Genomic DNA, 71,467 nt, shown 5'->3' with positions numbered 1-71,467 from the left:
TCTCCCACCCTCAGCTGGGCACAGCCCCTCTCAGGGCACAGGCATGGCCTTCTCCGCTGGCAGGTTCAGGGGTCAGTGTGGAGAAAGCTGGCAAAGTTTTCATGCTTTTCCCAAGCCATCTGGCCTGGAGCGCTAATGCCCCAGGCTCCCGCGACGTTCCCAGGACATCCCATCTCCAAGGGCTCATCAGCTGCCATGGCTAGCTCGGAGATGCAGAGCTATAAACGGGGTGGGGAGGAAGAGACGTGCCAACCCTCTCCATTAACGAACCCTCCCCGAATATGGCTGGGTTCAAACTTTGGGCTGGTTCTTGACTGAATCCAAAGCAGCTCAGCTCACGCCGCTGGCAGCTCCGGAGGTGCAGCTGTGGCCCAGGGCACATTCTGCTCCGCAGAGCTATGCGGGGCTGGCAAGGAGCTGTGTAAACGAAGAAGATTAACACTGGGATTGAAGTGGGCGTGAAAAATGACTCCCGTTTTGAAGGGATAAAGCTGCTTTTCTCTGCCGTGCTCTGGGACCATGGAAGTGGCTTCAAACTTTAATCCCTTCCGCCTGATCCTTCGCGTTAGACATAATGTAATTAACGGGACGGAGAGGAGCTGCAAAGCTGTTTGTGCTCCAGGGTCACATAGAAGAACAACAGGGCACCAACTGACGCTAAGGCAGGCCAGCCCGCAAAGGAATTTAGGGGGGATTTTACACACAGAGGAGTCCCTACATGCACAGGGAATGCACCACTGAGGGCAGCAGCAGCTAGTGCCAGGAGCTAAACAGGTAGCGGACGCTGGTGTAATTCAGAAGGATGTGTGTGGCCAAGCCAAGCCGGGCTTCCCAGCATTTAGTGCAAGGAAAAGCAGTGAAGAAATGACTGAAGGGACTCATCAATTGCTCCTTAGGCTGCTGGGCAGATCCCAGGGCACGTGGAGAACTCCAGGGCATCCCCTGCATGGTCAAGTGGTGCCCTCCCAGTAGGGTGACCAGATGTCCTGATTTTATAGGGACAGTCCCAATTTTTGGGTCTTTTTCTTATATAGGCTCCTATTACCTCCCACCCCCGTACCGATTTTTCACACTTGCTGTCTGGTCACCCTACCTCCCAGCTCCCAGCATGTGCTTAGGAGTGGGGTATGTGTCCGAGGCTGAATGTTGTTACAGTAGAGCACAGGCAGCCAGACTCTGATCTCTGCTACCCCAGGTGTAAATCCAGAATAATGCCACCAACATCCCCTTTACACCAGGTGTGACTGCGTGCAGAATTGTTTCCCTCAGCCCCTAGCCTGTGAGAGGTTAGTAAGGGCTGGAGTGGTGGCTGCTCCCAGAACACCTGCTAAGTCAACACCAGACTTAATGGAGTGGAGTGTACAGCTTTATGGCTCAGAATGATGCCCTGATGCACTATTGTGCTTCAAACAATCAACTCAAATGGCTTTTACTTGAAGACAGAAGGCTGCATCATCGGTATCAATTTGTATATAAATGTGCTGCTGGACACAGGCCAAGCTATTTGGTCCTCACTTGATGTATTTATAGTTAAAGAGCCAAGGAGCCCTGCAGTCCTTCCTGTCCTGAAGGAAATCTCTTTTGCCTTCCTTCCTTGCCCTATCGTTGGGGAATAGTTGGGCCTTTTGATACACAGCAGGCACCTAATATTGGCTGTGCAAACAATGGCTGCGTCAGCTGCACAAGGTGTCCCCTGGCACTGCCAGGATGGAAGTTGGGCTGTGAGCATGTGAGAGCTTGTGTGTGCATATGGCTCTCCTGAAAACACCTTCGGACTAAATCCACTGGAGGTGGGAGAATATGGCTCAGAGATAATCACTCAGCAAACTACAGATTTGCAAAGTCTGTGTGAGGAGAAGGAGGAAAAACCACTCAGTGAAGCAGTGATTCTGTGGAGCAGGCAGGGGAAAAGCCTTGAGTTCACATTAGGGCTCTTTGCCCTAACACAGTGACTCTCAACCTTTCCAGCCTACTGTGCCCCTTTCAGGAGTCTGCTTTGTCTTGCGTACCCCCAGTTACACCTCACTTAACAACTCCTTGCTTACAAAATCGGACATAAAACTACAAAGGCATCCCAGCCACACTATTACTGACAAATTGCTTTCACTCTCATGTTTACCTAGTAATTATAAAATAAATCAATTGGAATATAAATACTGTACTTACATTTCAGTGTATAGTATATAGAGCAGTATAAATCAGTCATTGTCTGTGTGGAATTTTAGTTTGTACTGACTTTGCTAGTGCTTTCTATGTCTCCTGTTGTAAAACTAGGCAAACATCTAGCTGAGTTGATGTACCCCCTGGAAGAGCTCTGTATACCCCCAGGGGTACACGTACCCCTGGGTGAGACCCACTGACCTAACAGACATCACCCTTGCAAGCTGGGTGTAAACCTGGTCACGGAGGGTTCTTCTGACAATGTAAAGCCAGGTGCTGTCGCTCGCCCTGCTGCAGACTGGGAAGGTGGGAACTGAGGGCGGCCTCTCGAGCTGGGGCTTTTCAGGTGATTGCAAATGGCAGTGAAAGTCCTCCACATCCCCGGGGAGTAGGGGGAGCGTGTTCCCCCCATTGCACAGAGAGGGAAACAGAGGTGCAGAGAGAGAACGTGATGCACCCAAGCTCACAAAGTGACTCTGTGAATAGAACTGAATCCTGATCTCCCCCCCCCCAGCCACCTGTGCCACCCCCTAGGCTGCTCTTCCCCCACTGCACACTGACCCCCCCCCCCCATCACCCATTCAATCTTTAGTCCCATTTGAACAAAAGGGCCCATTTATTTAAAGCTTGCTAAATAAGTCTGAGTGGCCCCAGGGGCCTCACTACAGACACCCATGGCTTCCCTGCCAATGCTTCCAACCCGCAGGCCGCGACAGCCGCCCTAGGGGGGCCTTAGATCTTTATGGCCAGTAAAGGGGTCCGTGGCTAATTTATGCCCGCCTATAATTTACAGCCTCTTTACAGCTGTTGTAAAATCCCCCATAAATCATGGGCAACATCACAGACTCGGGACAAAGCCTCTGCGTCGTCACCCGTAACCAGTGCCTGAGGGCCCTCCACAGTCAGGGGGCTGGGCCGGAGCCAGAGCCGGACGAGCCATCCAGGGGCTGTCGTGCCATGAGCCCTGAATCCCCCTGGAGAGCTGAGAGATACTGCCCCCATCACGCCCTGCCATGCGGGCTGATCCTGTCCTACGGACTGATTAAAGCCTCTCCATAGCCAGCCCCTGTCCTGTCTGCTGCCTCCACTCCCCATAGGGAATCCGTGCAGTGTACAGGGGAATTGGTGTCTCAGGTAACACGCTGGGAGCCAGATTCTCCTCTCACTCCAAATTTAAAGGTGGTGGTTACTGCTGATTTACACCAGGGCAAGTGAAAGGAGAGGCAGGTGCACGGTGTCTGCTGGTTCTGCCATGGGGAGGACCTCTTCTAGCTCCCAGGGCTACAGCCCTCACCAAGGTGCAGTTTCCCGTGTGGGAGGGGGTTACAGCAAGCCCAGCCAGCAGGCGGGAGCCGGTGCTCTGGTGTCTCACGCTGGCAGAATGAGCCTGGGGGGGCTGTTTGCTGGGGAGAGGTGAGCTCAGAGTATGGCGGGAAGAAATGCCAGGGAGCTCCCTGTCCAGGCTGACCAAGGGCCCAGAGGAAAGTGCGGTGGGAGAAGGGATGCTGCTGGGCTGCAGGCCGTCTGGGGCAGCAGGAAAACATGCAAAGGCAGGAGGAAAGAGGCGAGCCTCTTCACCTGTGTGCCAGGGACCTGGCATTGTCTCCCTCTGTTGGGCACCCCACCCTGCCGGCCAGGGGTTAGCACTGACAGCAGAAAGCAAAAGTCTTCTGACCCTGGACTGTCTGAGAACCTACCGCTGCTGGCTGAGGGTCTGGATCCAGGCTCAGCTGCTTGTTGTTACTGCTCCTAATTTGGCCAGTTGTTTTGCTGGCCGGATCCCGCAGCTCTGTGCTTAACGCTGCCTCTGCTATTAGAGAGGAGACAAGCACTGGCTAGTCTGCTGCCCCCACATCAGCACTGCGAGCGGGGTCCTGGACCATCACACGAAATGACTTCTGTGAGCAGGCAGCATGGGCTGCCTCCGAGCCAGGGGCCACCTGCCCAGACGGTGCCCCCCTGCTGCCACAAACCTCTCTGCACCTCCTGCTAGCATCACAGCTGGTGCTCAGCACAGCCCAGGGAGGGGGCAGGGCTGTAAATCCACTCACAGGAGGGCTTTGGGGAAGGCAGGATGGGGTTGTGCTGATGACATGGGACTGGAAGTCAGGAGACCTGCATTCTAGCCTTGCCTCTGCCCCAGGCTTCCTATGTGCCCCTGGGGAAGTCTCAGTTCCCTCAGCGGTGGGATGATGGTACTGACCCAGATCAGAGGCCAGTCTCTCCTCCACTGGTGATGCTAAAGCCTCTGGGAGCTGCCTGCCTGTCTATTACACTGCTAGGCATTTAGAGGGGCAAAGGCAACTTCACTTAGGCTCTGCAATTTTTGAAGCTGCCTGTCTGGCTCCTGAATAGGGAGAGCCCAGCCATGCACAGAGCATTTCAGTACAGATCTCCACCATCCATGAGTGTGAACAGCCATTTCTGATTGGAAATAATCAGTGAGGCCCTGAGCATGTAACCTGTAACCTGGGGCCCTGAGCATGATCCACATGGTGCTAGATGGCACCTCTGAGACAGACAGGCTTTTCTCTTCACTCCCCTGTGTGGATGCAAAACCTAATCTAAGCCCCTGCACTCTCAAGAGCACAGGGTCAGCTCCCAGCTGGTGCTGCTGGGACCGCAGGCACCCTAGAGGGGGTGACGAGGGGCGGGAGGAGATGGGGTCACCACACTGCCTCCTAGACAGTGGTACAGTGGGTGCGCCCCTGCTGCATGCTGCAGCTGGGAACTGCAGCGTGGTTTAGACACTGCTCTCCTGAAGCCAGGACAATGGCTGAGGCACACAGATACACCAACTCCTCCAGAGGCAGCAGGTCTCAGCTGAATGGGGTTCTGCCGTTCAGCCAGTGCCAAGACTAATGCGAATCCCTTGGGGTCACTGAAGTCCTTGCCGGGATTTGTGAGAGGAAAAGGGGGAGAAGCCGGGATTTCGTGCTGTGGGACTCACAGAGACTTCACTTTTGTGCTGTCAGAAAGGGCTGACTCAGAAGATTTGAGAGAGGAGGCAAAAACCATCAAAGCCGCTGCAACTGAGCTGGCGGAAGGTGGTTTGGGTCCGGGCCTGCATGGCTTCTCTTAATTTCAGTGTTCTGGGTCCTACTCTAGAGGAATGCAGCAGTCTCTACTGGCCTTGCTGTTCTCCGATGGGACGGGGCTCATCAAAACCTTTCCATTCCAGGTAAGGGTGTTCCTGCCTATGCATGGCTCAGCGGGGCGTCTGCAGCTGCTGCTCCTGCATGGTTAACAGTAACATGCTCCTGGGTTCCTCTGATTAGTACAGGGCTGGTGCAGCTTTCTTAAATTACACAGCATGCAGCTTTGTGTTGGCGCGTGTGAGATTGCAACCTGAGAGCCCGTGAACCTGAAATTCCCCTATGGGGAATCCTGTAGAATTTAATCGAGGAGATTGGGGCAGGAGAAACTTGTACTGCTGCAAGCCAGGCTGCAGGGAGAGCTTGTGGGGAATGGTAATTTCCCCAAGAATAGGATCCAGGTAATATTGACCTCTCTGCTCTTCTGGTCCATCCCACTGGCAGTAGTAGCAGAGGAGACTCTGACATGGCTGCTCCAGCCCAGCTGAACACTGGTAAAATAATTCCACTGTGGAATCCTATTAGCCACGTGCTTGTCACTATGATGGGAAACTGCTGACCGAGCCTCAAGCCACTGTGTGGAGAAGGTGGAGCCCCATGGCTGTCTATGCCTAGCAAACGTCTCTGGGAGCTAACTGCAATTGGCGTACTATTGCCAGGGATTGCCGCTGGTCAGGAAATCCCCACCCCATGTACAGAACAGACACCTGGCCACCAGGTCTGGCATCAGTCGTTCTGTGCCCAGAAAGTCGACTCCAAGGGGACAAATCTTAGAGGACCCACAGCCTTCCTGCAGCCTCAAACTCCTGCCTGCCCATGCATGTTGGATGGAGAAAGTAAAGCAAAGCAAAGCAAAGCAAAGCAGAAACTGCTGCCAGATCCACTTTGCTTCCATTTTGTGTGAGTTTGGGCTTCATCCAAAGCCCATTGGAGTCCATGGAAACACTCCCTCCCCCTTCAGTGGGCTTTGGATCAGGCCTTGGTGCTCATGGAGGAGGCAGATTGGACATGCTGGCTAGAGGCAGCTAACACTCAGGCTGGGGATCTGCCACTCTCCTGCGCTTTACAGGCCCCTTGCTTTCATGGTGGCTCTTGCCGGACACGGGACAGCCGCGTTGGCTGGGGAGAGGCCCTCATTCCTCAGCTGCATACTGGCACCTGGGTGGTGCTTAGCTGACCAGGCTGCTGTGCGCTGCACCACCTCCGAGGTTTATTTAAACTTCCTCCAGCCCCTATTTATGGTCCTATTTTTACCAGCCCTGTGACCCTCCAGCCCAGACACAGGGATGTACCCTTGGGTTGCACCTTTCCATGCACTGTACTTTTTGCTAAAGACCAAGCCCAGTGCCCCCAGTTGCGTGGGGTTTATATAGCTGTGCTCAGCTGCCCTAAATACACGCACCTCAATTACAAACCACATCAGCACACAGGAAAACACAGGGAGTATTTTTAGGTGACTAAAGAGACCAAAGGGGAATAATAGGCCAAATGTATGCCTGGTGTAACGACACTGATGTCAGCTGGCAAGCTGGCATTATGCCTTCGGTCCAGTATATTTATAAGGCTGTAGGGGAGTGCAGTCGGTAGTTCTCAGCACTACAAACACTTAGTGCCTCCTAAGTCAAAGGGAGCTGTGGGTTGTTACTATCTGTGTTACAGTAGCACCTAGAGAAGAACTCAGCACATTGGGTACACGCTGGTTGCTGAGCTCTGTTGAAAATCTGGCCCTCAGTGACGCCATGAGAGCTGCTGGGCGCTGGCACTTCTGGAAAATCCAACCCTGGTGATTCCCAGCTTGTCAGTGCCCTAAGAAATGGGTTAAGCCCCAGGGAAGGCAGCTCTGAGAGTATGTTAAATGTGCTGGGTGAGAAGGACTCCCCCTCTTTCACACAATACATCTACAGAAAGCAGCAAGCGAAGCAGAGATCTCAGCCTAATTACACTGTGCGAGTTAAAGGAACTGCAATTTTCCGGCTGGCAGCTCCTGCCGTAGCAGGTCCCCGGGTTCATTCTGGTGGGTCAGTTCAGCAGGGCATGGTCTCTGGCTGGAGCTATTGGCTTTTGCATAAAGAAACAAACCACACACACACAAAAATGCCATCTCATCTCCCGGAGATTTATCAAGCATCCTGCCGGGCTTTAATGTGATTACAAATGACATTCACAGGGAGCAAAGCTATTACCCGGCTCTCGCTCCCATGGTTTGCTGACTTTGGGAACTGGCAATTAGACCGAGAATAGCACATTGTGTGGGGTCTGCTCCGGGAGCCCAGAGCACTCTTGGATGGCCAGAGGGGGCATGGAGTGGCCATGCCAGTATGACCCACACACCTTCTGGGTGTGGTGTTCTGTCCCCTCTAGTGGCACCGAGACCTTAGAGACAGAGAGCTTAACGAGTCTGCGCTACAGCCTTAACTAAAAGCCATGTGGCTTTTAGCTAATGCGGCAGAGGCTCATGCCAGGGCCGCCCGGGGGGGGCAAGTGGGGCAATTTGCCCCAGGCCCTGGGCCCCGCAGGGGCCCCCATGAGTATGTTGTAGGCTCCCCCCGCCTCCGTCTTCCCCCATCCCCCGGCGTCTCAGCTGGTAAGGGGGCGGGGCTGCGAGCTGCGGCTGAGCGGCGGGAGCTCAGGCCCCGCTGGAAACACCACGCCACTGCAGCGCTGGACACGGCGCACTGAGGCTCCGGGAGAGGGGCTAAGCGGCATGGTAAGGGGCCGGGGCCGGGCACCCCCCGACCCCATCCCCCACAGCCCTGACCCCAGCTCTGAGCCGGGCACCCCCCGACCCGATCCCCCCCCCCAGCCCTGACCCCCAGCTCCGAGCCCCAGCCCCTCTGAGCCAGGCACCCCCCAATCCTATCCCCCGACAGCCCAGACCCCCAGCTCCGAGCCCAGCCCCTCTGAGCCGGGCACCCCCCGAGCCCATCCCCCCCCAGCCCTGACCCCCAGCTCTGAGCCCCAGCTGCTTTGAGCTGGGCACCCCCCTCCCCCCACTGCCACAGCCCTGACCCCCAGCTCCAAGCCCAGACCCTCTGAGCTGGGCACCCCCCCGACCCCATTCCCCCACAGCCCAGCCGCCCAGCTCCGAGCCCAGCCCCTCTGAGCCAGGCACCCCCCAAGCCCAGCCCCCCAGCTCCGAGCCCAGCCACTCTGAGCCAGACACGCCCCTGACCCCATCTCCCCACAACCCTGAATCCAACCCTGTGAGTCGGGCACCCCACAACCCAGAGCCCAGCTCCCCATCCAGCCTTGGGCAACAGCAGCACCACCCCCAGGCAGCGACAGTCCATTGGCACCAACCATCACCATCACCCAGCAAGAGCCCATTATGTAACTGCAAATGTATACATACCATTAAAGCATTTAATGTTTTTAAATAATGTATTTAGTGTATTTTCAAATTATTACAAATTAATTTTTGAATGTATTTCACTAGTTATTTTTTACATTTCCAAATACATGTTACTATAGTATTGAAACTTTTTTTTATGGAAGGGGCCCCCAAAATTGCTTTGCCCCAGGCCCCCTGAATCCTTTGGGTGGCCCTGGCTCATGCACTAAGCTCCGGAGGCCCCAGGTTCAATCCGCCCGCAGATGACCGGGGTCTGTTGGTGTTACAGCTCGTCCGGGATTTCAGCTGGGAAGTCTCTGAAACTTGGGATGCGCTTCCTGAGCTAGGGGAAGTATGTAACCCACACACCTCCTGGGTGTGGTGTTCTGTCCCCTCTAGTGGCACCGAGACCACTTAGAGACAGAGAGCTTAAGGAGTCTGTGCTACAGCCTTAACTAACAGCCATGTGGCTTTTAGCTCATGCAGCAGAGGCTCATGCATTAAGCTTCAGAGATCCCCAGTTTGATCCCGCTTGCTGACAACCAGGGTCTGTCCATATTACACATGCACCATAAAACAATACTTCTTTGCACCCAGTCACAGGGTACACGGTCCCTTCAGGAGTGGAGCAGGACCAGACCCAAAGGCTGGTGAGTGGCTCCTCAGGGCAGCCAGCTTATCCTGAGAGGGGGTGCACCTGTGGCTAATTGATGAGTTGTCACTCTCAGCTGGGGCGGATGCGGAGCGGGTTATATAAAACAAGCAGGGCTGCCAGGGAGGGGAAGCTCCGTGAGTTCTCCTTGGAAGTAGGGAGCTGGAAGTGCTTGGAGTAAGGGACTCAGGTTGGCTTTAGGCGTTAAGCCTCAGCTGGCAAGGACTGTTTAATGATGTAATTAGCTAAGCAGACACCAGGGAGTGAAGGACCTGGGGGTTTCCCTCTCCTCAGGGTCAGACGAGCACAAGTCTGTGGCAAGACCGGGACAAACCAGGGTGGAAAAGACTCAGGTGAGGCTGTTTCATGTTATTCCTTTTGGGCTGTCAGTTTAACTCAGGGGGCTGAGGCGAGAACCCTGTGAGCCGGTAAAGGAGCCCTGGGTGGGGAGGTATTTGAGCTGAAAGAACAGGGGATGAGGTGACTGGTGGGACCTGTGGGGTGCACTAGAGGATATGCCGATAGAGCTAGATGGTCACACAGCCCATTCATCCAGGGATACCAAAGGGCTTGACAAGCATGAATTAATTGTGCCTCCTAATGCTCTCCTGAGGTGGGAAACTAATACCAGGTCCACAGAGATCACTTTCTCTACCACTGTGTGTGCACGTGACATACACCACACACACGGCCCCCGGGCTGGAATGCCCATCCATACTGCACACAGCAATTCAGGCAGGGAGCGAAGGTGCATGTGGAACCCAATTGGAAGCATGGATACAATTACCCATGTGGAGAAGCAGGGGTTGCAGGGTACAATTACCTGACCGGGGAGTTGGCTGGGACACTGGGCTAATGTCTATACAACATGTAAATCCAGCCTACGGCCTGGTCTACACTACACACTTATGTCAGTATAACTCTGTCGCTCAGGGGTGTAAATCCACACCCCATGAGTGATGCAGTTATACCGACCTAGCCCCTGGTGTAGACAGAGCTCTGTCAACAGGAGGGCATCTCAGGGAGGTGGAGTCCTTACATCCATAGAAGAAGCTCTTCCATCGGTTTAGGTGGTGTCTTCACTAGGTGGAGGTAAGCCCTGAGTTGTCTATGCAGCCAACAATGCCTTCAACATCTGTCTGGGGCAGAGAAGGGTGGGTAGGTGTGGTTCTGAGAAAGAGACGCAGCCCCGGAGTACTGAATGAGGGAGCTGCTTGCCTGGAACCTAGAACCATACTAGGTTTTGTTTAACTATTTATTTATTTGTGGGGAAAATGGCGTTTTGTTAAGACTTTTTTTTTTTGCAAAAAGTGTTTTTGGTTTTCCTGAACATTTGGGATTTTCGTGAAAAAATTCTTTCGGGTCATTGTGGGGAAAAAAATCATTTTGGCGTCTTCAGTAAAAACCCAACATGGGTTTCTTGGAAACTTCTTGAGGAAATTTTTTTTTTATTTTCATCAAAATTTTCCATAGTAAAAAAACAAAAAAACAAACAAAAAAACCCTTTTCTGAGCTGCTCTGGATGTTGGATGTTCACAGCCCAATAAAACCTGGCAGATTAGTCTGTGCTCGACCCCCGTGGGAGTGGACAAAACCTGGAGAGTCCGCCAGGCCATGGGCAGAGGGAAGGGAAGCAGGGCCGGCTCTAGGCACCAGCTTACCAAGCAGGTGCTTGGGGCGGCCACTCCAGAGAGGGGCGGCATGTCCAGCCATTCGACGGTCCCTTACTCCGACTCGGAGCGAAGGACCTCCCGCCGAATTGCCGCCACAGATCGCGATCGCGGCTTTTTTTTTTTTTTTTTTGGCTGCTTGGGGCGGCCAAAACCCTGGAGCCTGTCCTGAAGGGAAGGGTCTCGCTTGCTTTGTTGGAGCCCTTGTGGCTTGTTCCCTCTGCACGCAGATGGCGCTGGCTAAATCTCTTCGCCTGGGCTGTTATTCCCTTGGCACAGCAAACAATTATCTTTTGGTTACTGTGGCTTTGAACAAACAGTTGCACTGAAAGGAATAATGACTCTGAAGTGGCCACAGGCAGCTATGCTGGCTAAAATAACCCCCCAGGCCAGCCCATTGAGTCTGGGGAGACTGCATCAGGCTCTCAGAAGTGAAGTGGGTCTGTGATTCATGGAGGGGCCAACTGGCAACTTTCCACTGCATCTGGAGTTTCAAAGAAAGGAGCCCTGTGTGCAGAGTGCAATTCGGGAACAATGGCGGCTCTTTGCTGCTCGTGAGTGGAGCTGCTGAGGGCCAGAGCCCAGCTCTGTTTGTTTTCTGGAGGGCAGAGGGCTTGTTTCTCCTATCCCGTCAGAGTGGCTATGGTGTGACATCGGGGCTCCCCCCTGCACAAAGAGACGTGGCAGCTCCCCGTCACTAGCGGGGCCCTCGCCTGGGCTTGATCCATGGAGAGGAGATGGATCTTCCCCTGGCCATGAACCTGCCCCTCTCTTCCCACAGAGATGAGCCTGATTTATAGTCCCAGCCAAGCTGAAACTCCTTCCCCCGCTGACGCTAACCTGCCTGGGCCCCCTGCCATGCTAGCACAGGATCTCCCCTCAGTAAAGAGGGCAGAGCTTGGGTAAGCCCCTGCCCATCTCATCCTGGGTGCCATCACCCCACAGCTGCAGGGGCAGTGCACAGTGTATAATCTAATCTCTCTCTGAGACCCCGTCACATGAACACCCAGCTCCATCTTCTCCATCAGTCCCCGTTTCCTTGCTCGCCGTAGCAGTGACCAGCCTGCTCTGCCTTCTCTGGTCGCCTGTAATCCTGTTAATGCTCACTATTGCATGGTGCTCAGAGGGACCTGAGCTGCTGTCGGGGATCCATCTGCCACTTGTGGACACAAGCACGTCAACATCCAGGGACGTCCTTTTCCCCACAGGAAGGGCAAGAAAAATGAGAGCAGCTGTAAGACCAAAGCGACAGCTCTCAGGGATTTGGTCCCACTGCCAAATCCCAAGACAAGAACCTAACAAGCGGGGTCCCTGAAGCCTGACTGCTGGGCATGAGCCCTTCCATGAGGGGCATGCCCATGGTGCACTCACTCCATCCCCACTCATGATGGTGGTGTCTATCTCCGTGCCCTTCCATGAGCAGCGGCTGAAAGCAGGCCGCGAGGATACTTGCTTCTCTTTCTGGAGCTCTGCTCTTCTGAGCTCGAGGCTGCTGATTTCACTTTCCCAGATGGGGCTAACCTGCTGCCCTGTAGTGTTGCCCCTCTTGGCTAGGGTTTGGGTGTACAAGGCCCAGCCCGCTCCCTTAAAGAGCCAGTTGTTGACATGTGTGTGCTTTGCCTTGGCACTCAAGCAGCAGAAAGGTGTGAGTTGGCATGCACCTCTCCAAAGCAAGCCCCAAGCTCTACATGGAGTCCCTAGTGCTGCAGATGCTGTCGTTGCCCTTGGGCACCTGGGAAGCTACCACCTGGCTTTAGACCTTCACGGTTACAGGAGGGGAAACAAAGGGCCAACTCCATGCCTGGTGTGACTGCAAAGTGTTCAGCCATTGCCAAGCTAATCTCCGCAGCGCACAGAGAGGGACAGAAACAACCTGTGAGGCGCTGGATTTGCCTAGAGCCCCACTGAGCTGTGAAGGACGGGCGAGGGTATCTAGGGTGCAGTAGTGTGGCATGAATGAAGGAATTACCTGCTGTGAATGCTCTTCACAGCAATGAATAAATATACCTGTCCTGAGCTGAACAAGCGGGCTTCCCAGCATGGCCAAACCAGCTGTGCTGACCCAAGCCCCCCACGCCAGGGAGTCTGGCAGGTATCCCAAACCGGTCCCAGGACAGGTACACTCCCTGCAGGGGAGGAGTTTCCATTCAGGTTTGGCAAATGCTGTGATCAGAAGCCAAATTTGGGTTTCTCCAAACCAGCTAACGAAAGCAGCAGGAAACTCGACTCATGCAAGAACAGCATGAGGTAGCTGGACATCCGGTGCAATCCTGCCCAGATGGGACTCTCCATCCACCCAGAGGGGCGCTGCGCATGACCTCACCAGGCTGAGCTAGAGAAGCGAGCATCAGTGGGATACAAAGGAAACGCTTTTGGTTGCAACAGGGTTTACAAAGAGTTTGAAATCTTTTAGCAGCGTGTGGGGAGGAGAGCGCCGGGTGGCTTGGGGGGGTTGTATCTCAGATGCCAGTTCAAACTCACCCTGATCAGGACTGACCAGGAGCTAATCAGTGATTAAGGTGGAATAACTGAGTGTGATGATCCCGGCTTCCAGCAGGGAGGTGTCCGTATCCAGAAGAAGTGGCTGTCTCAGCAGGGGCCCCAGGACTGCACAGCCTGGGGACAGAACTCCTCTCTCGCCCCCTGCAGAACAAGGGTTGGCACACTGGCCGAGCAGCATGTGTGCAGGAAGCTGGCATTGCCCAGTCTGCTCCTGATATGTGGATAAACAAAGGGGATTCAGTGTCTAGCACTGCCAATCCGGCACCTCCCTCTACTGCTAAATCCGTTACAGATTGAAATCTGCAACCCAGAGCGTGCTATTCTACAGGCCGGCCAAGCCCAGAGCCACCCGTGGACTCATCACCGCCCCAAAGCAGCGGTTCTCCCTCTCTTCCAATAAGGGAAGCTGGCGATAAAGCTGCTGAGCTCACTAGTTCCCATGGCTTCTGTGAGAGAGACCCCCCCACCTCCTGTGGTGTGTTCACAGCCACTTCGGGATGACGGAACCATCCAGACTGGGCCAAAACTCCTTCCTGCTCCCGTCTCCCTTTGAAGTGGAGCAGCAGATCCACAGAGGTATCGGCTGGCACTTGCTTTGATTGTCTGATTCACTCCTGCCAGCCCTTCGCTGCAGTACTGTCATAGTTTCAGTAGTACATGGTAAATGCAAGACAGAATCCCTGCTTATGCTGGGAGAGCAGAGAGATGCTGCAGATTAGTTGGCTATATTAACAGAGGCAATAAACCTTTTACTGCTATATTATTTTGGTCTGAGATCTAGTCAGAGCTGATGAGTAAGACTGGCCCTGGTGAGTAGTAACCTAAGCTCAAACTGGGTCAGGTCAGCAACCTGGGACGTGTGTGTGTGTGTGTGTGTTGAATCTCTGCTTTCACTTTAAAAAAGACTAGGTCTCAAGCCCTTTTGGTTACAGAAAACACTTTAAAAACATGCATAACCAATGCAGCAATGGCTGCCTGAGTGTGCAGAAAGCCTGAAACGGTAGCTCTGAGAGGTGTAAACTGCCCTGTTCATGTCAATGCCTGGTGATGGGCAACTCGGATATCCAATGATGATGTCAACATTGTTAACTATTTCACTGCTATCAGAGCGCAGGAGAGAGGGTCTCGCATCTGCACAATCTAGTGTGGGTATTGTTTTATTGTGGTGCTGTGAGTGGATGGTGTTTGGGAGGGAACAGTTGCTTCCATCCACTCCCAAATCCATCCCAAGGAGCTGAAAGGCCAAAAGAGGGGAGCAGAGCCCCACAACCAGGGAGTTCCCCTCCCCCCTCCCCCGCCCACATGCTCATACCAGAGCAATTGGGGCAAAGAAGCTTCCTCCCAGCTCCAGTGGCTGCTGCTCCTCAAATGCTGTCTGCAGACTCAGGCAGACATCAATGAGGCTCAGTTCACGTTTTCAAGATTTCCGTCACACCCAGGAGGGCTAGAAACCTATTTTGTTTAAAGTGAAAGCTGAGATTCTCATGTCCTCATAAGAGCCTGGGATCCAGGGCACCTAGCCACATTATTAGATGTGTTCCTATGCCTTAATCCTAGCTTCCCCCTGGTGAATCTGAACCGCAGGGTGTGGGGAGGGAGCCAGTCCAGAGGATGATGTCAGTGGCCTCTCAAATGGGTAGGGCTCGGCTTGTGGGGGAAGACCAGGAGAGCACCATCACTTCCCACCCCTCAGTCCGAGCCCTGCTTAGAAGGCAGACCCATGGAGATGTTCCAGCTATTCACTGCTTCCAGCTGGGTCAGAATTCCCCCCGGAACTGCCTCTCTCCTGATAGTCCCGTCCTTCTGCTTCCAAACCAAACCAGGAAGTGTGCTGGTACAACGCAGCTGCGAATTCACAAAACAATCGTGACAGAGACTTTCGGATCAGAATCTGCCCTGGGTGAAGGGATGGGTTGCTCTGAGCTCAGAACCTAGCTCTGCTACCTTGCTTTGTTTTGCTGCTCTGCTTCATAGCCACCTACCCACCAGCAAAAGAACCCTGCCATTCCCTGGAGCTTTCCCTTGGAGGGCTGGCTGTGGTTTATCGCAGGTAGACGCCTGTGCTCTCAGCCCTGTCTCGGAATTGTTTTCCCTGTGCTAACGTTCCGGAGGAGATTAATAAAAGAGCAGGACAGGGAGGACTGCACTAGTGCCTGGCACAGCCAAATGCAATCCCAAAAAGGGAGGGGGCTGAAGCCGGCAAAGGGCACTTTACTTGCCCCACTGAGTGAGCAGGAGGGAGGGAGCCGCCCCCACTTTGCTACAAAATGCATTTGGAAATGAAGCTTTCTGTTCCAGTTAGCATCCAGCTCTTGCGGGGGGAGGGAGGGTTAGTGATGGGAGCAGATAGCCGCTCTGTCACTGCTTCACTGCGGGATCCTGTGCGAGTTGTGGCTTTGGTGATATTTTCTCAGGTATCCCTACGTCAGTATTTCTCAGGGGCTGGGATGGTAGTGTGAGTGGTGCCTAGGTTGTGTGATGGCTTCTGCACAGGAGGATCACACCACTGCTCAACAAGTGCTAGCAGGGACACCTGGGGCTGTGTGTGCTACCACTTCCATGATGTCATTGAGGCCGGGAACTTAGCAAGCCTCAAAGAGGGGTTGGGCATTGCCTCTGGATAACAGGAATACCAAGAGTTATGATGGTTAATGCCCATAGACACTTTGGAAGAAGTATTAAACCTCATGCTTCAGACTTTTAGCCACTCGGACGACAAGGGATTAGGAGGAAACTTAACGTGCAGGGCTGGTTGTCCCACTTCTGCCTAATGGGAGGGTTCTTGCACCTTCCTCTGAAACAGCTGCTGCTGGCCACCCTTGGAGAGAGAACCCCGCGCTAGATCGGCTACAGCTCTGTTCCAGGCTTGCTGTTGCTATGCTTCTACAGTGCTAAAATGCTCCTAAATCAGCTTTCTGCCCTCATTGACACTGGTGGGGGCGTTTTGCATCCACCCTGCGCGGGTGAAAGCTAAGACACAAGGCGCAGGGCAACATCCTTGGAGCATTGGTGATGCAGATGCTGCAGTCCTACACTCTTCCGCTAAGCTATTGCATTCATCTTCAGCCTCCTCCAGCTCAGGTCTCTGCTATCTGCAGATGCACTAGGGCTTATGATAACTCCTCCGAGTGGTTTCCTGGGTAGGGCAGCTAGGGGGAGGACACACACAGCTTGATTTATTCCAAAGAGAAAAGTGTATGCCTTTTTTTTTTTTTTTTTTTTTTTGAGGATATGCTTTCAGAACGAGGCACCTAATTATATGGACTATTCTGCACTATAATTTAAGATGAACTCACCAGACACATTTAATTTGTGGTCTAAGACCGATTTAACCTGACGTGAGAGCATCAGGAACCTGCTAGCCAAGTCCCTTGTGTCATGACCAGAGTCAAGTTCATCTGGGTACAGAGATGAGTCGCTTGCAGAATTATATAGGCTGGCCTATGCAGACGGTGGGAGAGGGAGCTATATAAACCAACAGCCATTAATGGTGACAGTGTGACAGAGAATGCACAGGCAGCCCAGTGTGCAGACAGCCCAACAGGCTGGTACTGAAAACTGGCATCAGATGTGGATTGGCAGAGCTAACTTCCAAGCCTGGGATGGCTGAGATTCTAACGGCAAAGACTAGAATCAGATATCTAACTGAACCTGTTGTAGTGGGCACAGAGCAATAACTATCAGCTGCTCACTTCTGCATTTTTCCTAGCTCTGAACAAATTGACTGTAAGCAAACACTCCAGAGATAACAGCCTGTTAGTCACCCCATGTGTTATGAAAAAACCCCAGCCTGTGTTGCCTGGTCTGACCAAGTCCCTGTGACCCATCATCTAAAGACCTACCATCTGTTCCAGGCCTCTCGCAAACACAGGCTGCTCTTTGGAAACCACCGGCCCAGTGAATCTGGTGAAGCGCTCTCCCTTGAAGTGTAGATGTCCGTAGCATGTCTGCAGCTATCTGGCTGCTGAGGAGTTAGGTTAGTTGCTTTGGCAGTGAGGTTTGAGCTGAGAAATTGGGGAGAGACGCTGGGGGCAGGGGGTGAAGCTGTGGTCAATAAATAACTGAAACGCCATGGTTACTGGGCAGCATATTTTCAGAGCCCGTTCCTCTTTCTTTTGATTCTGCAAACCTCCTCCCAGCCCTGCTCCATTCTCTCCCACTCACTAGCAAGAGGCACTGGTGCCTTATTGACCATATTCTCTGTGGGGTCTTGGCCACGCCTCGTTTTAGGGCCTGGAGGAGGAAAGGACAGGGTTTAGCTAGGCTGAATTCCCTTCTACTGAGAGGAGGCACTCTGCCTTCTGCACCTGGGGCAGAGGCTTGTATGCCATTTGATACCAAGGGGTCACCCTGAACGAGCCTCCTATCTACTCCACAACAGAGTAAATACAACCACAGCCTCCGGACTTCGGCTTCTCTGGGATGAACCTGAAGAAAGGCAGGGGACAGGACAGGCAGGACCCCCTAGGCCGTAGCTGTCCCAGGTGGACAGGAATCACTAACAGCCTGCACTAGTGTCAGACAGAGCGAGGGCTCTCTGAGGCTGGATTTCCCTGGGACTGGCCCAGGAGAACAACACATCTGTCTGAGCTAGTCAGCCAGAGGAAGGGGTGCCAGGCTCCAGGCTCTCTGTGGAATAATTTGCTAGCGAGCACCTTGCCAATGGGAGGGGAAGCAGCTTGCTTTCTGGTGGCGAGGGCATTCGGCCATCTTCCCCTTGTGCACCCCCTGAGGTTCACAGCAAGCCCTGAGGTGACCAGCAGTGACAGGCTGTCTCTAGAAGGTAGGGCGAGCTGGTGCAGAAAGTGACACACAGGAAAGGAGACGCAGCCCAGCAGCAGAAGAAATGTGATTGCCAAGGATTTCAGAGGCAGGAGGAAAAGCTCTCCTGCTTAGCCTCCACGTAGCAGGCTGCACGCGTGGCTTCTGCCTGCCAGGAGAGCAGGTCAGAGGGGTCTCGTAAAGCGCTGGCTGATGGCACCAAGCATCACCATTGCCAACGCATTGGCATGGTCAAAGCCCTTCCAGAAACCGCCACCTGCCCCTCTCTGTGACCCGCAGCACTTTCCTGATACTGAATTCAAAAGCTGGAGCTGGTCCCGGAAGGGCTACAACGTGAGCAGGATTTGCTCATCGTGGTCAGGGTGTGGGAAAGTGGGCTGGATGACGTAGGGCTGGAGCCTTGTGGGTCAGGGTCACCAATCTCCATCTAGTCAAGGTCATTACTGACCGAATGTGGTTGATGGCTGGGTGGGCTACACAGAAGGGCCTGCTGAGTCTCCATCTAGCACCTAATGGCGGTCATGACACCCTTTCCGGAAGCTTCATCACAGATTAGGGACCTGATCCAAAGTCCATTGAAAACAATAGACACCCATTGACTGCAGTTGGCTTTGGTGCAGACCCAGGGGACATTTTACTTCTTATGTCCGAGGTAGCCTCTCCAAAGCAGGCTTCAGGAGCACTGCTGAGGCCCAGCGGGGGAGCAGGATGGGATGTACGCACACAAAGGAAGCGTGCTCTGGCCTGTGGATTGCAGCTTGGATCATGGTTTTCCTTTCCTAGGATCCTGATCTCTCACTCGAGTCCAAAACAAAAACATGGAGGAGGGTGATAAAGGAAAGTGATGTTACAAGAGAGGTTGGAGGGGAAAAGCAGCAGGTGTGTTATTGCAAACGAAAGTCAGCGTGGGATCTTTCCAGCTGGTGAATGGTGTTTGCCAATGGAACCTTCTCTGCAAAGTGGACACTGATTCCTGCTCTCTGGCTTATTTGACTCAGCCTGCATCTTTGCTTTGTTGACTTGCCCTTTCCATTTGCTTTTGTTTGGACTCTCTTGATGAATTATTTAGTGATTATCGTATCTGTCATGCTGACACCTCTGATACAAGCAGCGCTGCTGGCAGATGGGTGGGTGACAGGACGGTATGACATGATCCCTTTGGCTGAGAAGGTCAGGATTAAAAATAACAGGTTCTGTTTACTCTTTATGGTTTGTTTAATAACACAATGGCTTTGCTGGCTAATCGTGGGGGTTTTCTTAACTCCAGCGGTTGGTTCTGGGAATTTTTACATCTCCGCAGGTGAAACGTTGCTAATTTTTGCAACAGTTTTCATCAGTGACTAAAACTGCTCTTGCTGTTTGAAATATGCACTAGATGTGTGTGTCCTGGGGTAGGTGCTGCTCACGCTGCTCTTCTTGGTGTCCAGGTGAATATTACTCATTCCTTGGTGCTCCCTGGCACGGCTGGGGGGGGGGGGGAGGGGAGGAAGGTGGGGAGACTCCAGACACATGAAAGATCACTCAGAAGAAAGGGTAAGGGGGCCTGGACTGGGAACCAGAGCATTTAATACCTCACCACAAGTTCAAATCAAGCTGTTGTTGACTTGGACTGGAAGTTGTTGCCATCTGCTGGCGAGCTGTTGGCCGCTGTGAAATGAGTGGGGTGGTCTAGGCCCAGTTTCTCATGCGTGGGTGCCTGCCCCACACACCTCACCACTCCCATTGGTGCCCACTGATTCTTCAGCAGAAGGCCCAGAGTGGAGTTTTTCAGTGACAGCACTAATTCTCCACTAGCAAGAACATCTGCAGGGACACATACGACCCCTTCAGGCAAGCTCCCGGCTCAACAGCCACCCACCAGGCCAGTCCCAGGCTCCTGGCTAAGTGGTGCTGACAGCACCATCTCAGGACTAATGTCTGTGCATCCAACATGGCAAGTGCCAGCACAGCCTAGCAGAGCGCATATGCTAGGAACACTATCCTCTGCTCTTTGCTGCTAATGCAAGAATCACTCATTAATGCTCAGCATTGGGCTTTTCCCTTTTCAGGCCGAGCGCTCTCAGGGGCGAGTAGGTGCCCTGTTCTTGCAGGGTGCCGGAGCAGGACTCTCCTGAAATGAAATCAGTGGAGTTGCACCTCTTTACACCCACTATTGGAGTCTGGCCTATAGACAACAAAGCCCACGGGGGAGAACCAGATGGAGCCCTGGAGTTGGTCAGACTGCCTGCCCTCTGCACCATCGCTGCTTGGCCCTTGAACCTCTGCAGTGATGATGGTCCATCCAGCTCCCTTAGGAGATTCCAAAATGCTGCCCAATGCTCTGGCAGCTAAGAATGCCAGCCCTGAAGAAGAGCTCTGTGTAAGCTCAAAAACTAAGCTCCAGAGTTTCTCATTTGCCAACAGAAGTTGGTCCAATAAAAGATATATTCTCACCCACCTTAGTTCTGTCTCTTTGGCATTAATGTGAGCTACAAGTGCACGCTGCGACAGGAACATTCCCCAAAGCTTAGTCGTGCATTTATTTAAAAAAAAAAAAAGCTAGAGTGCAGGAAATTAAGCCTAAACATCATGAAAAGAAAAGATAATTCCAGGGCAGAGGGGGATGTTGCAATTCTATCTCCTGGGAATAGTTGCTAATAGAGCAACAGCAGGTTCAGTGAACCTGTTAGTAACACGAACTAGTTTGCAGTATTTTCAGACTCTTATGAGCACTAACTAATGCATTATTTACAAGATGCAAGTAACTCCTCCCTCCCCATCCTCTCCACCACTTTGTTGCCAAGGAAACTGCTTTGATTCTGTTGTTTCTTCCCATGTTTTTGTAAGAGATACCACACTGTGGTTAATGGGCAGTTGTCAGCGAGCCTGACTGGAGGAAGAATGTGTTTGCGTGCCTTGGGGTGGTGCATTTTGGAAGCAAATGACCAATAGAATCAACTTTCCCAAGAAAGCTACAATGAGTGGAAATGCAAAATGCTGCCACTGTATTGCCAAATATTAATGAGACAGAATCTCCCCCTCCCTCACCCCAAGACCCAAACAGTGATAATGCAGTTGATCTCACAAATACAAACATGGCTTTGGCTTTCTTAAAAATAAGGTGTTGCCCAGCCCATAATATACTCCCATTAAAATTAATAGGCAGCAGGTTTAAAACAAACAAAAGCAAGTATTTTTTCACACAGCGCACAGTCAACCTGTGGAACTCCTTGCCTGGGGATATTGTGAAGGCAAAACATATAACTGGCTTTAAAAAAGAATTAGACAAGTTCCTGGAGGAACAGTTGCCTGTTCTGTTCATTCCCTCTGAAGCATCTGGTATTGGCCTCTGTTGGAAGACAGGATACTGGGCTAGATGGACCATTGGTGACCCAGTATGGCTGTTCTTATATTCATCTATAAATTACAGGCACTGGGAATTTATTCTGTGACTCAGAGGCCATGAGCATGTGAAGTTGTTCACTTCCTGGCACTCTGGCAATTGTAATATTACGCACAGGGTGGTTTCGGTTTCATACAGAGTCTGGAATATTTGGGGTACGTCTTCACTACCCGCCGTATGGTGGGTAGCAATCGATTTATCCGGGATCGATATAGCGCGTCTCGTTAAGACGCGCTATATCGATCCCCAAACGCGCTCACCGTCAACTCCGGAACTCCACCAGAGCGAGCGGCGGTAGCGCAGTCGACGGGGGAGCCGCGGCCATCGATCCCGCGCCGTCTGGACCCCCAGGTAATTCGATCCAAGATACTTCGACTTCAGCTACGCTAGGGTTACCATCCGTCCGGGTTTCCCCGGACATGTCCGGCTTTTTTAGCTTTAAATGGCCATCCGGGGGGGATTTCTAATAAGGTAGAAATGTCCGGGATTTCCCCCTTCCCCTCATGCAGAGTGCGGTGTGGCTGATTGGACGGCTGTGCCTGATTGAAAGCCGCTCGTAGCCACTGGGGCCTCTAGCAGCCAGAGTCCCTCCCCCTCCCCCGCAGAGCAGTGTCAGTGTTTGGCTGCACGTGGAGCTCGCAGCTCTCCCTCAGCCTGGTGGGGGGGGAGGGGGCAGGCAAGGGACAGGGAACGGGGGGGTTAGATTGGTCGGGGGTTCTGGGGGGGGGCTGTCGGGAGAAGGGGGTGTAGAGAGCGGTTGGGGCAGGCAGGGGACAGGGAACAGGGAGACTTAGATGGGGGTGGGGTCCTGGGGGCAGTTAGGGTGGGGGGGGCACAGGTAGGGGGATTCTGAGGGGGGCAGGAAGTGGGAGGGGGCGGGGCTAGGGCAGCACCCTGTATCCTCTTTTTTTGATTGATGAAATATGGTAACCCTAAGCTACGCTATTCGCGTAGCTGAAGTTGCGTATCTTGGCTCGATTTCTCCCCCCCCCCCCCACCCCCCCAGTGTAGACCAGCCCTTGGATATTTAGGTAGAAACTTCAGTTTCCATTGTTACTGGTCTCAGAACAATGTAAACCAAAGTGTTCGTGACATCTGTGGTGCTGGGATCCCGATCAGGGTCCCCAGCTTGCAAACAAAAAAACTGAAGAATAGACAGGTCCTCAAGACAGTAGCTCTCACTTGGAGTGCAAGAGGAGCAGGGTATCTGCTGCTGCTGCCCTGCTTTCTAAGGAAATGCTGATGAGTGCAAAGGAGGATCTTCCTAATTGACTGCAATGACTCTTGAATTCCAATACTTGGCTCTGCCCAGCATCACCGACATGATTTAACACAGTGAGTCTTTAGCACCAGAAGCTGCATGATCCCCTGGCGGGGGGATGGTCCAATCCAGAGGCTGAATTATGAGACTGCTTCACCCCCCACACCCCCCCCAGAATAATATTGCTCTGGGCTCTTGTGGCTTTGCTTCCCAGCATGTGTGGCTTCATGTCACAAACAGGGACCAGGAATCTAACTCCAACAAGAACTGGCCCAACCCCAAACCCCAGCACTTTGGGAAGTTCTCGGTTAGCTCCCCAAACCCCAAAAGTTATTTGAATTCCCACTTTTCTTTGCTCTTCCTGGGTTTTGGCAGGAACCGGAGGTTGAAATTCCACTGTATCTGCAAACATGCTTTCCAAATGCTACAGTGCAAACTAGCTTTTCCCATGGAAAGGAACCATTTTTAAATATATCCCCATTTAAAAATGGGTGTGTGAGAGTCTCTCTTGGCGTTTAATTGCCCATTAACAGTTAATGAGGCAACTGTTAATCTGAACTGTTACAGTTTTAAGCAGGTTTTTTATGACAGCCGATGCCTGGTGAGCACATCTTGCTGAAATTAACTACCACAGTTCCAGTCAAAAACAGGCTGTATCACTAAGGCCTGGTCTACACTACGAGTTTAGGTCGACTTTAGCTGCGTTAAGTCGACTTAAGCCTGGACACGTTTACACGACGAAGCCCTTTCTTTCGACTTAAAGGGCCCTTTAAACCGGTTTCTTTACACCACCTCGACGAGGGGATTAGCGATAAAATCGGCCTTAGGGGGGTCGGAATTGGGTTAGTGAGGACGGAATTCGACATTAGTGGCCTCCGGGAGCTATCCCACAGTGCTTCATTGTGACCGCTCTGGACAGCACTCTCATCTCAGATGCACTGGCCAGGTAGACAGGAAAAGCCCCGCGAACGTTTGAATTTCATTTCCTGTTTGCTCAGCGTGGAGAGCACAGGTGACCATGCAGAGCTCATCAGCACAGGTAACCGTGATGGAGTCCCAGTCCCAGGATCGCAAAAGAGCTCCAGCCTGGACCGAACGGGAGGTACGGGATCTGATCGCCATCTGGGGAGATGAAGCAGTGCTGGCCGAACTCCGAAACAGTAAAAGAAATGGCAAAACATTAGAAAAGATCTCCAAGGCCATGAAGGACAGAGGCCATAACAGGGACGCACAGCAGTGCCGCGTGAAAATTAAGGAGCTAAGGCAAGCCTACCACAAAGCCAGAGACGCAAACGGAAGGTCCGGGGCTGAGCCGCAAACATGCCGCTACTACAAGGAGCTGCATGCCATTCTAGGGGGTGCAGCCACCAGTAGCCCAAGCGTGTGCTATCAGTCCCTCGCTGGAGACAGGGAAGCGGGTTCGGCGGACGAGGAAGATGAGGATGGAGAGAACATCATAGATAGCTCGCAGCAGCAAGGAAGCGGAGCAACCAGTTTCCCCAACAGCCAGGATATGTTTGTCACCCTGGACCTGGAACCAGTAACCCCCGAACTCACCCAAGACCCTGTGGGCACACAGGGGACCTCTGGTGAGTGTACCTTTGTAAATATTACACATGGTTTAAAAACAAGCGTGTTTAATGATTAATGATTAATTTGTCCTGGCAATCGCGGCCAGTACAGCTACTGGAAAAGTCTGTTAACGTGTATGGGGATGGAGCGGAAATCCTCCAGGGACATCTCCAGAAAGCTCTCCTTCATGTACTCCCAAAGCCTTTGCAAAAGGTTTCTGGGGAGGGCTGCCTTATCCCGTCCGCCATGGTAGGACACTTTACCACGCCAGGCCAGTAGCACGTAGTCTGGAATCATTGCATAACAAAGCATGGCAGCGTATGGCCCTGGTGTTTGCTGGCATGCAGACAACATCCATTCCTTGTCGCTCTTTGTTATCCTCAGGAGAGTGATATCATTCACGGTCACCTGGTTGAAATGGGGCGATTTTATTAAGGGGACATTCAGAGGTGCCCCTTCCTGCTCTGCTGAACAGAAATATTCCCCGCTGTTAACCACGCGTTGGGGGGGAGGGGTGAAGTGACCGTCCCAGAGAATTGGGTGTGTGGGGGAAGGGAAGTAAGTTGGGTTTGTGCTGCATGTTAAACCTGAAACCGCAGCCCCTCCTTTTACATTGCAAACCCATTTTAAATGGCCAACCCAACGGGTGCTTGGTATGGTTAATGAGAGCAGTACTGTTTTAAACCATCCACACTTGTTAACAAGGTTAAAAAAGCCAAAAGACTGTGTCTTACCATGGCTGCCTGCAAGCTGAAATCTGTGGCCTGGCACTGCGTGAGTGATCTCTCACACCAAACCGGCAGGCCCTCAATATAAGAGGAAAAATGCGACCTTGTAACGAAAGCACATGTGCTGTGTGATGTGAACAGCAAAATCTAACGTGAAAGAGTGTACCCATTGTTCTCAAAAATGTATCTTTTTTAAACAACTCTCCCTTCTCCTCCACCAGCTGCAAATGTTTCACCTTCACAGAGGCTAGTGAATATTCGAAGAAGGAAGCGAAGGACGCGTGACGAAATGTTCACTGAACTACAGACTGCCTCCCACGCTGACAGAGCACAGCAGAATGCGTGGAGGCAGTCAATGACTGATTTTAAAAAAGCCCAATATGAGCGAGAGGAGAGGTGGCGTGCTGAATCGCGGGCTGAAGAGGAGAAGTTGCGTGCTGAAACGCGGGCTGAAGAGCAGAAGTGGCGTCAACTTGTACTCATAAAGCAAGAGTCGATGCTCCGGCTGCTGGAGCATCAAAGTGATATGCTCCTGCGTATGGTTGAGCTGCAGGAAAGGCAGCAGGAGCAGAGACCGCCGCTACAGCCCCTCTGTAACCAACAGCAGGAGCAGAGACTGCCGCTACAGCCCCTCTGTAACCACCAGCCCTCCTCCCCAAGTCCCATTGCCTCCTCACCCAGACGCCCAAGAACACGGTGGGGGGGCCTCCGGCCACCCAATCACTCCACCCTAGATGATTTCCACAGCAATAAGTTTTAAAGTTTTAAAGTGCAGTGTGTCCTTTTCCTTCCCTCCTCCCCCACCCATCCTGGGCTACCTTTGCAATTATCCCCCTAGTTGTGTGCTGCTTCCCTCCTCCCCCACCCATCCCGGGCTACCTTTGCAATTATCCCCCTAGTTGTGTGCTGCTTCCCTCCTCCCCCACCCATCCCGGGCTACCTTTGCAATTATCCCCCTACTTGTGTGCTGAATTAATAAAGAATGCATGAATGTGAAGTAACAATGACTTTATTGCCTCTGCAAGTGGTGCTTGAAGAGGGGAGGGTAGGGGAGGTTGGGGTGCTTGGTTTACAGGGTAGTAGAGTTAACCGGGTGCGTGGGGGGGCTGCGATTTCATCAAGGAGAAACAAACAGAAGTTTCACACCGTATCCTGGCCAGTCACAAAACTAGTTTTCAAAGCCTCTCTGATGCGCACCGCGCCCTGCTGTGCTGCTCTAACCGACCTGGTGTCTGGCTGCGCGTAATCAGCAGCCAGGCGATTTGCCTCTACCTCCCACCCCGCCATAAATGTCTCCCCCTTACTCTCACAGATATTGTGGAGCGCACAGCAAGCAGCAATAACAATGGGGATATTCTTTTCGCTGAGGTCACAGCGAGTCAGTAAGCTGCGCCAGCGCGCTTTTAAACGCCCAAATGCACATTCCACCACCATTCGGCACTTGCTCAGCCTGTAGTTGAACAGGTCCTGACTCCTGTCCAGGCTGCCTGTGTATGGCGTCATGAGCCATGGCATTAAGGGGTAGGCTGGGTCCCCAAGGATCACGATAGGCATTTCAACATCCCCAATGGTTATTTTCTGGTCCGGGAAGAAAGTCCCTTCCTCCAGCTTTCGAAACAGAAGAGAGTGCCTGAAGACGCGAGCATCATGTACCCTTCCCGGCCAGCCCACGTTGATGTCGGTGAAACGTCCCTTGTGATCCACCAAGGCTTGCAGCAGCATTGAAAAGTACTCCTTGCGCTTTATGTACTCGGTGGCTTGGTGCGCCGGTGCCAAGATAGGGATATGGGTTCCGTCTATCGCCCCACCACAGTTTGGGAATCCCATTGCAGCAAAGCCATCCACTATGTCCTGCACGTTTCCCAGAGTCACTACCCTTGATATCACCAGGTCTCTCATTGCCCTGGCAACTTGGATCACAGCAGCCCCCACAGTAGATTTGCCCACTCCAAATTGATTCCCGACTGACCGGTAGCTGTCTGGCGTTGCAAGCTTCCACAGGGCTATCGCCACTCGCTTCTCAACTGTGAGGGCTGCTCTCATCCTGGTATTCTGGCGCTTCAGGGCAGGGGAAAGCAAGTCACAAAGTTCCATGAAAGTGCCCTTACGCATGCGAAAGTTTCGCAGCCACTGGGAATCGTCCCAGACCTGCAACACGATGCGGTCCCACCAGTCTGTGCTTGTTTCCCGGGCCCAGAATCGGCGTTCCATGGCATGAACCTGCCCCAGTAACACCATGATTTCCACATTGCTGGGGCCTGTGCCTTGTGAGAGGTCCATGTCAATTTCCTCATCACTATCGTCGCCGCGCTGCAATCGCCTCCTCTTCCTCCTCAGCTGGTCCTCCTGGTTTTGCTTTGGCATGTCCAGGCTCTGCATATACTCCAGGACAATGCGCGTGGTGTTCATAGTGCTCATAATTGCCGCGGTGATCTGAGCGGGATCCATGATCCCAGTGCTAGCTATGGCGTCTGGTCTGAAAAAAGGCGCGAAACTAGTATCTAAAGACCAGGGGAAGGAGGGAGGGAGGGGCGGGCGACTGACGACATGGCGTACAGGTACAGGGAATTAAAATCAAGAAAGGTGGCTGTGCATCAGGGAGAAATACAAACAACTGTCACACAGAATGCCCCCCCCCCAGAGATTGAACTCCTAAGCCTGGGTTTAGCGGGCCGTTGATTTGACGGAGGGAGGGGGGAAGGAAATGAATACAGAACAAATCTATTTTTTACATCTTAAGACGACAGTGCAGCATGACTGATAGCCCTCGGCATTTTCTGGGTGCTTGGTAGCAATGTAACCCTACGTGAGCCAGCCATATGTCTGCCAGCACCCAGATCGCCCTCGGCCTTTTCTGGGTGCTTAGCAGACAATACTTGGCAGAAAATAGTATACTACGACTGGAAGCCATCATCGTCCAACGAGGACGGTTAAAGGCAAGGGGTTGCTGCTGTGTAGCAATATATGCTGTACAGTAGCCAGAAGGATCGGTAAAGGAGCTCAGGCTACAATAATCTATGAGCATTTCAGGCAATTTGTCCGACGAGGACGGTTACCAGTCGTAATAAACCATCTACTGCCAAAAGGAAAGGGGCTGGTGCAATGCAGCCCTACGGCTGCCAGCCCCACAGCTACCAGCATCCCGAGTGCCGATGAAGGCTACCACTCATGCTGCACCGTCTACCGCCAAAAGGCAGTAAGCTGCTGCTGCTGTTTAGCAATGCAGTCCCACGTTTGCCGGCACCCGGAAGACATATGGTGATGGTGAGCTGAGCTGAGCGGGCTCCATGGTTGGCGTGGTATGTTGTCTGCACAGGTAACCCAGGTAAAAAGGCGCGAATCTATTGTCTGCCGTTGCTGTGACGGTGGGGGAGGGGCCTGACGCAATGTACCCAGAACCCCCCGCGGCACTGCTTTGCATCATTCGGGCATTGCGATCTCAACCCATAATTCCAATGGGCGCCGGAGACTCCGGGAACTGTGGGATAGGTACCCATAGGTACCCATAGTGCAATGCGCCGGAAGTCGACGCTAGCCTCGGTACTGTGGACGCGGACCGCCGACTTCATGCACTTAGAGCATTTTATGTGGGGACACACACAGTCGGCTGCATAAAACCGGTTTCTATAAAACCGGCTTCTATAAATCCGACCTAATTTTGTAGTGTAGACAAGCCCTAAGATGGAGGAGAATTTTGACAGCCCTTTATTACTGGGAAGAACCTTGGTGCAAGGGCTTCACTGCTTGGGTAACTCGAGAAGGGACCCAAGCCAGGCGCCCTTGGACTTTATGGGATGATCTGATCCACAGCCCAAGGAGGACTGCAGCAGGTACCTTACCATCTCTCTAGGTAAGGTACCTGCTGGTCCAATAGATGCTGTCCTATTCTCCGCTTTGTGATGTGCTTAGGGGTCAGGAAAAACGAACATACCACCTCCAAGAGCCACAGGGAAGCCCAGCTCTCAAGCCTGTTCCTTCCCCTGCAGCCAGCCAACTCTGCTGGAGTCAGGATGGTGGCTCAGCCTCCTTCACCCTATACTCCATCCCCTTCCCCTTCACAGAGGTTGGTGCCAATAGCACCTCTAACCCTGCAGAGTTTTTGAGTTCCCTGAGCAGAAAGGTTCCTATAGTGACTGGCATAGGCCAGGGCCACGCTTGCAGCCTGGCTTTCTCTCATGCACCTGCTCTGGGGCTGGGCATAATCTGTCCCTAGCTGCTTACAGGTTTTCTTTTCGGATACCACCAGAAAATACCTGCAAGCCAGTAGTTACCATGTGCAAGCAAACTTCACACTGCCGCTGCTGCACGCTTCCCCAGGACCAAGACTCCTCTCCAGAGTGCACTAAAAAGGCTACAAAGGATGCTATGCAAAGCACTGCCACTTATTATGATAGTTCCAGAGCCATCTCTGGGCCGGGTCAGGCACCTGGCTTGCCTCATGTTCATCAGTGAGCTGGAACTGACTCGGGAGCAGAAGGGTGAGGGGGAAAAGCATGAACCTTTCATACTGGAGAATATGCAGCTGTCAGCCTCAAAGGGAACATGCTGCAGCTGTCAGTGCTGAAGAGACAGATGCAGGCAGAGCTGAGTGGCATCCTAATTCTCTGAGGCTGAATCTATGGCACAGACTAGTGATATTAACACCTTGCCTGCTTGTGGCACCTTTCATCCACAGAGCACAGCACTTAACCATTCAGTAAATAAACCTAACTGCCCCCATGCTACAGATGGGGGAAACTGAGGCACAGAGGGGTGAAGTGACTTGGCCAAGGTCACACGAGATCAGTGGCAGAGCTGGGAACAGGCTCCAGGAATTCTGTGTGATGGGCACCCTGAGCTCATCCTTAGATGACATGCCTAGGAAAGGTATCGCTCACTGCATGCTTGTTAGGTGCTAATAACTTTGCAAATGAATACAAGCCAGGGCTTTCCAGGCTTTCTACAGATGAACTAGAATCTACACAAATCAAACCTCCTAAACAATTAAATGGTTTTCCAGGCTAAGTATGAAAACTGCATTATGATCTAATCTGTTTAAGCTAAAATCATATTGGGAAGGATTTGTGAGGTGTGGAAGAATAGCATTTCTGTCTCACTCCTTTCCCCAGTGAAAAGCATTTTGTGCAGGTGCAAACGCACCCCTCCACCTGTCAGAAAAACACCATCTTCTTTTCCTCTCAGCAGAGCAAGATTGTTATGCTTTTCAGTCCCTGTCCTGGGCTCAGGCTTGCAGGGGCTGAGGATAAAGCTGTCTGTAGTGGCTCAAGAGCATGAGGACCAACCTCAAGGGTGACCGTTAGGAACCTGGGCACAAACCCCATATTGGCTGTGAGTTCTAAGATTTCACTAACCAGTTATCTCCTCAGGCCCTATAATAGCCTAAATATGGAGTCACAAACAGTTCCCTTGGGTACTCCACTCTGTCTTGCCACGGTGAGCCTGCCTTTGTGACAGATGATCCCTTACACCCAGGATCACAGCAATGCACGTCACTCCCAGTCCCAAAGGGCCAGTAACTTACCCTAGGTCACTTGCACATTAGATCTCACACCAAAGACAGCGCTTGTAGCCAATCCTATAATAAACTACACCTTTACCTCAATATAACGCTGTTCTCGGGAGCCAAAAAATCTTACCGCATTATAGGTGAAACCGCCTTATATCGAACTTGCTTTGATCTGCCGGAGTGCGCAGCCCTTCTCTCCCTCTCCCCCCCCCCCCCCGAGCACTGCTTTACCGCGTTATATCAGAATTCGTGTTATATTGTGTCGCGGTATATCAGGGTAGAGGTGTATCTAAAGATTTATTAAATGGAAATCAGGTATTTACAAGCTTAAAGCAGAGGACCAAAGGTCCGGCTTTTTGGTCCTCAAATCCCCAGCCAGGGGGAATTGCCAAAAAGCCGAACGTGTCCGGGAGAATACTAGTCCCCTGCTTACCTTAGAGTGGCTCCAGCAGGCTGCGAGCTGCAGGCAGATTCCCCCACGGCTGCTGCTGCTCCCCCAAGACACCTCAGCTCTGTGCAGCTGAAGAGCCGAGCTGCCCGAGCGCTACCGGCTTCATGGTTTGCCGGGCAGCCCCCAGACCTCCAGACCCTGCGCCCCCGGCCGGGCGCTTCCTCTCCCGGGCTCCGGCTGCGCTGGGGAAGTGCCCGGCCGGGGGCACAGGGTCTGGAGGGCTGGGGGCTGCCCGGCAAACCGTGAAGCCGGTAGCGCTCGGGCAGCTGTTTCGCGTGGCTGGGAGGGAGGAGGGGGAATGCGGGGTGCTCAGGGGAGGGGATGGAGTTGGGGCGGGGACTTTGGGGAAGGGGTGGAGTTGGGGCAGGGCCGGGGGCAGGGAAGGGATGGGGCCAGGGCCCCATGGAGTGTCCTTTTTTTTTTTTTTTTTTTTTTAAATATGGTAACCCTAAGAAACTTCTATAGTATACAAACTTTAGACAACCTTTAGGGCTAACTGAGGCTAAGGCCTGGGGATCTCTTGCTTATGCCTTGAAACCTTGCCCTCCAAAGTCCAAGCACCATAGAGCTACAGTTTCTTTTTGTCATGTGTTTTTATTCCCTTTTCCCCCTGTGCACTGAGCTGCAAGCACAGCTGCTGGGAGGAATCCATTCACGTGACTCACCTTCATGTGGGGGAAGTTCAGAGCAACAACCTCTTTTGTCGTCTTTAATGTCCCACTTTAGTCCTTCTGGTATCAATGAGCCTTCCTTGTTGGCCAGGATGTAACTGTTGTAGATCACCACTTTACACTAGTTAATGTCTCTCTCTCTCCTGTCTGGTACTTTGCAGTGTCAGAGATGTTTACAAAACGAATGTGTGGGATACAGATGCTGTGAGATCAATGCAGGCATCATTAAATACATTTTTATAATCCTAATCTCCATTTTGACAATACTTTCACACAGGTGAGCCAGACTGATTCCAGCCATGTATTTGTCAGTATGCGGTGGAGACATGGGGCCCTTGGTATGAGCTGGCACCTGGTCTGCCAGCACCACACTGAGTACTTTGGCCTCAATCCAGAAAAACACATCAGCCCATGCTTAATTTTAAATATTTTGTGACAGACCCAGACCAGTGGGGTACAGGAGTCTGGTAGAGGGCAAATATACTGGTCACTGGATGAGTAGTTTTCTGTTCCCTGAGTGACCAGACCTATTGGGATCCAGGAAGTGGGCGGGCGAAGTGAAGCCCGCCCACTGCTAAAGGATCCCCCCTAGCCTAAGGGGGGGTCCACAGGACCTGGAGACCAAAAAATTACGGGGGACAACTAATAAAAGAACAGGGACAGGAGTGAGGTCAAAGGGTCAAATGAAGCGAACCAGACGGGGACACCGAGCAGAGAACCCCGGACAGCGCCCACTGCTCCTCGAAGGCGTCAAGGGAGCCAGTGGACGCCGCCCAGAGGAACTCTGCCCGGATACGTGAAAGAACGGAGGACCTGAAATACGCCCCACAGTCACAGGAAACTCCATCGCCCAACCTCCTCACTCTGGTTTTATAGATGGCCAGTTTCGCTAGGGCCAGAAGGAGGTTGACTAGGAGGTCCTGCGACTTTGTGGGGCGACGGATAGGGAGTGCATAAATAAAAAGGTGAGGAGAAAAGTGCAACCAAAATCTTAACAAAATATCCGTGAGGAGCCGGAATAGGGGCTGCAGCCTGGCGCACTCCAGGTAAACATGCGCCAGGGTCTCCCTCACGCCGCAAAAGGGGCAGGTGTCTGGGACAGGGGTAAACCGCGCCAAGTACACGCCCGTGCTCACGGCTCCGTGAAGGAGCTGCCAACTGATGTCCCCGGTGGGCTTCGGGATCAGAGCAGAATAAAGGCTGGCCCACCGGGGCTCCTCACCCTCCAGAGGTGGCAGAAGGTCCCGCCACTTCGTATCGGGGCGGGACGCGAGGGTGAGGACATGAAGAACGAGTGTGTATAGATGTTTCCTTGGCGCAGTCCGGAACAGAACCGGCTGCAGATGGTGCAGCCGGCTCATGGCGAATGGACGGGGAGGGGGCTGGTTGGGTCCACGGGGCAAGGGCCCGATGAAAAAGTCTGGAGGGCTCGGAGTGGAGGGTGGGCGGGGCGTGCCCTCTCGCAGGACCCGGTCGAGATAATCCCGAGCAGCGGGCGGCAAAGCGGCCCTCACCTCCTGAAGTACGCGCCGGGGAGTACGAGGTCTGGAGAGCCCCATGCGCTGAGCGAGCGTCAGGGGATCCAGCCAGTCTCCCTGGTCGTAGTCCAGGAGGTCTCCGACTTTGGTGACTTCTGCTAGGACCAACCTCTGGCGCACCATGGGGGACTCCGCCACCTGCACACGAAGCTGGGGGTTGTGTAGCAGGGGCTCCGCGAGGAGATCTGCCCCCACGGTGGCCGCCACGGACCTGGTCACTGAAAACAGTTTCCAGGTCCGGAGGAGGTCCTGGTAGAAGACCGGCAGCTCGGAGAGGCCTCACGGAAGACCTCTCGGATGGAGACAAAGGAGCTGCCGGTCATATCGGAGCCCTCGGAAGCGGCGCAGGACGGTGTGCGCCAATACGCTCCATGCTGGACTACCTGCACCATAAAGGAGCCTCTGCAGGGCCTGGAGGCGGAAGACGTGGACCTGAGCGTGCAGACACTTCAGGCCCTGCCCTCCCTCCTCCAGGGGTAGATGGAGAACCCCCGCAGAGACCCAGTGCAGTCCTGACCAAAAGAACTCCAGAATCAACGTCCGGAGGGTGGTCAGGAAGCCCGGGGCCGGGACCAGGGTGTTGAGCCGGTACCAGAGCATGGACAGGACTAGTTGATTGAGCACCAGTGCTCTCCCTCGAAGGGAGAGACACCGGAGCAGTCCTGTCCATTTCCGGAGCTGCTCCGACACCCTGCCCTCTAAACCTAGCCAGTTCTCCGGCGGAGACGGATGCGTGGCAGAAAGGTAAACGCCGAGATAGAGCAGCGGACCCGCGCTCCACCGGATGGCCTGAATCGCGGGTGGGAGGGAGCTCGCCTGCCACCCGTCCCCTACCACCAGACCAGAGCTCTTGACCCAGTTGACCCGGGCGGAGGAGGCCGCCGAATAGATGGTCTGGCAAGCCTCCACCCGCACCAAGTCGCCCGGGTCCTGGACCACGAGGAGCACGTCGTCGGCGTACGCCGACAGGACCAGCCGTAGCTCCGGCTCCCGCAGCACCAACCCTGCCAACCTCCTACTGAGGAGACAGAGGAAGGGCTCGATCGCCAGAGCATACAGCTGGCCCGAGAGGGGGCATCCTTGAGGTACTCCTCGCCCGAAGCTGACCGGTTCGGTCAGGGTCCAGTTGAGCCTGACCAAACACTCTGCGGAGGCGTACAGCACCTGGAGAAAACCCACAAACTGGGGCCCGAAGCCAAACGCTCGCAGAGTGCCCAGGAGATACCCGTGGTCCACCCTGTCGAACGCCTTCTCCTGATCCAGGGACAGGAGGGCGAACGACAGACCATCCCTACACCCGAGTTCCAAGAGGTCCCGGACCAGATACAAGTTGTCGAAGATGGTGCGGCCCGGGTCGGTGTAGGTCTGGTCTGGGTGGATCACGTCCGCCAGCACGGACCCTAGCCGCAGCGAGATGGCTTTTGCTACGATTTTATAGTCCGTGCTGAGGAGCGAGATGGGACGCCAATTCCGTAAATCGCGGAGGTCCCCCTTCTTCGGCAATAAGGCGAGCACGGCTCGCCTGCACGAAAGAGGGAGGACCCCGCCCTGCAAGGACTCGGCCCAGACGGTGACAAGGTCCGGGCCGAGGACGTCCCAAAACACGCGGTAGAACTCCACGGTCAGCCCGTCCATGCCCGGAGATTTATTGGTGGGCATGCGGCGGAGGGCTTCCGAGAACTCGGCCAGAGTGAGAGGCAGCTCCAGCCGGTCTCGGTCGCCCGCGCTGACCGTCGGGAGTTCATCCCAGAGCATTCTGCAAGCATTAGGATTGGTCGGATCCGGGGAGAAAAGGCCTGCGTAGAAGGCCCTGGCCCTCCCGCACATTTCCGCCGGATCCGTGAGGGGGGTGCCGTCCTCTGCTAGAAGGCAGGTGACGTGCTTCTTGGCCCCCCTCTTTTTCTCCAGGGCATAGAAGAAGTGGGAGCCGCGATCCATCTCCCGAAGGAGGCGGATGCGGGATCGAACAAAGGCACCTCGGGCCTGATGGTCCTCGAGGGTCCGGAGCTCTTCCCGCTTCTCTCGGCACGTTCCGCAGAGGGATGGATCACCGGGGCTGGCGGCCAGACGCCTCTACAGCTCTAAGACCTCCCGTTCCAACTGCCCTATCGCCGCATACCTCCGTCGGCTGGCACCCCGGGTGTAGTCACGGCAGAAGAGCCGGGTGCGCACCTTCCCCAGGTCCCACCACCGCCGCGCCGAGGGAAAGGCACGCCGCTGCCCTCGCCAGGCCAGCCAGAACTCCCGGAAGGACGCCACGAAGCCCACATCCTCCAACAAGCTATTATTAAAGTGCCAATAGGCCGGCCCCGGCCTCTCCGCGCAGAGAGAGGCCGTCACGGTGGCTAGATGGTGATCTGAAAAAGGGGCCGGCCGGACGCTGGAGGAGTGGGCCCGGGAAAGATGGAAGCGTGACATATAGATGCGGTCCAACCGGGAGTGGTATGACCGATGGACCTCCACCCGGACAAAAGTGAATGTCGAAACGTCATCCGGGTGGTGGTCGCGCCAGACGTCCACCAGGGAGTGATGTTCGACGATCTCCCAGAGGACATCCGCGGCGGCCGGGTGCTGCTCGGTCCCCGAGCGGTCCCGTTCCTCAAGGGTAGCGTTAAAGTCCCCGCCCAGGACCAGGCACTTGCGAGGATCCAAGGTGCCGAGGAAGGCGGACGCCTGCTGATAAAAACACAACCTCTCCGGGCCCAATGTCGGGGCGTAAACGTTGACGAGATTAACCACAAGCCCCTCCATGCAGACCCGGAGGTGTAGCAGGCGGCCTGGCACAGCCTCGGCGACCCCCAGCACCTCGGGCTGTAGGTCGGGGGAGAACAGGGTCGCCACTCCAGCCGTACGAAATGTGAGGTGGCTAAAATAGACCCTGTCCCCCTACTCCAGCTGCCAGCTAGCTTCAGTGGCCAGATCCGAATGGGTCTCCTGCAGGAAAATCACAGAGTACCCCCCCTCCCGAAGGAAAGGGAGCACCTGGCTCCTGCGGAGACCCATCCTACAGCCCCGGGTGTTTAATGTTGCAAAGATGATCGGTGCCATAAGGAGGGCGGGGGGGGATCCTCGCCGGCAGAGACGCTCACGGCCTCCGTCGGGCCGCGCAACAATCCGTGACCTACCCCGTGGGCGATTAAGGAGTCACGGAAGAGGCGGACCCGTTGGTAGGCCGCAGCAGCCTGCCTCCCGGTCCTCTTACCCTCCCCCATGAGGGCCCTCGCGGCCCGGAGGATCTGATGAAAATCCCCCCATCGCTGGAGTGCAAGCTGTACCTTGTTGCGGGAGCCACGGACGTCCTCAAGGAACTCCCGTAGCTCCTCTCTCAGCATATGGGGGGGGTGGGGTCACTGATCTATGGCTTTCCCCCAGTGGGGCCCCGTCACAGCCCCGTGGCCCACCGAGACGGGCAAGCAGGGAGCAGACCCTCGACGTGGCGTCCGATGGGCCGACGCCACGTGGCCCGCCTCAGATCCTGGCTCAATGGGGGGCGGCGGAGGGAAAATAGCAGCCCCTGGTGGGTCGGGACAGGGAAAAACAAAGGCCGCTCCTTGGGGGTCATCCTCTGGGATATAGAAGGAGACAGTCCCAGGGGCGGCAAAAGCATCACGGGAAGTGGAGGGGACAGGGACGGGGTCAGTGTCAGGGGTAGGGCTGGAATCAGGAATAGGGACAGGGGAAGGGGCGATATTGGGATCGGGGGTCCCAGCAGCCAGGCCACTGGGTGGGGGGGGTAACACCCCGCAAATGGGCTCAGGGATTTGCGGGGAGGGAGGTGGGCCCTCGGCGATGCCAGGCTCGTTCTCCAAGGCAGATGGTAAGGCCACGGCATCTGTAGGTGGAAAAATCAACGATGGGGCCCCCACCCGGGAAGGAGGTTGGCTGCCCCTCAGCCACGAGGGAGTCCCCTGGCGACTCGGGTCCCGGTTGCATGGCACTGGCCGTCGCCTCAAGAGGCTTGGCGGCCGCTAGCGGGGTGCCATCTGCAGCCGGGTTGGTGGAAGAGTCCAGGGGCTCCTCGGAGGCGGGAGCGGAAGCAGTGGGTAAGGGGACAGAACATGGGGAAAGGGGGGCTGAGGCGAGGTCACTCAGATCGAGGCCCGCTGGCAGAGGGTTGTCCTCCCCCTGGGTAACCGGGGTCAGACCCAGGGCCTCGATCTCCTCATAAATGGAGGGGAGATCACCTTCCACCACCCCAGGGCTCTCCCCGCCTGCACCCGAAGCGACGCTCGCCTTGGTGCATGCAGGGGCTTCAGATTGTAAGGGGGCGAGAGGGGCTCCATCAGGGGCTTCCATAGGAAGGGACACCGGAGGAGGGGTAGTGCTTTCCTCCGATGCTGCCACGTCTTCCCTAGCCGGTAATGGTGGACAAAACCCACCCGGGGGCAAAGCGGAAGGCTCAGCATCGGTGCCCCCCTTCCTGGTCTTCCGGGGGGCTACCGCATCAGGTGGGAGGAGCGGAGCTCGAGCCTTCCGCTTGCCCCGCTTCCCCTGTACTAAGGACCAGCCCTCCATGGCATCATCCGGGGGTTGGCTAACCGGGGTCGGGTCAGGGAGCAAGGGCGAAGGCTCAGGGACTCGGGGAGGCAATGGTGGGGCAGCATGTAGGAGGGAGGAGCCACCCTGGGGCATGCCCTTTTCTATGCCCGACGGTATCCCTACCTCACCCTCCTCCACAGGCCCCGCCAGATCGCAGGCAGCAGAGGCGGGGCCCTCCCGCTCGTCTGGGCACACTAGGGGAGATACCCCTTGGGCCCGAGCGGGAGCGTTGTTGGGCTGGAAAGGAGGAGGGGCGGCTTCGGGCGCTGGGCAGCCAGGGGCGCCGGCGATGACGGGGCCGGCGCCCTGCCGGAGCTCGGGGGTCCCGGATGCCCCTCCGTGCCGGGCCAAGGGGCAGTCCCTCCGGACGTGCCCCATCGCCCGGCAGAGGTAGCACCGGGCCTCCCCCGTTGAATAATGCACCCGGTAGCGGGCCCCCTGGTAGGGGACCAAGAAGGACCCCTCGAGCGCCTCACCGTCACGTGCCGCCGGCGGCAGTTGTAACTGTACCTGCCGGCGGAACGAGAGGACATGACGGAGGGCGGGGTCTTTGCAGGCCAACGGGAGAGGGCTGACCACGGAGATCGGCCTCCCCAGGGTAGAGAGGGCAGGTAACAGGGCGGCATTAGGAAGGAAGGGAGGGACAGAAGTCAGGACCAGTCGGGCGCCCAGGTCTTCTAGCGGCTCCAGGGGGACGAACACGCCCCCCACCGCCAGGCCCTTCTCCACCGCCTCCTGGGCGGCGGCCTCCGATGCTAGGAAGAAGACGACCTTTCCGTACATCTTGGAGGCCGCCACAATGGCCGTGGGCCCCACCACCCTCGCCAACGCCCGCACGTAGGTTTCCACGTGGGGCGAGGCGGGTACCAGGAGGCAACGGACGCCGTGCTTCCTAGTCAAGGTGGGGAAGGGGCCCCGGCCACTATAGATGGTAGCAGAGGCGGTGGTTGATTGAGATGATGATGCAGCGGCAGGCGGGGGGGACGCCACTACCTGGGCATATGCCCTGGGGGCCGGGGGAGGGACACCTACAGAGCTGGTGGAGGGAACAGCGGGGAGGGATGCCGTGGTAGTAGGGGCAGCCCCCGCCATGGAGGGCCTGGCCTTCTTGGCGGGGCCTTTACCTTTCTTTGTGCCCTGGCCCTTCCTGCCGGCTGGGGGGGCTCCCCCAGAGTCGGAGGGAGCGAGGGACGTGGCAGCAGCAGAGGTCACCTCGGTATCTGCCGCTGCCGGCGCTCCAGCAGGGGCGTTAGCAGGTGGCACGGCAGCGGCGGTTGAGGTAGAGGCTAGGGGGGACGATGGTGGGGCGGGTGGAGGAGGGGCAGCAGGGTCTGCCCGAGAGGTCCCACTCGCCTCGTCCCCTGCCATAATGAGGACGGGGGCAGAACAAACACCGGAGGGGGCAGGGAGAGGGGAAGCAGGTCGACCACTTCTCCCCGCTAGGCTGCAGGCAGGGGAGGAGGGCGCCAAAAAGGGGTGGGCTGGATGGGAGCGGGACTATCAAGGGCTAGGGGTCAGTCACTGACTCGGGGAGGGTTTCCGGCTCCTCTAGTTGCACCAAGGAAGGGGGAATATAACAGCATTGGGGGGTGCCATTGGGGGGTGCAGTGAGACAAGGTCAAACTAAAACGGGAAGGGGCACAAGCGCAAGGGAAGGGACATGGGCGCACGAGGGGAGGGGCTAATCAGGGCAAGGGGACCGCAGGGGGAAGGGAGCAACCAGGCGGGAAATGGGGCAGAGGAACCACGGGGCTAGCTTCAGAGGCTGGGGCGGGTCAAACAAACAAAGGCTGCAGAGGGAAAGGGCGGGGCAGGCAAACAAACTGGAGCTAGCAAGGGGCTGGGGCAAGGGGGAGGGGCAAAAGGCAGCAAGGGGCAAATGGGTAGGCAGCAGGGGCAAAGCTGGGGGCTTGCTGCAGGGGGGAGGGGGTCAGTCCAAAAGGGGGGGGAACGTGCACCCACATGCGCTTGTAACAAAAGGAAAGTCTTTGGAAGCTGGCTGCTGTATCAGGCCCAATGGTGGCAACAGGGCGTAGCAAGCCCAGGTGAGCAGCTGAAATCCCAGAGGCAGGAGCTCAAGGTAGATGGTAAGTAGCCAGTGGGGGTGGTGGAGGGGGCAACGATGATGGTGGTGGTGGGGATTGGGGGGGACGACACAGATGGACCAGGGGGCAGGCTCCACGCCACACCCCCTGTGTCTCCACAAACACAATCTAGATCCCCACCACAAGAGCACAGTTCAAAAGTTACTCAGTCCGGGAGGGCCCCCTCCACGGTGGTCTGTAGAATTCCTACGCGCTCCCCCACTGGCAGATGGTCCTCTTCTTCTCCTCAGGGCTCCAGCAGCTCCCCAGCAGCAAACGCAGCAGCTCCAGGCGGCAGTCTGGTGGCCAGCAGGAAGGACCCTTCTCAGGTGGAGGTGGTGGTGGCATCCCCAGCAGCAGGAGCAATGGCTGGGGTCTCTCCCTCCCCTCCTCTGGGGAGTGGGCCAGCAGGCTCCCCCCAAGGGGCTGTAGCTGGAGCAGCAGCAACCAAGGGTGTGGGTGGGTCTAGCAGCCAGCCAACAAGCAGGTAGTAGAGAAAGAGGAGGAGGAGCAGCCCCCTATCTCCCTCCCTTCCTCCAGGCCAGAGGGCTACAGGAGAGTGATCTATTAGTCCCAGGTCAGACAGGGTTTCTGTTCCCTGAGTGACCAGAGCAGGGGCTGCACTAGAGTAATCAGGAACCTGCTAGAACCAGTTAAGGCAGGCAGGCTAATTAGGACATCTGGAGCCAATTAAGAAGAAGCTTCTAGAATCAATTAAGGCAGGCTAATCAGGGCACCTGGGTTTTAAAAGGGAGCTCACTTCAGTTTGTGGTGTGAGTGTGAGGAGCTGGGAGCAAGAGGTGCAAGGAGCTGAGAGTGAGAGGGTGTGCTGCTGGGGGACTGAGGAGCACAAGCGTTATCAGACACCAGGAGGAAGGTCCTGTGGTGAGAATAAGGAAGGTGTTTGGAGGAGGCCATGGGGAAGTAGCCCAGGGAGTTGTAGCTGTCATGCAGCTGTTACAGGAGGCACTATAGACAGCTGCAGTCCACAGGGTCCTGGGCTGGAACCCGGAGTAGAGGGCAGGCCTGGGTTCCCCCCAAACCTCCCAATTGACCTGGACTGTGGGTTCTCCCAGAGGGGAAGGTCTCTGGGCTGTTCCCCAACCCACATGGTGAATCTCTGAGGCAAGAAAATCTGCCAATAAGCGCAGGACCCACCAAGATAGAGGAGGAACTTTGTCACAATTTGCATAATTTTAATGTATGTAAAGTTCACTGCTCCGAAGACCAGAAGGAACCATTACATCATTTAATCTGGCATCCTGACCATAGAATTTCAGCCAGTCACCCCTGTGCCTGTGTTTGGCTAAAGCATATAGTCCAGAAAGGCATCTGGTCTTGGTCTGAGGCCTTCAAGAGTTGGAGAATCCGCCACTCCCCTTGGTACTTGTTCTAATGGTTAATCACCCTTGCTGTTAAAAATGTGCTCCTTCTATCTAATTTGAGTTTTTCTGGCTTGAATTTCCAGCTGTTGCTCCTTGTTGTGTCTTTCTCCACTAGAGTGAAGAGCCCTTTAGTGCCTGGTATTTTCTCCCCAAGAAGGTACTTACACACCCTAATCAAGCCACCTCAGTCTTTTTGATAAACCAAACAGATTGAGCTCTTTACGTTTCTCTGAGTTAAGGTCATGCCTAAGTGCTTTGCTAATCAGAGCCAGCATGCGGCAGCCTGCAGGGTGAAGCCTGCCTCCCCCTGAAAAGGCCCAGCAAGGACAGCATGCAGAGGACCTGTTAACCAGGATAATGTTTGTCTTTCTGTTTCCTTTAACCTTTCTGTACCAGGATGTGCGTGTCTAGGCTCGTCCTGGTTTATAAAAAGCAGCAGAGTCCGTATTGCCCACACATCTCCGCCACTCTGCCAGCAATGCCAGTCTGGATGCTCACTCCTGCCTTTGTGCATCTTTCCATGCTGCCCAGGACTATTCAAAGCCCTCTCAAAGACTCCCTTCTCCTGCCAGGCTCACAAGAAGAGATGTTTGGGGCCAATTGAACAGATCAAAACACAAAACCCCCACTAGTAGTAAAGTGAAAATGTCCTCGCTGCTGGATCTCCCAGTGTGTTCCCATCTGCTTTTTGCCCCTCTTTAGACAAGTCCTGGTTTGCAGAGGTGCTGAGCACCTGCAGCTCCCCCTGCCTTGAGCTGTAAATGCTCAGCAGCACTTTGGGCCCAGTGCTCCTTGGGCCAGGGAGTGTCTTTATTTTTTTGTGTTGTACAGTCCCGAGCATAATCATGGTGTTAAACAAAGGCTGCTACTAATCCAGGTGTCTATTCTTCATGTATAATGGGCTAGAGGGCTCCCACTAACTGTTCTGCGCTTGATGAGGAACACCAGTGAAAGGTTTGGCAGCCAAATACAATGGAAAGAATCTAAGCCACTAACTGGGTGAAAATGCTTTTTCTCCTTCTGTCCCAGTTTGAGGCAGCTAGTCTGCCCCGAGCAAACCACAAGTATATAGTGTGTTGTTAAGTGGCCAGTCCGAGGGGGGAGCTGAAATCACTTGCATGGCACACTCCAGCAGATATTACGATGCAGTTTGTCTTTATAAAACCAAAAAGGAAATCAAGCAGTCCAAAAAACAAAAAAAAATCCACCCCGTGAGAGGCTGGGAAATGCCAGAGCTGAGATTCGTCTAGATGGGAGTAGGAGATCTAACCAGATCACAAAGCCCTACAATGACGTGCATGAGAGCTGGTGACAGAGCGTTCTCCATCGAAGGATTCTAGCTGCACAATAATCTTCCAGAGGCTGTGCATCTTTAGGAAATGCTGCTAACCTTCTGGTTTGCTCAAGCAGGTCCAGCCACAGACAGAATGGCATTCACAGCAGCTCTCTACCCCCTTTAAAAAAACACGCCTGCCCCCAACAGAACTTTCTATAGCCCCAAAAAGGGAGAAGAGCTCCATTAATCCACTAGGGGCTTCATCATTCCCAGTCTACTAGGTGGAAGGCGCTCAGGTCAAGGGCAGCAGTAGGGACGTACCCCTGAGAGAGAAGGCTACAAAGTAGTACACGAGAGCAGGAGTTTCCAGCTCGGGGCAGCTGCACTGCTGGGGTTTGTTCTGAGCTCCATCCCTGGATCCTAGTGAGGATCCATCCCCAGGCAAGGTGGTCTTCTAGCTCCACAGACCTCCCCATGCCCAACTCATGTCTTGTTAAGTCTCTACGTGCTCTCTCGTTTTCTGCCCCACCCCTTCTATCCAGGAGGAATTCAAACCCTCCTGTATCTCTCCCAGGCCGGAACAAACCAACAAGCCTAGACATAAACCAGGATCAGGGATACCTGACTACATTTAAGCCGGGGGCCCCCATGCGTATCTGAAGAGGCGCATTCAGAAGATTGTGGGAGCAGGTTGGAATACTGTCCCTGCCACCCGAGCACTGCTCTGGAGGGATGATTTATGACTTCATTCATTTTCTCTAATGACATACAGAACCGGCCTTCATCTTTCCTCCTGCGCTTTACAAGGTCAGTGACTGGAATCCCAAGACAAAGTGAAGCACAATGAAACTCTTTCAAAGAGCAATATTTCAGTTTTATGGCCTGGGAGATATACAATTCCATTTTCAGCATGAAAGCAAATGCTATAAACAATATGTTTTATCTTTGATCTGCTGGGTCATCAAAGCTGCATTTCTTGCAGGTAGAGTTACAAGACAATAAATACAGCCCTTTAAAAGCAGTGCCCTCTTTAACAGATGGCGCTACATAATATGGGAGAGAGGGTTGTAAATCACATCAGAATGTGTTGGTTGGTGGATTCCAAAGAGTGAGAAATCATCCACCTTTGCAAACAAACTTTGAAGGGTTGGAAAGGCCCCTTCAGCAGAACTGTAAATTCCATGGTCAGGTACCTACGTTACAAGCAAACACCTGTGCGGGGTGGGAAAGGATTTCCCTACCTACCGACAGAGCTGTGATTAGGTCTTTGATTCTGCCTCTAGCACTATGACTGTATAGACTAGAGGATCTATAGGTATTGCTTTAAGCAACTACCCAAGGAACCAACAGAAATCAGCTGCCAAGCAAAGATGGTCTTGTTAAAGGTAAGAATGATTATACCGGGATCCTTTAATATACTTTTAAATTGCTGCAGCTTTGGGTTTAAACTCAACTGCGATCCCAACAAAAGTTAGGTTGGTCAGCTAGGGACACTCATCTACATCTAGTCAGATGCTTCAGTTGGCAATATTGCCTCACATCTAGACTCTGTAATAATTTAATGGATATTGACACTAAACTAGAGACAGTATCATGTTATCCGTGGGTATCTGAGCAGTATTCCAGGCACAGCTGGAGCAGGAGTAACTAGGACGCTGAAGGGAGGTGGTAGAAGGGTCCGGTTTAGTTTGCTGCATTCCCCCAAAGCATTAGGGTTTTAGGTGAGCATGTTATCTGTACCGTACATGACCAGTCTCAGGAGGTTGGGAGTGGGGTCTCAGTAATACAAGGACACCATTTTGCAGTCAATGGCTGAAATGCCAGATCACCAACCCAGGCCCACCAACAGCAATTCCGGGCCCCAGGGCAGAACAGTCAATGGACCCCCACGCACTCACAAGCCATGCGGATGCCGTCCGCCTGACGTTTGGGCGGTGCTGCGCCCGCGCTGGCTGGTGCCCAGCGAGCTGCCGGCGGGGTGTGCTCTTCCAGCACGGCCAGGGCTTCCACATGCCTGCCCGGTAGGGTTGCCAACTGTCCAAGCACGCAAACCTAAAGACCCTTGCCCTGCCCCCTTCCCCGCCTTTTCCTGAGGCCATGCCCCTGTCCCACCCCTTCTCCAAAGCCCCGCCCCCCTGCTCACTCCATCTCCCCACCCCCACTCTCGCTCACTGTCACCAGGCTGGGGCAAGGGGTTGGGGTGTGGGAGAGGGTGCAGGCTCTGGGAGGGAGTTTGGGGGCGGGAGTGGGCGCGGGGGGCAGGCTCTGGGAGGGAGTTTGAGGGCGGGAGGGGGTGCGGGATGTGGGCTCTGGGAGGGAGTTTGGGGGCGGGAGTGGGTGCGGGGGGCGGGCTCTGGGAGGGAGTTTGGGGGCGGGAGGGGGTGCGGGATGTGGGCTCTGGGAAGCAGTTTGGATGCAGGAGGGGGTTCTAGGCTGGGGCAGGGGTTGGGGTGCAGGAGGAGGTTAGGGGGTCAGCGCTTACCTTGGGCGGCTCCCAAATTCCGAAAATGACCAGCACCCTCCTCTGGCAGCGGCTCCTAGGTGGGGGGCCCAGGGGCTCTCCATGCGCTGCTGGCCGCAGACACCGCCCCCACAGCTCCCATTGGCTGCAGTTCCCAGCCAATGGGTGCTGTGGAGTTGGCGCTTGGGGCAGGGGCCGCAGGGATGGTGCCGGCTGCTTCCGGGAGCGGGGCGGAGCAATGAGTGGGGGCGGACATTAAGCCTGCCTTAGCCCTGCTGCGCTGCTGCAGCTGGGGGCCCCCGGGCCCTTTTAAATCGCCCTGACCCCTGGGCAATTATCCCCTTCTCCCCCCGCTCCAGTCGGCAGGCCTGCACCAACCCTATGAATAAGTGATGCAGCCAGAAGTCCCACTGCAGGAATGGGACACAGCTCTCATGTTTCCCCAGCCAAGCTAAGAAATTCAATCTCTGTTGTAAATCTTTCAAACCACATGAAAGGGGGCTGAAGGCAACTTAAAACCACTAGCGTCTCCAAACCAGAATATTTAAAATGCAGTCCGGTTTTAAACCCTCCTCTTGGAACAAACGGAGGAGGCTTCCAGGTGCCTCCGGGACATGTTGTCTATAAATCAAAGTGATTAGTGGGTTTATAAAGTAGGGCCCACATTGATCTGGGCCTGAGAGCAGAGATATTGTGCTGTACAGCTGGCCTATTGACGAGCAAGGGAGCCCTCGTGCTCTTCTAATGGACTGTGATATATTTGCAGAAGCGTCTTATTAGATTGTTGTTGTGTCTCCCCTCCTGACCCCAAGAATCATTAAATCAATTGGCCTTGTTCAACCTTCATTCCATTTCAGAGCAAACTCTGGGGGCCCTAGCCCGGGGGCTGCTGCCCATACAGTCATCAGCTGGGTAACACCAATCTGTACCCTGCTACTTTGCCATTGGCCGCTGCCCCAATGTTATCATCCCAAGACATGGCATGGCTCCCTTGCTGCATGGCAGTGGATTCTTGCCCACTGTTTGCCAAGCGGCCATTCGTGGGCGCCACCTTTTGCAGTCACTCCTGGGTCCACCCCCTAGCCGGGAATGGTAGGAATGTGGCACACTTAGGTGTCCTTCACACCAATCCCGACCCTGTGCTCTTGCAGCAGATGTTGGGAGGGACAATGCAGATTTCTTGCCTCCCCTTATCAAGCACTGGAACCCGTGTATCCCAGGAATGCGTTCTGGGGTGACTGGGGAATAGAGAATAAAGGATATTTTGCTCAAAATCAGGTGACCCTGGGTTACTGTTTGCATTTTTCCCCTAATTACTTGAGGCTTCAGTATTATCAGCTGCCAGAGATGTGGCCTTCCCCACTTCTTGCCATGGGTAACAGCCAGCTTCGGGTGGGAGACTATTCCCCAGAGGGTTTTTATACACACCAGTGTGAACTGACTTTGCTGGGAGCTCCATTCTTCCCACAGGAAGCTGAGAGGTGCTTCCCAAAGGCGTAAGACACACGTCTGCTCTACGGCCCAATGAGCAGAGCCAATGGCATACACGGTCAGTGCTCAGATAAATCAATGGGAGGCTTTCTATTGAGTCCAATGAGAGCTGGATCAATCTCTCAGAGTCCGTCAGTCTCCGTCATCCCCTTTTCCAGAGCACTAAGAAATATACCAGCCCCCATCAGTCAGAGCCCAGGAAACCTGCTGTTTGTAGGGAAACGATTGTGCAGTGATGCCTTTTCTGATCCTGATCTCAGCTGGGAGGCAGCCATCTCTCAGGAGGGAAGGAAAAGCCGTTCACACACAGCAGAGCTTCTCCCTGGAGTCTGACGCCTGTGAAGGCCTCTGCGCCATCCCAATTCTCAGCAGCTGAGGATCTGGCCCCTATAATTTATATAGAAAAAGTGAAACTTTTTCATCAGTGTCCTTAACAGAATATGAGAGCTACATGTGCCCGGACCCTGTACTGCAACAGGGGACTAGGCAAACACAGGGCAAAATACAAGCTTGGATACGGACTTATCTGCTGCCATCAGTGAGGTTTGGGTTCGATCGACATGAAAATTGGGCTGTCTTTCTGTAGAGCCTTTTCCAGTTTGACGGAGAATTATATGGAAGAACAGGGGGACAGATGGCTCTATTTCTGGCAGCTATTCAGAAGTGAAATGTGATCTATTATGAATGTTACTTCAGCATGAGGTGAACCAACTATTTCCATGATGCACTTCAGCTCTTAGAAAAACACACAGACACAGAGAGAGAGTCAGGATTATGTGGTAATTCAAAGGATGTGGCTGTGGATGCTCTAGCCAATTAGAACTCACAGCATCTGCAAGTCCTGCAGCCCCTCCGAGGTCCCTGAGAGGCCTGCATTCCTGCTCTTTCCTTGTTTGGCTCCAGCAGATATATGAGTGATTTTGGCAAGTCTCTCACTGAGTTCTATTCTATCTGAAACTACCAGGCAGTCCCAGTTTCCCCCTCCTGGCCGGGGGGGGGCGCACTGCCAATTACACATGACTGCCTAACGTTTTGCCAAGTCTGCTGAATAGCTGTTTGGACAGGGCCCTGGTGAATTTCTTTTTGGTGTCCATCTCCGAGGCAATCTCTTTAACACCTCCCAATGCCCCTGGGATGGGGGGGGGCGTGTAGTGGGGGGGGGGCGAGTCTGCTGCGGGACGAATGACAGCACTGGGACAGCAGAGTTCACTTTCATTGGCTTGTTAATCTTTTCTCAAATTCAAGCAGATGGATGCACATCCTTCTGGAAAAGGAATAATCTGGAGTTTCACAACACCTGGCGGCGTTGGGAAGATGCAGGAGAAGAAACGATTGCTTTCCCAGTGCAGAATGCGCTGTGTTCTCATTTGGTTTCTTTCCCCTATTGTTTTACTTTAAGGATGCAGCTCTGGGGGGCGGGGGAGGGAGGACAGAGTCAGGGAAGGCCATAGAGGCAGGAAGTACCTGCTAGAGGAGCAATCTCTCTCTGTGGGTGGGAAAAGGGAACTGGCAAGATTTACGCCAGTCAGAGAGAAGAGCCAGTCCTGTTGTTCTCCAGGGCTTCCCTAACAGCTCCGTGGTTATTCAAAACACTCAGTAACTGAGAATCATGTTTTACCTTCCTATGGAAGGATCCCTGCCAAAGGAAGCCAAAGTCATTGACAAACCAGATACATACAGCAGCAATACACCAACCACGGGGGGACAAAGGGCAGGGAGGTAAGCCAGTGGTGAGGGAAGGACATTTTAGCCCAAGTCCTCTGCACACCTTTGACCTGACGCTGCCATGTTTTCTTACTTCTAACAAACCCTGACCACGTCACATTGGGTTCTGAGAGGTGGGTGCGCTTTCGACACCCGAGCTGATTCAGACACTTGATTTTCAGGCTCACCCTCCTTCAGAGATTCCTGCTGAAAAGCTGGTGGGTTTGGATGGCATTTCTGCCTGCACCTGGGGCAATAAAACCTTTGCTGATTACAGCATGTTCCACGTGAACGTGATTACAAATTCTATGAGAGAGGAGAGAACACTGCCTGTTCGCTGCTTATCAGCTCTGCAAGGCAGCCCCAGACTTGGCAAGGGCTCTGCAGTTGCTGAAAAAGCATTGATCTAGGATTCAGTCATTCTGAAAAGATGACTGAGTTTTGTGATGGGAATTCCAATGGGCCCTACGACAGGCTCTGTACAGAGCTGTTCTGTGCTGACAGGGAGCTACTATGCAGTTCTCATAATGATAGAACTTAAGCATGGAGAGGACCTGGGTTATGCAGTTATTATTTATATTAACACTGACACCTGATTGTGCAGGTGCTGCATAGATACAGTGAGAGACCCTCCCTGTCCCAAAGGATGTAAATAGACAGGACAGACAAAGAGGGAAGTGTTATTTCCCCCTACTACAGCAGGGGAAACTGGGGCACAGAGAGACTGTGATTTGCCCCAGCTCACAGAGGAAATGGGTGCTAAAGCTGGGATTTGAACGGAGAACTCTTGGGCTGTAGGCCAGCATCTGACCCCCTAGACCACTGTGCTACAGACACACACCCTGTTATGAAGAGCTTAATCAGAGCCTGTGGGCCCAATCAGCCCCACCCTCCTACACCTGTGCAAGGTGCCAAGCCTGTAGGGAGGAGTTAAAAGAGGAAGAGTGTAGCTCAGTAGTGATGGGTGGGGACAGGGAGCTAGCCCTGTGAAGGAAGTCTTGGCTGGGGGCCTAACCAGAGACTCAGAGAGTCTTTGGGGCAAGTAGATGCAGAGTGGAACCTTCTTTTCCCCCCAGAACTAGGTTAGTTCCCTTTTTGGGGGTCAGCAGAAATGTCAGCCTGGGGAGACTGTGAGGGAGGCCTGGCTGCTGCCCAGGGATACAGCTGAGTCTGAACAAACACATCTGGTCTGCTTCATCCAGGGGCCTGTGATGGAAGCTAGAACAGAGGGGGAGCCAGGGTTCCCCTACCAGCCCACCTGGGGGAGGGGGGCTGTGAAGCCCTTGGAGCCAAGAGCTGGCAGGCCCACAAAGCCTGAAGTTGGGCCAAAACTCTGGTGTGACTCTTGCCATGTTGGGCTCAGTTTGCTGTGGAAGGAGTAGGACTAAAAGTGACCTGGTTGAGACAGAGGAAGAAGCAGACCAGTGCAAGCCCAGAGCACCATTGGCAGGGGATGCCAAAGGAGAAGAGGCCACTGTGCCACAGCCAGCCCTGAAGGGGCATGCCTGGGGTGAGTAGATGCTTTCCCAACCATCCTTCCTCTCTAGCATGGGATTGCTCCCTATAGCACGTTTCCTTCTGTCTAGTTCTGTAGGCAAATAGTCTTTCCTCCTCCCAGGGAGTCAAGAACCGGTCCTAAGTATCAGGCCAGTGCTTTCACAGGCAGGGGCAGATTCGATGAAGTCCCTCCATACTCCTTTCATGCTTGTGAAAAATGGACCTTGTACCACTGCAGTCAGCCTGTATGGTCTTGGCTGACAAGCCCTTAAGGGGGGAAAGAAGGCTGCTTGTATATCTTTTGATTAATGGCTCTAAAACCCCCTCAGCTTTGAGCCTGCGCTCCCAGTATCCACAGTGCTGATTCATCAGTGTGCTCAGAACACTAATTCGGCCAGCCCAGATTTATCTGCAGCCTTCAGACTGGAGTGATTTCCAGTCTGTTCATCTCAGGCTGGATGTGAAGCCAGATGGCTTGACCTAAGTGTTTTATATTTAAAAGTCATTATTACAATTTATATTCTAGCCGTGTTCCAGATTGTAATGAAATGTTCTTTTCCCGTGGCCCTGCTGAAAGTTCTCAATAGGTCTATTGTCATTAGGGCCAATTTTTCCTACTCTTTTCTAACCACAGAGCTTAATGGCACTGAACAGGGACTCTTTACGTGGCTAAAAGCGCTGGAGTCTCCGAGCTATGGCTGGGATCCTTCAGTGAGTGCAGTACCTAAGTAGCACTATTTCCTTTCCCCAGGCCTAATTAGAGTTTGAAATCAAAAGCATAGCAGCCCTGTTTCCTCTCACTAATGGAGCTGAGAAGTAAGAGGGGACTTGGATTCAGGGAGCCATATAGTTAAAGTGCCCCAGTAAGTACAGCATGTAAAAATGTCAACAGAAACCTTAATGCAAAGCTTTCACTGGGAGGGACCCTGGTAGGCACAATGTAGGGCCAGATTTCCAGCTTGACTCCATTTAGGCACCTAAAGAGAGGCTGATTTCCCAAATTGCTCAGTTCCTATTGTTCTCAAAGGCCAGGGAATGGGGGAATTCTCCATTGCTCTCAGTGAGTACTGCTAGTGCTGATCTCTTACTGAAAATCTGGCCCCACGTGACTAGGAATTTGCAGTCGTAGAGAACACAGGCCATGTTCTAGAAGGAAAATGCCTGCGGAATTATTTTCATGGTTACTGCTGATTGTCTTAAAAAGAGACACTCTGCAGAGACAAGCACAATGGCTTATGCAAAGGAGTCATGCAAATCAGGCTGATCCATATTCAGTAGGATGAAAACTTAACAAAAGGTGGCTACATTCCATCTGTAAAGGCTACAAATTCAGCAGCAGCATATGCCTTGCCCTCCTGAGGGCTCATCACTGGAGTGCAGCTGTTGTCTCAGCCAGCCAGAAAGTTGGCCTCCAGAGAATAGGGATGCTTATCTACAGTCAGAGGATGTACAATCCCTTGGTGTTCAGAGGCATCTCTGGATTTACATTCTGGTGTGTAGTGGGAACTGGAGTTTCACTCAGCTCATCGATTCTTGTGAGTCAACACCGTCTAAGCACCTCCACGCAGTGGACCGGCTTCTGATACCCTTACTCAGACTGTAAGTCCTATTGACTGCAGCGGGATTACTCATGTAAGGTGCTATTCAACATGACTGACAGCATCACAGCCTGGCCTCATAGGAATCTGTCAGGGAAAGAAGCTATGCCAGCTGCTTTTGCCTCCTGCAATCTCTGTGCTCCAGATTTCTCATGGGGCAGTAAACTGCTGAATGCAGTTTGTTTCCTGCTGGCTAGGATGGAGGACTGGGAGTCAAAACCCCTGCTAGTTTCTGCTCCTTGCTCTGCCTGTGAGAGCTCTCTGCAACTCTACTGCCCTAGCTGTGAAATGGGTATAAAAGGGAATGCTGTGAGTCTCAATGCCTGTAATGAATCAATGTAGTTAATCAGTGCCTTTCATCCTCAGGTGGAAAGGCACCATAGAGGGGAAGGAAAGTGTTATTGTTCTGTTAATTATTCTGTACTGTTTTCCACTAGCAAGTCACTACCTCCTAGACAAAACCTGCTCCATCTCCTAGGGACTGGATCATCATTATTATCTTGATTTATTTTCAGTAATTTCCACTATGTTCTGCCTTTTCCCAAACATTCTGTCACCCCCGCACAGGACTGCCTAGCTCACCTCTGCATTCAGAGGTGTATAATACCTTTCACTTCTGAAGTGCCTTCCATCCCAGAGGACACTTTAGGAAATTAAACACAACAAAGATGGTTTGTATAAAAGTCTTGTCACTTGTCTACTGAAATACAGCAACCTCTGAGGGTCTAGCACAACCCAGTGTAGTCTGTTCAGGTTTTTATACACAGATGCCCAGCTCATCACATTGATGGCAAGGAATTCATTAATGGTGCAGGAAACAGACACGAATGAATTACTGGGTGTTGAGTCTTTACTCCACGAACAACTTGACTGTTTCCTTTGCAAGCATCACCATAAACAGTTTGTGGTCTCTGCTATTATTGTTAATAGTTAAACACTTAGTGGAATGCAAGGTGTGATTTCCTAAATTTCATAGATCAGATCAATAACCATTTGTTACTTATACAATTCCCTCCACCCAAGTGTGACGTTGTGCAGTCTATATGGTTTTATAAAAACTTGATAATAAGTCAATATAATGTAACTGGGATAGTTTTATAAAAAATTAATAATAAGTGACTATAATGCAAATGGGATATGCTTCGTGCAAAAGGTCTCTTGTAAGGTATCATTACAAAGCTTATAATCTACTGAGTGTGATCATCCTATTTGTAGAAATGTACCACTCTTGTATCTAAAACTAGAAATATAAAACATAACTCTGAGGGCCTATTGTAATTATGTAAAGTGTGGACCATTAATGATGGTCTGGAATCTTGATGACTCCCATTAACAGGACCATTATCCGCAGATGACTGGGTTTACCTGTGAGTCTTCCTGTATATGTGTGTGCTGGCAAGTGAGTAATGAAGTCTTGCAGTGACATGTGATCATGTCACCTGAACTGGAATCCATCTTTAACCAGGTGCTTTTCCAGTGGGGGGTGTGGAAACCCAGAGGGACAAAGGGTTCCCGCCTTATGCAAAAGATATATAAAGGGGTGGAAGAGAACAGAGGGAGAGAGGAGCCATCATGGAGAATCCCCTAGCTAACACCTAAGCTGGAACAAAAGCTGTACCAGGGGAAAGAATTGTGCCCAGGCCTGGAAGGTGTCCAGTCTGAGGAAAAACTTACTGAAGCATCTCTGAGGGTGAGATTATCTGTATTTAGTTTGATTAGACATAGATTTGCGCATTTTATTTTATTTTGCTTGTGACTTACTTTGTTCTGTCTGTTACTACTTGGAACCACTTAAATCCTACTGTCTGTATTTAATAAAATCACTTTTTATTTAGTAATTTACTCAGAGTATGTATTAATACCTGGGGGAGCAAACAACTGTGCATATCTCTCTATCAGTGTTATAGAGGGCGAACAATTTATGAGTTTGCCCTGCATAAACTTTATGCAGGGTAAAACGGATTTATCTGGGTTTAGACCCCATTGGGAGTTGGGCATCTGAGTGCTAAAGACAAGCACACTCCTGTGAGCTGTTTGGGTAAACTTGCAGCTTTGGGACAAGTGATTCAGACCCTGAGTCTTTGTTAGAGCAGACTGGAGTGTCTGGCTCAGCAAGACGGGGTGCTGGAGTCCTGAGCTGGCAGGGAAAACAGAAGCAGGGGTAGTCTTTGCACATCGGGTGGCAGCTCCCAAGGGGGTTTCTGTGATCCAACCCGTCACACCAAGGATCACAGAGCATCTGGCAAACTATATAATTAAGCCTCAAAAGACTCTTTCTGATAGATGGGTAACCAGAGGCACTGAGAGATGAAGGGACTTGCCCAAGGTCATACAGTAAGCTGGTGTCAGAGTCGGGCAAAGCACCCAGGAGCCATGATTCCCAGACCCGCACTCTAACCACTGGACTGCACAAATCCACGTGAACAATGACTTTTATCTTGGCACTACCTTGTAAATCTCAGATGTTCTCAGCAATAATGGAATACTAGATTGCAGCTACGCTCCCAGCATCTTCCTTTGAGCTGGAACATTTAGGTCTGCTAGAGCCCTGGTGTTTACATAAGGACACAGTCACAGAGCTGCCTGCTGTCTCCAGTCCTGTCTCTTTCACACCAGCCCACACTTTGCGTGCATTGCCAAAGCGCTGGGGATTTCTGAGGGGTTGCGTGTGGGACATACATGGGTTTGTTTAGTATTCTGAATAGCAAATGACTGACTAGCTTTGAATAGCGCTAATGTCCCATAGAGGGGAGTTCTGACCTCTGAAGGGCATGGCAAAGGTGAAGGTATCTGACCAATTTCAGAAGGGAATCTTAGCATTCAGGAAGGACTTTCAATCGAGGGGAACCTGCACCCGTACCTGACTGAGCTAGAACTCCGTTGGCATTCGCCTCTCTGTTTCTCATAATTTTTCTTTTCATGTTCGTTAAACTCCAAAATACTTTGGCCCACATTTTCAAAAGTGACCAGTGATTTTAGGGGCCTCGCCTGAGGTACCTTAAAGGGCCCTGGTTATCACTAGGGCAGGATCTCAGCACTTTGTACAAATCAGCCCTCTTTAAGGTGTTTCAGGATGGCTGCCCCAAAACCGAAGCACCTACAATCAGGAGTCAATCTGTGTTTCAGGGCATAGCTTGCTCCTTCACAGCTGCACTGCTCCTCCTGCCTGATTCTGCAGTGAGAGAGGGCCCTTTCTGCACTAGGAGAAAAAGTGTGTTTTAAAAACCCAGTAGCTAACATGTTTTGAATTCCTACTAATGTGTTAGCTGAGCAAGGTGAGCTCTAGGCTTCTCTCCAGGGTTCACTTTGACCAGCTAACGTGTTAAAACCACATCTTGCCCTGTCTCTGGTAGGATTTTTAAAACCTGTTAACTGCCCTTTCCCCTGTGTAGTCCTACCGTAGCGTGAATGTTCCCTCTTTAAGGTGTGACTCTCTTCATTTTGCTGGCTTGCCTCACTATTTGAGAATTGCTTTTGCATTTAATTTCCCATGTTGTTGTTTGAGTTGGGTAGGGAGCAGATCATTCTGTCCACTGCCAGTACCCAACATGGAGACAATGATGTCATACATGTATTTTGAAACTTTCGGAAACCACAGCACTCCCCAGGAGATTTAGGCTAAAAGCCTGGTCAATGCCTACTGCCTGTGTGTACAGAGGGCAAATTATACAAGAGCCAGTGATTTGGGCCATTATGCTTTTCTGTGTTTAAAGAACAGATTTCTCAAAGCTAGGCCGTTTCTGGCTCCAGAATGAGCTCTGGGACTGTTTAAGCCTGAAATCCACAGAGTGCATGAAAGACTGAAATCTGACGTCATTTCCTTCCAGCTCCCTCTCTTTCAAGGCACCAGCCAGAGCACGTTCCTCCCCTGCTCTCCAGCTTGAAATGATCATTCTCCCCAGAAGTGGCACATTTTGCTCTCAGAGTAATTTCTGCTGGCTGGAAAGATTACGTGACTCACATGGGCCATTTCTGCTTCTAGCCAAACAAATACACCGAGATCCATCACCAGGTTCAGCTCCAGGGGTGCCAGCACTCAGCACCTACTGAACCTAAGTATGATGTATGCTCTGAGTTGAAACCCATTCTTCTTTTATATACAATTTCCTTTCAGGCTCTGATGAATCGGGCAGAGAGTTGAACAGGTGTCCAAGCTGGAAGTGTAAGAAGAGCTTTCACAGCCCCTGGGAGAGTCCTTTCCCCTGGCTCCAGGCTCATAAATGTACTTCAAGAAATACCATCCTCCCTAGGGCGACCAGACAGCAAATGTGAAAAATCGGGACGGGGTGGGGGGTAATAGGACCCTATATAAGAAAAAGATGCAAAAATCAGGACTGTCCCTATAAAATCAGGACATCTGGTCACCCTAATCCTCCCTTTAGCATGCAATATACAGTATGTGCCTTCTTAATGTCCTCTGTTATAGGTACTGTTGACTGTCCTACTAAGGCTTTGTCCACCTCCACTCCCCTGCAAATTCATACTGCACATGAGGGGAGATGACATTTATACAGAGTCTTCCTCCTCTCCTTCAGCTCCCTGCTGGCTGGAGAGGGAAAGCCAGTTCACTCCACACATAATTAAACTGTGGAACTCCATGCCCCATGATGTAGTTGAAGCCAAGAACTTAGTAAAATTCAAAGGAGTGTACATTTATGTGGATAACAAGAATAGCCCAAGTTATCTGAGTTAATGCTAAAAAGAGATGAAAATCTCCTGCTTCAGGGTTTGAGCCAATCTCTAACTACTAGAGGTCGAGATGAGACCATCAAGGAAGAAGAATTATCTTAAATCTGTCTACTTGTGGGGGTGTTGCACCTTCCTCTGGAGCATCTGGTGCCAACCACTGTCAGACCATGTCCACTGGACTAGATGGACCTCAGGTCTGATGCTGTCTGACAAATCCTATGTTCCTGTCTCCCCCACTATGGTGGTCCTTGGCCAGGCTCCCTGCCTGCTGCTGTGCAGGAAATGGACTCTATTTCCTCTTGAGCCTGTGGGCATTCGGCTGCTGAACTGAGCAAAATATCCAGCAACATGTAGAGTTTGGGTTCTGCAAGACGTGCTGAACCGGAAACATTCGTGACTCAGGCTACTCAGCGAGGGACATCTGCATTTCAGCCTTCTCCCACCACTCTCCATGGCAACTCTCATTAGCCCGGAATGAGTTTCTCAACTCCAAACCCAAGAAGGACAGGCAGATTATCCCTTGGCGAGTAACACAATGCTGCTATCGAATCAAACATGCTGCGGGATTACAACTGTATTTTCGGTGTAAACGTGACTCAACACAGCGAACATGAGGTTAGTTTGCCTTTGACGTGCTCTGGGAACTGCAAAAGAAATCAGCCCGCGTTGTGCCAAGACTGGGGTGTAAACCTCTGGGAAAAAGGAACACACAGGCCTAACCCAGCTCCTGCTCCCTCCTTGGGCCTGATCCTGTGGGGCTCTGAGCATCCTCCTCTCACTGAGGCACAAAGCACCCTGAGGGGTCATGTCCCCCAGAGCTGCCATTAAAGTAACAGTGATTCCTCAGATTTACCTGTTGAGTCTGAGCGGCTGCATTCAGTGAATTAGCCAGATGCTTGATTTAATTTGCCAAGATGCAGTGACTGGGAGGGCGGGGGCCATGCAGCTCTCGGAGCCCCCAGAGGAAAGGTAAGTAAATAGCCCCCGCGGAGGGAGGAGGCGGCCCTGCTGGGAATCAGCAACCTATTCTTTTCTTCTTGGCTTTCAACAATATTAAAATATGAATCACAAAATACATTAGACTAGAAACATTTAACCATAGGAGACCAAGCCATCAGCCTGCCTGGCCATTAGAAGGGAAGGGAGTTAACCCTTTGAGACCAATCCTGCCGTAGCATGGGACAGGCCAGCTCTTCAGCGGAAGGTGCTCTATGATAGACCCTTCTCTGAGGGCTTGGCTGCACTCAGGCTTTAGTTAAATTGGTGCAGACCCCTGTGTGGTCCTATTTATAGCTGTTTAAAAGTAGTTTATAGTGGTTTAGCTTGTCCTGATAAACTGATATAAATGTAAATAGGTTTAAATTGATGCCAGAACGTCCACACACAATTGTACCACTGTAACAAAGTTGATTTTTAAAATCACGCTGTTGGTTTAAACCAATGCAACTTTGTTTGCAACCTGGGCGTGAGTCTCTGGGTGCACCTTGTGTCTGACTAGTGTCATCTGTCAATTTAGACTTAAGCTCCTGGGGCAGATCCTCAACTGGTGCAAATTGACATATCTCAAGAAGGTGTGAGTAACAATTGGGGAAATTAGGTTTAGGTTTTGTAATGACCCAACCACTCCCAGTCTTTATTCAGGCCTAATCTGATGGTGTCCAGTTTGCAAATTAATTCCAGTTCTGCAGTTTCACACTGGAGTCTGTTTTTGTTGTTGAAGAATTGCCACTTTTAGGTCTGTTATTGAGTGACCAGGGAGACTTAAGTATTCTCCTACTGGTTTTTGAATGTTACGATTCCTGATGTCAGATTTGTGTCCATTTATTCTTTTGTGTGGAGACTGTCCGGTTTGGCCAATGTACATGGCAGAGGGGCATTGCTGGCACATGATGGCATATATCACATTGGTAGATGTGCAGGTGAATGAGCCCCTGATGGTGTGGCTGATGTGGTTAGGTCCTATAATGGTGTCCCTTGAATAGATATGTGGACAGAGTTAGAACCAGGGTTTGTTGCAGGGTTTGGTTCCTGGGTTGGTGTTTTTGTTGTGGTGTGTGTAGTTGCTGGTGAGTATTTGCTTCAGGTTGGAGGGCTGTCTGTAAGCAAGGACTGGCCTGTCCCCCAGGGTCTGTGAGAGTGAGGGATCGCCCTTCAGGATAGGTTGTAGATCCTTGATGCGCTGGAGAGGTTTTAGTTGGGGGCTGTAGGCGACGGCTAGTGGCATTCTGTTACTTTCTTTGTTGGGCCTGTCCTGTAGTAGGTGACTTCTGGGTACCCTTCTGGCTCTGTCAATCACAGACTAACATGGCTACCACTCTGAAACCTGACATAGCTCAGTTTTCAGAGTGGTAGCCATGTTAGTCTATGATTGACAATTTGCACCAGCTGAGGATCTGGCTCCTGGGCAGAGGTACCTTGCCTTATACTCTGTCAGCTCTTTGACATCCGCTTTCCACAAATGCTTGTTCCAGTAAAACCCTGTGGCACAAACATTTGCAGAAGCACCCAGGAGAACACAGGGATTAACCCAAGAGGATGCGCTGACAGCACAGATGGGGGAGAGAATATTGGCTAAGGGACTCTGAGAACACCGAAAGCTGTAACAGTCTACCTACGGATAAAACCAAAGTGGAGAAGGACAGAAAGGGATGTTGGCAAGGGATGAGAGGGGATAGCCAGGCAAGGTAACAGCCTGCAAGGGGAGAGGAGAAGGAGTCAATCCAGGAACAAACCCTGAGAGCATTGCAAGATCAAAATAAAAATATAATCCATAATGGAAGAGAACACACAATGCTGCAATAGGCTGAGATCCTGTGGGGTAATGAGAGCACAGGCAACAGAGATGGGGAAGGAAAAAGAGAGAGAGAGGGTGGTTCACTTCTCCTTGGTATGTCTTCTGCAGCCTGGAGGATGTTCCAGGTGGTGGTGGTGTCTGCCCTGACTAGCTCTGCTAACCCAGACCACAGGCTTCCTGCTTTGAGTCTAGTGATGGTTTATTGTGTTTAAACTTCAAAGAAAGCCCTTTGGAAAAATCCTGGTAAACAGGAGCTGGCTGAAAATTTTCAGTCTACATGTTTTTGTGCTCTTTGTCAAAATGGGATTTTCACCACAAAGTCTGTTGTTGTTTTTTTGGTAGAATTTTTTTTAATTTTTTTTTGTTGTTTGTTGCATTTTTACTTTCAAAAATGCAAACAAATTTTGAGCAAGAGAAATTTTCATTGCAAAAATTAAAAAGTTCAGGGAAAAACAGTCCTTGACCAATAAGCTCTGCTGCAAACCCAGTAGGACTCGGAGGTTCTCAGTTGCTCCCAGCACTTGTGCAACTTAGTCTCCTAGGGGAGACAAACTTCTCCAGGACATAGTGCATGGAAGACACAGTGTGCTGACCACACGCTGGCGACCCACTGCTAACACTTCTCAAAGCACTACAGAGCAGCTCCCATCATCCCACTAGCCTGGGAAGGTGGCGCAGGCAGTGAAGTCAATTGGTGGATTCATAAACTTGCTGCTTCTGGACAGAAGGACATGAGTTCTAATGTCTCCATATAATGGAACAGGCTCTCCTTTCTTTTGCCCTGACTCATTTCCCCTCTGTTTTTTCTTGTGGGGCTGGAGTCCTTAGAACTTGTGCCCTTGATTGATATTTTTTTTTGTATGGAATTCTGCAGGCTGGGTGTTAACGAGTGTTTGCATAAGTTATCACCTCACCGTCTCTCACACCCAGAGGGGCCGGGAGCTCAGGAAAACTTGGAGCTCAAAGCATGGCCTGTTCTTCCAACACACCAGAAAAAACACATCTCCCCTAACTGGGGAAGTGATGGGGTTAGCAGGTTTGGCTGCTCATAAATCAGGAATTACCATAACAATCACCCCATATGGTACACTGTTCCATGCTCCCAGAGAGCAGCGCGGAGAAGAAAGAGAGTCTGAATCACTCAACTAAAGCCTTCTTCTTGACCCCAAAAAGGGGCTGCTTCTGCTTCTTTTTCTGGACTGTAAGCTCCTGGGGACAGGGACGACTGGGTCTTTGTATGCCGCTGAGCCGCACCCAGCACAATGGGGCCCTGACCCTGGCTGGTGCCTCTGGCCACTACCGCAGCATCAACGTCAAACAATAGCAGCCATGGTTTGGAGGTTTTCTTAGTGACGTGACCTTCTGAATGGGGCATCCACAGCCTCTCCGCCATATTATTCAGAGGGCGGCAGAAGGGGCTAAGAAGGTATCTGGAGTAAATTTGGCTTCATTTCATTCGTATAAAAAATAAATCTTCCTCAACTACTGTGAAGCATTTGAAGTGTGATAGGAAACCTGAGCAAGACCAGCATGAAAGAGCCCCCCTCAAAACAGTGCCAAACTCCACTGCCAAAGTGCTCATAAAATTATTCTGTACGGCATCACCTACATTGTCAGGGCATGAGAACGGCCATACTGGGTCTTACCAATGGTCCATCTAGCCCAGTATCCTGTCTGCCGACACTGGCCAATGCCAGGTGCCCCAGAGAGAATGAACAGAACAGGGTAATCATGAAGTGATCCATCCCCTGTTGTTCACTCCCAGCTTCTGGTAGTGAGAGGCTAGGGGCATCCAGAGCATGGGGTTGCATCCCTGACCATCTGGGCTAATAGCCATTGAGGGACCTATCCTCCATGAACTTATCTAATTCTTTTTTGAATGCAGTTGATGTTGTGAAGGCCAAAAATCCCTGGCAATGAGTTCCACAGATTGACTGTGCGTTGTGTGAAGAAGTACTTGCTTTTGTTTGTTTTAAACCTGCTGCCTATTAATTTCATTGGGTAACCCCTGATTCTTGTCTTATGTGAACAAGCTGACAGTAATAGCCTTTTCTATCTATAGATGATACAATTCTATGAACCGTACATCATTAATCTGGGTTTCTCTAGACAAAGAACCATGCACTAAAAATCCCTTCCCTATTCTTAGGACATGATGATGTCCTGAATCATTGAGTGCCTGTCAACATGTACGGAGGAACCTGTTCTCCAGTGCAGGTCATCCTGTGTTCAGGGCTCCCTGTGTCTCCTGAGCACCCTATATTTCTGGAATAGGGTAGCCTGTGTCTCATAGGGACATCCTGGGTCTCTGAGTCCAGTCCCCTGCTACCACAGGCAACCCCATCATTTAATCCCATTTGTGAATTTATCTCTAGACCACCTTGTGTGTTCAGAGCTCCCTGTGGCTCAAGTGCATCCATATTTATAGACATGCTTCTTGTTTCCTTTGTCCCTGTCTAACACAGAGATGAAATGCAGAATGCACCCTAGGCTTATCCCAGGGGTGATCCGTGGGCTCCAGCTGCTCCACTTCCCTCTCCCACCTCATGGGAAGCATCTCCCGGAAGAGCACAAAGAACCTTGAGGTGTCTAACCTGCTGTGGCTATTCTTTCTGTCCTTCTTCCCCACCCTCTCCTGGGGGCCTTTCACTACCTCCTCTGCTGACGGTGCATCCGGATCTCTCCTGGACTCCACATGCAGCCGGGTGACACTTTAATCCATAGAAGTTGTATTCTGTGACTGTCTCTGCTGGATCTTTAAATGTGCCCTCTCGCTTTCACCTCCAAAGCCTCATGACAAGAGCAACCCCAGTCACAAGCTGGCTGCTTATTCTGGGAGGAAAGCTTTTTCCAATCGGGATGCATTTGGATCCCTTCCCTTTCCAGACCTTTCAGGATGTACATGGAACAGCCAAGCCCCATGTGAGCGAAGGTCCAACCTTGCCGAGTCATGGACCAGCAACCAGCTGAGTGCTGAGACGTGGCTGGGCCTTGCATTCCGTGCATACTGCAACCCAGCCATTCTGACCCGCTAAAGAACACGCAAACTGTATCATTCTGAGACCGAGGAAGACAAACAAAGATCCCAGCCGTCGCCGTTCTTCTGGCTCATCTGATGAAGCAGAATCCCAAAACGCAGGAATGTGCTTTAGATGGTCCTCAGCCCTTAATGATCTGCCATCTTTCCTCTAGATTGTTTGTTTGTTTTTAACCAAGCCAGCCCATAAACACACTGTTTTACAGAGGGCTGAACTCAGAGTTTCCTGTTGAGGAAGCCATGAGCACATCATAAATCCTTCTGCAAATGATTTTTTTTCTTCATGGTCACATCTTGATTGCCGTGGGCTTTGGATCAGTCTCTTGGCTCACCGCCTGCAGCATGCTGGTGCCATATGTGTTGGGGGGGGGGGGGGAGAGAGAGTGAGTGAAATAACACATGCTAAACTAAGGGTAATCCAGTCTCATGCTCCAGGACATAAACTGATGGCACACCTCAAGAGTCAGGAAGGGACTGCATTTCGTAACTGGCAAAGGGGTGTGTTAAAAGCAGGTGAGGTTTGCTTTCCCCTGAAGCATCAGAGCATCATTCTGGAAGTAGGATTTCAGTTTTCATGGGCTATAGCTCTGATCTGGTTGGGTAAGTCTTCTGTAAAGAACACTGGGGACCAGCGGGGTTAGCCCTACCCAGATGCAAAAGAGGTAGAGCGGGCATAGTGTGACTGGGTAGGTCAGTACCCATCTATGGCTCGCACCAGTGGCAGCATAGCATGGGAGAAAGTGTTACACCTTTTCCTAGCATCTGCTTCCAGGACTCCCAGGAAGAATTCTAGTCAAGTCAGCCAGAATACCGCCTAGAGTCTGACAGTCACTTGTTTTTCTCCACACCCCCATCTCTGCCACAGACCAGGCTGGGCTGTACCCCCCAGTTGGTCCTTTCTCTTTAAAATAATCCTTATTTTTGTCTGGCATAGTCAATCATTTGGAAGCCATTAGACTCTATATGTAAAAGGCCTGAGTTCGTGTATTGTTTAAGTTACTCCAAAGTCATGCCACTGCACCCCACCTGATATCCCCTCTGTACCCCAGACCCCAAGGGATGACTGCCAACAAGAGAAATGCAGACCCCGGCTGGCTGCTCTAAGGTGACCCCTGGAAGGTGTAAGTGATCCTCTGAGTGAGGGAACAGGAAGCCTTCAGGCGGGCTGCACAAAAGGCTGGTTCACCACCGCTCGCAATCACTTTGGAGACGCAAGGTAAATTTAAAACCCAGACCCCGCTTCCCCACTGGGAAGGGGCTTCAGGGCTTAGTCTGTTTCATCATCAGAGGAGACTCAGTCCAGAGTCTAATGGCCAATCCGGTTAAGAGGCATGCAGGGTGCTACACACAATGGCCCATTGGAGGAGCTCCTTCATCCCACATGCACGAGGGGCCTGCTTGGGCCCTGGGTAATTGAGAGCTCACTTTCACAATGCTGACTCCACTCAGACACCAATGTGGTGTTACCCCTTTGGACCCGAGCAGCCCATCAGTTTGGGGCCCTGCAGGCGTTCCAGCTGGGAGTAGAAAGTGACAATGGAGTCTGGGGTTTTCTTTGATGTAATTTTGTTTATTTACAAGGAATTTATGAAGTCCTGTTGCTCTGAGCACAGTAGGAATCAAACAGCAGGAGCCAATTCCTTTGTTTGCTGTTCCAAGCCTGCCTCTCCAGCCAGCACTCTGTACCCAAAAAGACTTTTTCCCTTAGCTTTATCTCAGGATCACATCACTTGCTTCCAGGCTCCATCTGCTTCGCTTTCCGTTCTGTGCTGCTATCTTGCTTCTGTCCCTGCCTGTCTCTGCTTGTCTTTCTCACACCGCCCTCTAGTCAAACAATACCCAGTGGAACCTTCTGCCACATGACACTCTTTTCTGGGTGGGTTTATGTACCCCTTTCTTAGGTGAAGGCTTGTGCTTAATCTACCTTAAATGAAGGTGTTGATGAAGTTTGTAACAATATTTAGAGGGGGGCAGACCAGGGGACCTCCTAGAACAAAGGGCACTGAAAGCGGCAAATATGCTGCCAGGCATTGTCCCTGCCAGTGGGAAAATAGTCTCGTGAGTGGGTAGAGGAGACAGGAGTCCAGGCCGGTGCCCAACTCTGCTCACTGTGTAGTTGTTTGGAGCCAAATTTTCCAAAGTGCCCACTCCTTCTGGGCACCTTGGCTTATAGGTGTCCAACCAGAAACATATGGAACTGGATTTCCAGAGCTGCTGGGAAACTCCCTCTCCAGGGCTGTTAGCCAGAATTCTGATTGAAAATCTTCTAGAAATCAGGCCACAGCATCTCAGGTTAGACACCCCCGAACTCAGGCACCCAAAATCTGGCCTTACTATCTAGGCCTCCAGTGCCCTGTGAAATGGGGGTAGCACCAACGCTCACCCAGCTCGCCTGGGCGCTCTGTGGCCTGATTCCAGTCATGATGTTGAAAGCACATTGGGCTCCTTGGGGTGCTGTGATGCTTTGCACTTTTACGATTGTTATTACACCTTAGTATAGTACCGGTCGGGGTAACAAAATGGCTTTTATTTGCAAAGAACAGCGAAGGAGCCAGGAGGGAATGCAGGGCAAGAAAGGCCTATCAGCACCTGTGATCACTGGGTGTCCATGTCACAGCAGGAGGGCGCTTACAAGTCTGCACTTAGAAAAGGCCACAGTAGCAATTGTTCAAAGCGCTGCCCCTCTCGCAGCTAATGTGAGTGACCGCTTTTAAGTGCTGGGTTTGTCAAATGAAAATGATTCACTGGCATCTGCTGGGTAGAGCTGAGGGTCGTTGTTTCTTGCACTTTCCATAGACAGGCAGGTGTGATCAGAGAAGTAATTTTTCAACTTTCTCCCCCAGCCTCCACCTTTGTACTGATCTATTGGGTTAAAAATCCATAGCACAAAGGCTGCCTTAGCTCAGGCCCTTTTCCCGCCCCGAGCAAGCAGCAAGTGCCATTTCCCCCTCAGCATTTCCGCCTGTAATTTACAGCCATCCTGGCTTATGACATACTCATCAGGGTAGATAAGAATTCTCAATCATTCTTACACAGATGAGCTGTGGAAAGCCCCTGAGTGCGCCTTGCCTCTGCAGGGAGGTGGATTAGAACAGAGGGCTGCAGCAAACGTCTATCAGATGAACACAAGCAGGCTACCTGCCCCTCTGCTCCAGCCTCCCTTGGGACTGTTCCCCTTTTCTCATTCCCCTTTCCCCATACCTGTTCTAGCCCAGGCACATAAACAACATCGCTGCCCAAGTCAGATTGGAAATTCCCAGTACTCCGCTCTCTTGGACTGTTTCAGGTTCTGCAGCATGAGCCCACAGCAGAGCAAATGCAACAATCTGAAACTGCTTCTCCTGACTCAGAGTTTGCCTACATGAAAGAGGGCACTGTTTATCCTAAGGCGTGAATTTAAACCAATTTAGGTGACATCTACAAGGCGGCCAGGCATGTAATCTGCAGCTTGGGTAGACTATCCACCCTCGCTTTAATCTAGCTCCCTCAAAGCAGCAATGCACAACTCTGCATAACCCCCCTGAGTACGTACGCGTGTTCCTAGCCCGTGGGGGAGCCCGGACCACCACGTCCTCACTGCTAGTGTGAGTGAGCTAGCTAGAGTAAGCTAATGCAGGTTACAGGTATCTACACAAACTGCAGCTGACACCCCCAGTTGCAGCACAGTCGTAGCCTTCATTCAACTGGTGCAAAGCTGTGTGTGTGTGGAGACTGAGTCTGGTATGAGAGCAGCTTGGTTTAGTTTAGCTGAGGTCAGCTTGGAACGGGTTTAAGCGAAACCAAAGCAAGCTGCTCCCAAATGGAAACCAGAGTGTTTACACTAGGGTTTGTCCTGGTTTAACATGGACATAAAAGCAGCCAGATCGGGCCCCATGATCAGTGCCCACGCTGGCTATGTAGCAGGCAGTGCGTGCAGAGCTCAGCGCGCTCAGTGTGAGATGGATGGTTTATGACTGGGGCTGTTTTTTTCTTGCTTGTACTTTTGAAACCTTTTGAATTTACATGAAACACATTTTGCGCTTATAAATAAAAGAGAAATACACATTCTGCTCAATCCCAGGAAGTGTGATATACATCAGCAATGCACCACTGCTGCCTGCCTCGGCAGTTAATACTGGGTGACAGGTCCCTCCACCAAGATGAATAGAATGATGGGTACTTTATTCAGAAAAGATGAGAGATATGAAAGATGTTTTATATGGCAATAGCCCTGAGATGAAGTATTTCACCATGGCAGGACTCAGTAAATGATGGCTGTAGAATCCAGCTTTGATGATTTCAGGGGTATCTGCAAGTGTGTATTTAAAAAGTATGTTCTCTCTAATCTACCTAGCCTGTGCATGTGCTACCTAGACAATAGGGTTTCTAAAGGAGAAGGGAATTAATGTGGAAGAACTCAAATTTTAATAGAAATTTTATCAGGTTAAAGGTCATGCCGAAATTATGTTAACATAACACTTCCCTAAACACGGTAATTTAGGGCCTGCCAAATCACCGGTTAACCTGAGGCCCAGCTAACTCCCAAACGGTACGCTTCAGGCCTTTTGCCTACCCCCAATAACCCATTTACCCTTTCTGGGCTCACTACTTCTTCGTCCTCTGTGAGCTCAATCTGTGCCCATTCTCCCCTCAGCCGGGGTAACCACTTCTTTATCCTGGGGGTGCCCAGTTGAAGGAGGGCCTTCCTTCCTGGCTGGAAGTTCCCAACCCAGGACCCCTAGGCTATGTCAACACTGCAATTAGACATCCACCTGTAGCCTGTGCTCTGGGACCCTCCCACCGTGCAGGGCTCTAGAGCCTGGGGTCGAGCCCGAATGTCTACCCTGCAATTAACCAGCCCCTTAGCCTGAGCTTTGTGAGCCCAAGTCAGCCAGTGCAGGCCAGCCATGGATTTTTAATGGCAGTGTAGACATACCCCCGTGGCTCTGACACTGTGCCTCCAGCCCACACCACTGTACCGCTCATGACTTTTCCTTCTTGCTGTCATCCTCCCAGAGTCCTTCACTGTCCTGTCTTTCCTAGGCCTTTTTCCTACTACTCCCTTTTCTGGGCTTCCCCGTCCCTCCCCCTAACCCTGAGCCTCCAGCAGGACTTGGCTAGCAGTCTGTCCCTGACTCAAACGCTTGCTTGCCTGCCTGTTGTCTGAGGACCAGGTGCCCCACAGACCATCATCGGCCACCCATCAGCTAGGAGATGAATAACTACACGTAGGTGAGGATAAGCCCAGCTCCCTCCAGGAGGCTTCCCAGCTTGTCACGCAGTCCTCGAGGTTAGACTATTCGGAATGGCTCAGCACTCACAACTGGGACCCGATTTTTCAAAAGAACTCTGTGTGTTGAAGCATGGAGGGAATTGAGATCTTCTGAGTCTATCGCTAGCTAGTGTCTCCCGTCTCCCTAGTCTACACGTTGTCTAGCAAGCTCTTGGGGGCAGGGAGTTTGTTTCTGTATCTGTCAGCAAAATGCTTAACAAACTGCTGATGCTTTACATAAAGCAAGGATAAAAATTAATACCACACAGCGGTTCCCCTAAAGATTCCTTAGGCACCTATCACCATGGTATCTGATTGCCAACCGAGCACATTTAATGTTAGTTCTCATTAAACAGCACCCAGGTTTTGCCATAAGCCCCCCCAGTGTCAAAGGTTCTTTTCCTGACTCTTGAGCTGTTATTAGAAACAGGCCCAATATATGACACTGAGCTGGCTCTGGAAGCGCATGGAATATTTCTAAGAAATGAAAAACTACTCCAGTTTCAAGGGCTTTTAGCTGCTAGTTACAAACTCCAAAGCCGGACCATTTTCATGGGAAATTTTGCTAAGGTGTACACGTTTTTTGTTTAAAAAGAAATCTGGGCTCATTTTCCAATTTTCCATTGAAATTGGGCTGCTTTTCAAGCAAAGCAGGGCCTCTTTCCAAGTGAAAACGGGCTAATATTGGCCTGTTTTCCAAGGGAAAAAAAGCTTTTTGCCTCAAAAATATCCCAGAAGTTTGTTTTTGAGTGTGAAAATTGCCATTTCCTTGAAATTGGAGGAACAAGAGAGTGAAAATTCTCATTCAGAAATCTGCAAAATAAAATTGTGGGGTTATATGGCTTTTACTTTCAAGCAAGATGGCCACCCCAGGAGCTGGCTAAGAGCTGCTGCCTCTAATTAAAACTGTTCTGCAAAAGACAAATTTCACAGTTAATTTCTGGTTATGAATGTGTCTTCCCCTGAGAACTGCTGGAGTGTTGGACTGGGTAAAGGGGAGCAGATTGCTTTAAAGAAGGGTGCATCTGGGGACCTACACAAATTGACCTTTTCCCTTCCAACACAACTTTTCAATGTAAAGTTTAGCTGAAGATGTAGCTCCGACTGTTGGTTCAATATCCTTGGTTATTTCCTTCTCGGGACAGCTGAGTAGAAGGGACTCCTGCTGAGTATCCAGGTCCATCTGCCTCCATGAGCCAGACTGTCGCACATCTCTTTGCACTAGCGGTGTGTTAACTGGAATGCTGAGCAGGGGGTTATTCTTGCTGTTGTAGCATCTCAGAAGACTTTGATCAGCTCAACAGGGCCATAAAGTGGGGCTGCAGCAGGGAGAATACCGCGGTACTTTACTGTTGTCCAAGTTTAAAGCACAGTCCTGAAATGAAACACTTCATAAAGAGACAGTGTGATGGGGCAGCCCCGCCCCGCACCGGCCCCAGCGACATCAGACCAGTAGCTCTGACAGAGGAAGTCCCGCCCCGTTCGTACTGGGCATGCTCCAGATGCTCACTCAGTATAAAAGGAGGGAACTCAGCTCAGTGGGGGCTGGTGGCCGCAGGGGAAGGACCTAACTGGGAAGCTCCTGCAGAGGACCAGCCGATGCTCTTGAAGCTGCCAGGAACAGAGGCTTTTATAGGCCGGCACGAACCCCTACTGCGGGAGGAGCCAGGGGAGGCGACGGATCCGGAGACTCGTGGAGAACCCTGGGATCCGTGGGAGACCCCAACGCCCCAGCCGGTAGGGAGCGACCCGGGGGAGGTGACGGACTGGTACCTTGACCCCGGTAAGCCTCAGCGTGTTTCGGTAGGACCCCCTCGCTGAGCCAGTAGTAAGGTCCTATGGCCTTGCAACCAGGGGCGCTTACATGGACTTTGGCCATTAGGCTGCGCTGCCCTGCAACCAGGGTTGATCCTATGGACTCTGGCCACTAGGCCGTGCTGTCCTGTAAGGAGGGGCGTAAACCCTCACACATGGTGGAGAATGTGGGCATAGCGGTCCACTCCTGATACAAGGGGCACGGCGAGGACAGCAGGACTATTGCCTGGAAGGTGGAGAAACTGAGGAACGGGACAATGGATCCCGTATACACCGGGGTATATTATGGAGAGACCCCAGGTGTGGTCCCTGGGTGGGTCCCGGTGTCAGCGTCCCCGAGGAACGGGCCTGACGGCCTGCAGGGAATCCGGGAGACCCAGGAGGAATGATGGGAGGTGCAACGGGCCCTCCATCGACAGATGGCCCAGCTAGCGAGGGAGCAGCGGGCCCTAGTCCAACTCCTCCGGCAGGAGTGTTGGACAAGCCGCCGGCAGGACGCGAAGTGGAGTGCCAAGGCCAGGAGGCCTGTGAAGGGGTACAGGACTTGCTACGCCTGCAAACGGGCGGGGCATGTGGCACGGGACTGTCCCTATTGGGGCAGGGGCCGCAACCCCGAGGGGAGGTCCTGAGAACGGCTCGCCGGGTGAAGCAACCCAGGCGGTGGCTGACTTGTTGGGCCTGTGGGCGGTTGGGCCATGTGTGGAGGATATGCCCAGGCCCAACACAAGAGGTCCACGTCGGCCCTGGTAAGGGGACAGGACCCCAAAGGGACATGGGAGCTGGGAAGGAGAGGACAGGTGGATCACTGGCCTGCAGAGGGCGCTCCAGAGGCTGGAGAGCTAATTCCCTGGACGACCAGCAGGAGGCGCCGCAGGGGTGAGTCCGGACCCTCCTACAGACAGGAATGGCCAATGAGTGTCATCTTTACCATCCGGAGTGTGTTTTCCTGGCATAACGCTGGACTCTATGAAACCCTGGAGTCCAGCCCTCGCTCCCAGCTCAGTCCCTTTGAAACTGCTAGCAGTGAACGAAGTGGGAAAGCAGAGATGGTGTGTGTGTGCTGTCTCCAGATCTCACTGCCGGTGCTAAGCCAGGGCCCCCATTCTGCCAGCAGCTGTTTTGGAACGAGCTTTAAGGGGAATCTTTTGTACAATAATTAATTTTCTTCCTACTAAAACTATTCGAGAAACAACATCATCTGCTCAGTTGAAAGCTGAGGGGCTGTTTCCACCTTAATTCCAGCAGCTCCACCCTTTCCCAGCATGGCCCAGTTATTGGGCCATTGGAAGAGAGCTAGAAGCTCAGAACATCACAGAATCATAGAATATCAGGGTTGGAAGGGACCTCAGGAGATCATCTAGTCCAACCCCCTGCTCAAAGCAGGACCCATCCCCAACTAAATCATCTGCTGAGAGAGGGTTGGAGAGGGCTAAATCTTTTGGTCTCTGCCTTGTGCTGGGCTGCGAGGGAGCTGAGCACCATGAACACTGAGTACAAACAGCCTCGTCCTTGTCGCTGACTTCTCAGCAACCCCAGAGATGAAACGCACCCCCTCCCCCAACCATGGAAACCTGCACAGGTTCTGGCAACAGATCCCCTGCACCCTATTCTTTTGGCCTTAGTGGCTGGGCATATTTTCCATCTAACTGAACCAGCCCTTAGCAGGGGGCAGCATGGGTTGGGGAGATATTTTACATGGAAGCAGGGCCCGGCCCAGCGCGGTGTGGCACTGGGGGGTGGCAGGGGTTTGGCTGGCACGGCGCTCCGGGGGTTTGGGTGGCCCGGCCCGGTGCTCGGGGGGGGGGGGGGGGGTTGGGTGGCCCGGCCCGGTGCTCGGGGGGGGGGGGGGGGGGTTGGCTAGCCCGTCCCGGCGCGGCGCTCCAAGGGTTTGGGCGGCCCGGCCCGGCGCTCGGGGGGGTGTTGGGGTTTGGGCGGCCCGGTGAGGCACTTGGATTTAGGCGGCCCAGCGAGGCGCTTGGGGGGGGGGGGGGGAGGGGTTCGGCGGCCCGGCGCTCCAGGGGTTTTGGGCGACTCGGGGGGCGGGGGTTTGGGCGGCCCGGCACAGCAATCGGAGGGGGGGGGGCGGATTTCGGCGGCCCGGCGTGGCGCTGGGTGGGGGGGGTCGGCGGCGTGGCGCTGGGTGGGGGGGGTCGGCGGCGCGGCACTTTGGTGGGGGGGTATTACGGCGGGGCGGCGCTCTTCTTTTTTGCCCAGGGCGGCAAAAAAGTTAGAGCCGGCCCTGCATGGAAGGCACTATCATACAGTAGTGATGGGCTAAAGGGTAAAATCTGTGATAGACAGAGCAAGACCAGACTCCAATAGTGGCAGTTCCATTCTCCCCACTGAGTGAGAAATCTCCTGCTACCACTGTCACTGATGGATTCACCTTGTCATAGACAGGAGCACAAGTGGAATCATTTCTGTATTTCCTGAGTTATTCACGTGAGCAGCCAGAGAGGAAGTGCTGTCTCCTTTGCTCCGGGTCCCATTGTGGACAGACCATAACTCTTACATGTTCATCCCACTTCTCTCTTCTGCTGCTGCT

Source organism: Emys orbicularis, chromosome 2, assembly GCF_028017835.1.
Source record: "Emys orbicularis isolate rEmyOrb1 chromosome 2, rEmyOrb1.hap1, whole genome shotgun sequence".
In the NCBI taxonomy this organism is placed as follows: domain Eukaryota; kingdom Metazoa; phylum Chordata; order Testudines; family Emydidae; genus Emys; species Emys orbicularis.
This window is presented reverse-complemented; position numbering follows the sequence as displayed.